The sequence below is a fragment of the Eschscholzia californica genome, unplaced genomic scaffold (assembly GCF_041429995.1).
Source record: "Eschscholzia californica isolate CP2 unplaced genomic scaffold, dmEscCali1.0.p SCAF_5, whole genome shotgun sequence".
NCBI lineage: Eukaryota > Viridiplantae > Streptophyta > Magnoliopsida > Ranunculales > Papaveraceae > Eschscholzia > Eschscholzia californica.
Window position 1 is genome coordinate 39,271,705 of NW_028238472.1, and position 61,721 is coordinate 39,333,425.

At 37.1% G+C, this 61,721-nt stretch overlaps 3 protein-coding genes, 1 long non-coding RNA gene and 1 pseudogene across 6 annotated transcripts; 2 read left to right on the top strand and 3 right to left on the bottom strand.

Moving 5' to 3' along the window:
* The first annotated feature begins 1,609 nt into the window (after positions 1–1,609).
* LOC147539111 (pentatricopeptide repeat-containing protein At2g15690, mitochondrial pseudogene) lies at positions 1,610–3,646 on the top strand (annotated as a pseudogene). Its single transcript, XR_015225821.1, has one exon. The product of XR_015225821.1 is annotated as a pentatricopeptide repeat-containing protein At2g15690, mitochondrial pseudogene (transcript).
* A 1,920-nt stretch (positions 3,647–5,566) lies between these two features.
* LOC147539112 (inorganic pyrophosphatase 2-like) lies at positions 5,567–9,229 on the bottom strand. The gene is made up of 4 exons (XM_086642498.1): positions 8,967–9,229; positions 8,749–8,870; positions 6,231–6,423; positions 5,567–6,054 (listed from the first exon to the last, which is right to left on the bottom strand). The coding sequence occupies exons 1-4, from the start codon at positions 9,102–9,104 to the stop codon at positions 5,800–5,802; spliced, it is 708 nt and encodes a 235-aa protein (XP_086498624.1). The 5' UTR covers positions 9,105–9,229; the 3' UTR covers positions 5,567–5,799.
* A 5,948-nt stretch (positions 9,230–15,177) lies between these two features.
* Positions 15,178–19,598, bottom strand: LOC147539113 (protein NDL1-like). Its single transcript, XM_086642032.1, has 11 exons — positions 19,021–19,598; positions 17,803–17,902; positions 17,508–17,605; positions 17,277–17,365; positions 16,996–17,056; positions 16,810–16,896; positions 16,638–16,715; positions 16,492–16,548; positions 16,325–16,380; positions 16,070–16,205; positions 15,178–15,745 (listed from the first exon to the last, which is right to left on the bottom strand). The coding sequence occupies exons 1-11, from the start codon at positions 19,078–19,080 to the stop codon at positions 15,524–15,526; spliced, it is 1,044 nt and encodes a 347-aa protein (XP_086498158.1). The 5' UTR covers positions 19,081–19,598; the 3' UTR covers positions 15,178–15,523.
* A 4,802-nt stretch (positions 19,599–24,400) lies between these two features.
* LOC147539114 (uncharacterized) lies at positions 24,401–25,880 on the bottom strand. Of its 2 annotated transcripts, none has more exons than XR_015226339.1 (3): positions 25,445–25,880; positions 25,029–25,317; positions 24,401–24,564 (listed from the first exon to the last, which is right to left on the bottom strand). It is a non-coding gene; the product is annotated as an uncharacterized LOC147539114 (long non-coding RNA). The 2 variants fall into 2 exon arrangements; XR_015226338.1 differs by having other exon boundaries at positions 25,017–25,317.
* Positions 25,881–48,425: 22,545 nt separating this feature from the next.
* Positions 48,426–53,887, top strand: LOC147539115 (uncharacterized). Its single transcript, XM_086644748.1, has 3 exons — positions 48,426–49,240; positions 49,316–52,769; positions 53,274–53,887. The coding sequence occupies exons 1-3, from the start codon at positions 48,467–48,469 to the stop codon at positions 53,885–53,887; spliced, it is 4,842 nt and encodes a 1,613-aa protein (XP_086500874.1). The 5' UTR covers positions 48,426–48,466.
* Positions 53,888–61,721: the final 7,834 nt, after the last annotated feature.

The window sequence follows — 61,721 nt, forward strand, 5'->3', positions numbered from 1 at the left end:
AGTCCAGACAAGAATCCAAACAATTCCTCTTAGTTCCAATCATGATCATAAAAAATGGTTACTCGCTCACTCAGGTGAATTCACAGTCTCCTCTTTATAGAAGCATCTAATATTTGAAAATGCATCACCAAATCAAACAGGAGACTGGAAACACCTTTGGAATCTTAGAGTCCATCCTAGAATTCTTCTGTTCATGGCTCATGGTATTCTGCCTCTTAAGTATCTCCTTGCTCATTATATGCCAAGTACTGATACACTCTGCCCTCTATGTAATAAAAAAGAAGAAACTCAAATTCACTTCATACAAAATTGTCCTGTCACTAAGACAATCTTGAGAAACTTCACCATCACAAACCTAGATGAACTTTCTTTCTCAACTTTTTAAGGACTGGTCGAGTTACCTTCCTGACTTGGGAACATGAATTGATCACACATGTGCTTTAAATGAATTGGAAACTTTGGCCACTGCTCTGTGGCATATATGGAAATTCAGATGTGATCTAGTGTTCAGAGGAAAGCACAACCGCTGCCCTTACTTAATCACATCTATTCACAGTTACTTACACTCACAAACAACACTTCTAAGGAGCTTCCCTCTTAGTCAGATCTCAAACCAGCAAGCATGGTGTGAAACACCTTATTTGGAAGGAGACTCTATAAATATTAACAACTCCCAAATGGACTCCAAAGCTTTACTCACTGGACAGCAAAGCATGCTTTAAGGACAATCAAGGACTTATCCTCATCTTTTGATAAAATAACCTTTTTGCACGTTTATAGAACTATAAATAGTATGGCCAATTCCTTAGCCGTTAGCTCTAGGAAACATGGAACATGTATTACTGAATGTTTTCCTACTTGCTCCCTCTCCCATCATAACATCAATGTAACTCTTCCGAATTACCAATAGATGTTATACTTTGTCTTGAAAAATAAAGCAATATTTGCTTGAATAAGTGGTACAAGGATGGTCCACTCAAGAATTTTTTTACGAAAATTATCAATATTTATAGGACACAACAATACGACAGTAGCTTAGGCAGGAACCCGCTTAAACGGATCGATCAGTACTCAGTTGGAACGTTTTCCTTGGAGGCTTATATGACTTGGAGTTGAAAGAATGTGCAAACTTTTTTAGCTATTCTAGAGGGAATAACTCTTAACGAGAATCAAGACCAGTCTAGGTGGATTATCAATATCAACCGTGCAATGTTTAATCTCTACACTCGGACTTTGAATCCAATTTTTCAAGTGCAAAAATAACATACTTACTTGAAAGTTGAAGAAGTTTTTGAATTATTTTTTCCGATCTTGTGGAGAATCACAAGAGATAATTCATCCTTTGGTTGTTGGTTCTTCACATCTTGAATGATAAGCTTAAAGTCATTTTTAGACATGGTCAGCAATTTATTTTTCTATAAAAATTGTTGAGGGAGACAGAAAACTTATGAGAAGGGTAAGGAGATGTAATGGTCATGATCGAGTGAGACCCTTACTTACTAGATTTAATTAGTACACGTGTACGGTTACAGATGGACAAACATCAAGCTTTATAATCAAATCATTGAGTAAAATTCCTCACCGTAATGACAGAAAAGACCTTATACTTACAATCATTTTACAGAAGGTAATTTCAGTGTAGATAAAGAAGAAACCCTAGCTAAACCTTCTCCTTCCATATTCAGTTTCCACTATCAAAATAACTAGGGCAAACTTCGATCCTTTCTTCATCACCCAATATGTCTTCGTTCATGGCGATTCATCGAGTAGGTAATTACATGAGTTATTCTCTCTCTAAGGTACTAATTTCACACCCATCTTACTCTATCTTCACATATAATCAAGCTCTAAAAAGTGTTTCATTTTCTGGGCGATATCTCCCATTGAAGTCCCTTACTACTTCAGCAATCCCTCAAAATTATGAAAGACCTCAACAATCTGATCCTAGGGTTTTCCAACGTGGTGGTGGTGGTGGTGGTGGGTTTTCTCAACCTGGAAACCCTAACCCTAATCAGTGGAATTCTCAAAATCAGGGTTATTCTCAGAATCAAGTTCAGAACTACCCTCAACGTGGGAATACTAATCCTAATCCTAATCAATGGAATAATCAGAATCAGGGTCAGAATGATCCTCAACGCAGTAACCCTAACCTCAATCAATGGAATAATCAGAATCAGGGTCAGAACTATCCTCAACGCAGTAACCCTAACCTGAATCAATGGAATAATCAGGGTCAGAATCAGAGGCAAATGGGGGTTAATCAAGCTCCTATTCCTCCACCACCTCCTCAAAATGTTGACCTAATGGGTTTATGTAGAGAGGGTAAGGTTAAAGAAGCTGTTGAATTTCTGAATCAAGGTGTTCCTGCTGATGCACACACATTTTATGCTTTATTGGATTCATGTGGAAATTCAAAGTTGATTGAAGAAGGAAGAAAGGTTAATAATTTTTTAGTTAGGTCTCCGTTTAGAGGTGATCTTCAATTAAACAACAAATCTATTGATATGTTCTCAAAATGCGGAAGTATGAATGATGCCCGTGGAGTGTTTGATAGAATGCCTGAAAAGAATTTTGATTCTTGGCATTTGATGATGAATGGGTTTGCAGTAAATGGACAAGGCGATGATGGATTGCAGTTATTTGAACAGATGAGGAAGTTAGGTTTACAACCTAATCAAGAGACTTTTCTTTCAGTTTTTGCTGCTTGTGCTTCTGCTGAAGCAGTCGAAGAAGCGTTTATACACTTTGAGTTGATGAAAACTGAGTTTGGAATTGCACCTGGAATAGAGCATTACTTAGGGCTCATTGATGTTCTAGGAAAATCAGGACATGTTAGTGAGGCAGAGGAATTTATCGAAAATCTACCCTTTGAACCCACAACCCAAATATGGGAAGCTTTGATGAATTTTGCTCGAATTCATGGAGATATCGATCTTGAAGATCGTGCCGAAGAATTAATGGTTCAACTTGACCCATCTAAGGCTGTCTCAAACAAACTACCCACACCACCACCAAAGAAACGGTCGTTCCCTAATAACATGCTTGAAGGAAAGAATAGAGTGGGTGAGTTTCGAAGTACTACTCCTTACAAGGGTGAAGTGAATGAGAAATTGAAGGGTCAGAGAGAAGCTGGATATGTACCTGATACAAGATATGTCCTTCATGACATTGATCAAGAAGCCAAGGAACAAGCTTTGCTTTATCATAGTGAAAGGTTGGCAATTGCTTATGGTTTGATTAGTACTCCTGCTAGGACACCTTTGAGGATCATCAAGAATCTTCGTATTTGTGGTGATTGTCATAATGCAATCAAGATCATGTCAAAGATTGTTGGAAGGCAGCTGATTGTTCGAGACAACAAAAGGTTTCATCATTTTGAAGATGGAAAGTGCTCGTGTGGAGATTACTGGTGAATGTCTCTTATCGCTTATGATAACGGGAATGAGATCAATTTTATCATCCTACGTGCTATTTATTGTATAAAGAACAATAGAAATAGTTCAGAGGGTAGGAAAAATGGTAGCTATTGACACTTGAACTTGATGAACCTTATAATGTTCAATTCACTGCTTTAGATTGTACTATGTTACTATCTGAATGTCCTGAAATTACTTTTTCTTGATGAGGAGTTAATCAACTGTTAAAATGTTTAGTGTTCTAATCGTCCTATTATTATTATTATTTTCAATCTAGACTAAATTAAGTGGTTAATATGGATTGTGGGCCGAGTTACTGTCATTATAGTTTGTAGATCGAAACATTGCTATGTATTGTCCCCACTACATTGTTCTTAGTTTTATTCGATACTCGTCCATTTTTATAGGTTTTTATTGATAAAGTATTGTCCACCACTCTAGGCTTCTCTTTCTGATCAGTCCAGGCACTGCCAACCCAAATGACTTCACCAATATGAAAGTTGCAGAAATGCCAAACTGACAAACTATCAATGGGTCTACTTATGAAGGTAAAAACTTAGAAGGTTATATACTGTGAATCGACCAAGAAATACGATAGAGCTATTAATGTTACTTAAGCTTCATAAGTTGGCTAGGGCTATTATAATTGCCTAGTTAATTTCTAACCTTCTTATTTACTTATTCATGGGATGACTGAAATATAGCTTGGATGCAAAATCAAAGCAATACATCCTACCAACAAGGGGTTGGCACATTGATCCTTGGTAGAATTATGGATGCCACACATGGGTTACTGTTAGTCTGGCAAATGAGTTTCTAAGTTCGCAAAAAAGTTATTGTAATCAAGCTCCAATCACTGTGGAACCAGTTTGATAATTTGCCACTGAAGGAGAATATTGTAATCAATCTCCAATCGTTGTGGAAACAGTTTGATGATTTGCCACTGAAGGAGAGTGAAAGTATTCAACGATTTTCACCTCGCTTCACTAAACATATCAACATATGATGATATCTGAAAAAAAGTTCTTTGAAGTCTACCAAAAAAATTTGACTATTTTTTAGCTGTAATTGAAGGATCCATGAATGTGTCTTCTTTCTCATGAAAGCACAACCAATAGACCTTACAGTATTGCAATGAAGCAAGCATTTCAGTCGAAGGTGCTGAGCTAAATTTTGGTTAGCTTTGACCAGTCAAGAAGTCAATCGGTTGATCGGAGTGGCATGTGCTGAAATCTAGAATACGCACGAGTGATACTTCGATGGAACCCCCACAGAGGGGTGAACCCGAAGGATCTGTGCCACCTGAGCCCTGTAGCGGGAAGTCGACACGAATTTCCTAGGCACCCTGAGCTCTGTGTTGACTTAATTAAAGGCTACCAAAAGGGTGAATCCGAGCGAACTCTGCATCTTGAGTCGTGGAACAAAAGGCCTGTAGAAGTAAGCTCCACACCTTGAGCTCCCCTCTGCCAAAGAGACGTGTTGGTTACGCGGAAGATCCGATGGCATGAAATATCTTTTTGCGATATTGGAAAGACGTGATAATGAGAAATATTTTATTGAAGGCCTTGCCAGTGGCCCTCATTAAAGTCGGCCACGCAAGTCTACAAAAAGAAATAGGGTTGCCTTGCAACGGAGGAAGAAAACCATCAAGTTGAAGGTACAAGAATGATTGTTCAAGGATTTCTGACATCATCACTCTGGCGTTGGAGGAAAAGACTAGGAAACAAGTTTGCCTTGAAAATGAATCTTAACTTTTACCTTTGATTTCTCATTGACCCTTAACGTGTAACACCAAGTCGAAGTGCCTTTGCAGGTACCCAGCCCTTACTTCATCATACTGTTTGATTTTATATTATGACTTAGTTAAACTGTGAAAATAAGGTTCATACAACAATATGAAAAAATAAACTGGAAACAAAGAGAAGAAGAGGGAGATGGATATATTACAGTTTCGAATTACCAATATGGCATTATCATAACAATAAAATGAAGTAATCGAACAACATACTCATCACATTTTCGAGTTACCAATATGGCATTATCAAACCAATAAAAGAAATTTTCATACATGAATTTGTGTTGCCGCCCGGTAGAAGAAAAATACTATGAAAATTGCAGTCGATGAATTTAAAACCGAAGAGACAATCATGGAAGTTTAATAATGTAAGTTACTCATAATAAGTATGAGACTTCACAAATCAATATGAAACATTGGGTGGCTGTTGCATATTACATAATTTCAGTGGAGGGGGAGGGTCAAAAGCTTGAAAAGCTCATTTTGCACGGCAGAATGGACCTTTCGCCCACAACCTGACTTCTCAACCCTAAAAAAATACGAATTGAATTTGCTCTATTCATATATGAACTTCGAGCTTGTTTTTAACTACATTGTAATGAGCTTAAGAAGTGTCTCTTCAAACTCTTCTCCGTTGCTCCATTCATGAATTTCTGCTTTAACAAGTGACGAGTTCTTGCGTATTAAATCAGAAAGAGGGTATTTTTTTCTTGGCATTATGAAATCTCCTTCTATTAGTTTCAAACTTGGACAATAATCACCTCTACCATCTCCAACATAAATGAACCGTTTCTTTACCCCATCTTTGGCAAGAGAACTCTGAATTCGTTCGACAATCTTGCCCTATAGAATAGAAGCAACTAACACTTAGTTAATAAATTGAAACGAAACATCTTCATGACTAAGAATTAAGTTATTTATGAGATAACTTAGGGATGGCAATGGTGGAGAACAAGCTAACACTAAGATACTTAATCGGGTCATACGTCAAACCTACTCATTCACAGCTACATTGTTACCTTACACATATGAGGAGGACAACAACTGCAACCATGAGGCATGGAGGCGAAAGGGAGGATTCTAAGCCTCCCTTGCTCGTCAACGAAGGTAGGGTTGGTGTTGATCTCTGAGAAATAATCTAATAAACCATTATGTTTCAAGATTGTTTCGATGAAAAATGCATTTGCATCGCTCGCAATTCTCAAATCAGACCTGAAATTTGACATTCATTATTCAACAATAATTCATTTGAAAATATAATCGAAGGAAACCATGTTTTGTGATTGGCCACCATAATTTAGTAAGGTGCAACAATAATTCATTTGTAAATATAATCAAAAGGAATTAGAAAATCACGCCTTATAGAGAGAAATTTGACCAAAACTTGAAAATATAATCGAAGGAAACCATGTTTTGTGATTAACCAAAATTTGACTACACTCCCGTTTTTTTTCGAAATTTTTGATTTACATCCCCACGTGGACGGAAAACGTTAACTTGACGAGGGAAAGGGAAAATAGGAGAGTAGATAGAGAGTTCCTTGGGATTTAAAATATTTGGGCCCCATGTGTGTTTGTGTGTGTGGGTGGGTGGGTGGGGGGTCCTGGTGTTCAATAGCAATTACAGAGACACGCTCTTATAGATTTTCATGACCATGTCATATTGTCATGTCTCATTCTGTGTGTGGGGGGTGGGGGGGTGGGGGGTGGTAGGGCTTTCCTTTATATTTAGAATATGACCATAAATCCCTTCTCCAACTAACGTTAGACTAACTCGAATAATCTTCCTCTTTCAGAAGGCATCTAACACATAGGCCCTGACTCTTACCCCAAAAGCTAATTCAAGAATTGAGATTTTTTCCTCAGACTTCTTTTCTCCGAACCAGTGTGTGTGTCTAACTCCAGAATTTGTTAGGTTACGTGGATTAATCAGGAAATTGGGCCGGAGCCCAATTTCTTGTATTTTTTTGTTAAAAAGACAAACCATCTTTTTTACTAGCTAGGCCCCAAGTAAGTTATAAAAATAGGCTTGAAGGACATTTTTAAAAGCACCAACTTTTTAAGAGTCAAAAATACCCTTCATTCAATTAGAAATACCTAGTAATAATCTAACTAAAAAATTAGGAACTTGAGTTTTTCTCATGAACGAACCAAGTTGGATTGTCGACGCCGATTAGAATTTCTGGAGTTTGAATTTATTTTAGCTATAAGATAGGTTGATGTTTTTAGGTTTTGGTGATTTAATCTATTTGCTTGTAGTTTGAAGAGGTTTTTAAGGGGTTTGATTTAGTTTTTGGTTCTAAATTCTAGAGAGAGAAAGTTTTATATACTTTCAATGGAAGGAAAATTTGATAGTGTAGGGTATAATCCAACTTCTTCATTGCTTTATTTTCATTGAGTTATGAATGATGGATGACAATTTGTTAGTTTTGATGTTTATGTTCAAACTTATTTGTTGGATTTACATGGAAGTTGTGAAAGTATAGTTGATGCATGCAATGTGTTTGATAAAATGCTTGAAAGAGATGTTGTTGCTTGGAATGCAACGTTAATTGGTTATACAAGACTTAGGTAGGTTGAAATAGCTATAAAGTTGCTAGATGAAATGCCTATGAGAAATATTTTTTCTTGGACAATCATGATTGGTATTTATGTTCAAATTGAGAATTTCATGAAAGCTTTGGAAGTTTTTCGAAGAAATGTAAAATGATGGTGCTAGAGCTTATAAAATGACTATTATGAATTTGTAGGGGTTTTAGCTAGTTTTTCGATACAACATTCTATTAGACAATATATAATAATTTGAACAAATTTCATGTTAAATCAATTCAAAAACTAATTTGCAAACCATTTGCATGGCATTGCAAGGTGTTTGCAAGGCTCTGCAAGGTGTTTGCAAGGCTCTGCAAGGTATTTGCAAAGCTTTGCAAGGCTCTGCAAGGTGTTCGCAAGGTTGTGCAAGGTAATTGCAAAAGTCATGCAAGGTGTTCGCAAGGCTCTGCAAAGTTTTTGCAAGGCTCTGCAAGGTGTTCGCAAGGCTCTGCAATTTGTTTGCAAAAACCATGCAAGGTGTTTGCAAGGCTTTGCAAGGCAGTGCAAAGTGTTTGCAAACCATGCATGGTGTTTGCAAGGCTCTGCAAGGTGTTTGCAAGGCAGTGCAAAGTGTTTGCAAGGTATTTTCTTAGACTGGGGTTAGGTTGGTCTTTTTACTGAAATTGAAATTTACATAATTGCCATCAGGGAGGTGAAGCCTAAAAAACTTTAATGAATCCTTTTTAACCAAAGTCATAATTTCTTAGGGAGTTTTGACCAAATTCCCCTTTGTTAATTTGGTGCTCCGAAAGTTTTTCACAGATTTCCTACTTCGAGAGACACCCTCAATAGTGTTAAAAGCACCTTCCTCAACGCAAGTTTGAGGGGACTTTGTAAGTGAAAGAGGGTTAACCCTTATGGGGGGCGCCTATGAAAGTTTCCATTCCCAAAGAAATATCAAGAGTCTATATATATAGAGAGAGAAAAGGAGAGACAGTTGTATTACCCGAGGGAATGAGCAGATTTAATGGCTGCCTTGATTTGAGGATGCAAAGGAACTCGTTTTAAACATTCAGCTATCTCTTCTATTGTCTTCCCCAGTAAGTGAATCTCCTCCATCATCCTATTCTGGAATTGACAAAAAAAAAACCAAACTTCAGGATCATAAAATTAAAAACATTAGAAACTAATCTTTATAGACACCACCATTATATGAATACTTACCACAACAGAATTCCAAGGCATAGTTAAACAAATCTCATCAAACAATTTGGTCGATCCAAATTGATCGACGACCCATTTATCGCTATCAGAATCGATAAGCGTTCGATCAAAATCGAAAAGTATTACAGTTCCGGCCATTTTCAGTAGGCAAATGAGAATAAAGACCAGTGCTAAAGAATGCACCTAAATGGGAAGAGAGTTTGGTATCTAACTCTGTATGTGTATATGAGGCATGACCTAGTGGCTGATCTTGATCTGAGTCCAAAAAAGAGACCTGTTATTTGCTTGGAAATTAAGCAGAATAACGCCAATTGGGTCCCAATAACTAGTATGGGTTGTTTGTCTACCGTTTCCTTGTGGTGTGGGTATCTAATGGGTTATCTCTTGTAATTTAATATATAAAACTAGTGATAACCCGTGCCTCCGGCACGATAAAAATCTCATTTAAATATAGTTTAAAGTTATTAATGAAAATAAATCGTGGTCTTCCATGTTCTCCAATGTTAAAGTGTAAAACCCATCGAAATAACAAAAAATAAAATTGTTCTTGAAAGCGCAAAGATAGCTCGTCATAGTCATCGACGTAAAGAACCTTGGATGGGATGTAGACGTTGCACCAAAATCAACTGCATCCTTCCACAATTGCGAATTTGGAGAATAAAGCTATTCAATAGCGCATCTATTTTGCAGATAGCTAGAAAATAGATAGTATGGATGAAAGGAAATTTAAAACAAACAATATATTTCCCGCCATTAGAAAAAAGTTCAAAGAAAAGAAACAATGCGTAACCACGTGATGCTGTAAAACATCAGTAAATGGCTTTAAAAAGAGATGGTGATTTTGTTGTAAGTCTCGCACACACTCTCAAACGATCTAAGAAAAATTTCCAGAAATAATGAAGCCGATGTAGTTTAAATATCAACAACAATATAAAACAACATAATTTGAAGAAATAACACAATGATTCATCTACCCTGCGATTTTACTATTCAGACGTAATTTGAGCAAAGAATATGGAAATGAGCCCACATATAAGCACATCCTTAAGATACACAAGCAACCATACCACATAACCTGTATCTCATGGGTATGGAACCAAGCCTCATGCTTATGTGTTCCAAGAAGTATGTCAGAATGAGAAGGGAGAAATACCTGTATTAAATCTTTTCTGCTCACTTTAAGCTCCATGTCATTAAAGTTAAAGATGCTGAAAATTCACTAATATTACCATCACGAAACTATGTCCCCTACTTGATCAGAAGTTGTTTTATTTCTTCATGAATCAACGTGGAATAAATAAATTAACTGTCTTGGTATCAGATTTTGTCACATCAGTACAACTAATGTGAATTTATCAAAAAAAAAGTACAACTAATGTGATCCATCAGTTCATTCATAAATTTCATTGGGTTGTGGCTGAGAATTCTGGGTTCTGTGCCAAATTTTGGTTGGGATCCCCTTGTACAATCAAACGTAAAAAGAACGTGTTTTCAAAGGAGAATAACGAATAAATTGAGAACAATGTTTTCTTCTATTGCCTCTTCAAATTTTAGTGGTCTACCAAATGTTTGACCTGATAGTCGATAGATGCAATTATTTGTAGAAGCTGAGCCATGTTGCTGGGGGAAGGCTAAAGCTAATTTTATAGGCTATAATAAACCTCAATCCTTTTTCTAATATATTAGTAATTTAGGTACAGACAAATTTAGAAACATTGTAATTCACAAAAAAAACATAATAATAGTAACAAGTTTGTAAATTGGGAATAGTGAGAGAGATTAAGGATTCGAGATTATTTTTCTTTAATTTTTTGTGCATAAAAAACATAATAATAGTAACAAGTTTGTAAATTGGGAATAGTGAGAGAGATTAAGGATTCGAAATTATTTTTCTTTACTTTTTTGTGCATAATTGAGAGTTTTTGTTTGGAAATGTATATATATATAATATATATATATATATCCTAAATCCCGACGAAATATCTCACGAATCTGACCAATCATATAAAAAAAATTAGTTTAAAGAAGGATTCCATTGTAAATTATGAAGGATTTATAGACAATATAGTCCTACATCTAGGGTATATCCCGTGTCCTAGGACACGAACACTTGTATCAACAAATATTACGAAATTTATTGTTATATTTTATTGAGAAAGAGATTTTTATTAGTTATTATTTTATTGAGAAAGAGATTTTAATTTCTTTTTTTAACCTTTAAAATTTATTTTGATTCTTTTTTTTGTAAATTAGTTATTTTATTTCTAAGAAGGAAAGGATAATTGTTTTTTAAATAGGTAACTTTATTTCTACGGAGGACTATATTTTAAATTTTGAGAAGGGCTTCTAGACAATATGCATAATTAAATAAGGATGTTTGTCCCAGTCATCGTTTTCCCTTCTGTTTTATATAATAGATGATGGTGCAAATCAATTGAGATACAATAATAAATGTTCAAATATTCAAATATCTCAACATTTATTATTGACACATCATATTGAGATTCTAATTAAATGTTGCACTGGAGAGTGTTTTTTTTGTTAAAAACTCAAATAATCCTTTGTGTCAAATTGAGTTTTTCAAGTTGAGTGTTACATTGGAGATGCTTTTATATCAGCTGACTTATTCAAGAAAAAAAAACTAGTATTTTGATGCAGGTACTCGAGTTTAATTAGAGAGTGAAAAGTGTCTTTAATATGAGTAGACCGTAAGGGTCCTAGGGTGGGAAAAAATCTCGACCACTCGAAGCCCATCACGGACACCTCAAGTCTGTTAGAGTCCGTGGATACCCGAAGCATAAAGACAGGCCCAACTTGATTGACCCAACGAAATAAATAGGCCGGTCTCGAGTTTGGAGATGCTATCATGCATCTGGCCTGAGGCCGACCATGACCCGTTATTGTTTTCTCGTCAATACCCGCTTATTAACGCCAACCTATTTACTCCAACAAAACCTTTCTACCTGGATAACCCAACTAGTAGCCTACTCGATTAGTTCACCTAATACTACCTTTCTAGAGTTAAAATTAGGGTTATTTTCCTAATGGCCCCCAACGTTGTGACCAGCTTCCCGCCTGGCCCCCTACTTTACGAGAAATACCCATATGGCCCCCTTCCGTTATAACACCGTCACTCTCTCTCCTCCATCATGTTACTCTCTCTGCCAAGTCATGCCACATCATCTGTTACGCCACCTCATCACCTTCTCCGGCGAGAGTCGCCGGCCGGCGACTTCAAACATAAAAAAAAAAAAAATTATTTTTTTTTCTCTCTTCCTCTCTCTCTCTAAAATTTTTTTTTCTTTCTTCTCTCTCTAGAACTAACAGTTCTAGAGAGAGAGAAGAAAGAAAAAAAAAAACTTTTTTTTGTTTTTTTAGAGAGAGAGAGGAAGAGAGAAATTTTTTTTTTTTTAAGGTTTGAAGTCGCCGGCCAGCGACTCTCGCCGGAGAAGGTGATGTGGCATGACTTGGCAGAGAGAGAAAACATGATGGAGGAGAGAGAGTGACGGTGTTATAACGGAAGGGGGCCATATGGGTATTTCTCGTGAAGTAGGGGGGCAGGCGGGAAGCTGGTCACAAAGTTGGGGGCCATTAGGGAAATAACCCTTAAAATTATATGATGGAATATTAGTTGAAGGGACCATAATAGAAGTTAGTCATCTTTAGAAGCCATTTTAGTGCTCTGGTCATTTTTAGGGGTCAAAATGAAATTAACCATAATTTGTTTGCCTAATGACCAATCAATTTGTGTTGAACCTAAGCTAATAGCTAACTAATTCAACAAAAACAAAGCTAATAGCTAACTAATCCTTGGTTATTCTTCAACAAAACAAAAAACTAATCCTTAGTTGTTTAGATTACACATCACCTTTTGGTCTACAGTGGCGAAGGAAGTTCTATAGGCACCCCTACTTCCACTAGCCTACTACCTCTCCATACCATTGGGGTCATGGGGTGGCTGACAGTTGATGGTGGGTTAGGAATTTGAGTTTTGTTGATTTCTAGGTTTAGTTGAATATGGATATGGGTTCAAGAAAACCAACTCTAGAAGCTCTTAAAGTGGCTGTTTTGGGCCGACTCTTTCACAAGCACCACTCTTTCCACCTACTGGGCTTCTGTTTCATGTTCTTCAACTCTTCATTATTTGCAAATACAACTTATTATTTGTTGATTATTATTTGCAAATACAATTGGTTGTTTTCTTTTAATCATTTTGTTCATGAACTTCTCAATGGTGTTTACCTAACACGATTTCATTAAGAATGCATGTAGCTTCCATTGTTATGAAAAGGTTGATTTTTGTTGTTTATGTCGATTAAGGGCAAAATAGATATAAAAAATATCATTGATATTGATATTCATACATCCATGCACTAAAAATCAAGTTAGGAATGTAAAATCAATCACATTCCTTCCTATTTCTTGTCAAAGCCAAACAAAGATAACGTGATTGCTAAAATTTACATCATGTAGTAGCATTCCGTTTTTGCGTGAGCATAATGTTATAAAATATGTTTCAATTGGATCGTGATGTAACAGAGGTTGCTAGGAGATCCGCGTCAACTGTTGGCTACAACATAAAAGAAGAAACTAAAACTACATTTCATCTTGTTCTATAATTAAATTGCCTACATCTTAAGGGCGAATTGGAGCTCGAGAGCCCGTACTAACACATTGTCTCACTTTTGGCCATTGGGGAGTGTAATATTTAAATTAGCTTAAAATATTGAAAATATACTCTTTGAATGGTTGTGGTGAATTAACCTTTAAGTTTGGAGCCCAAACTCTTAACATAGAATTGACTTAGGAATTGGTGATAATGGGATGGGAACCAATAGATCTTTCTAGGTTTTTATGAAATATACTTTTTTGCATATGCTTTTAGATGAAGTAAGAAGTGCACACACTCTGTGATATACCTGGCACACAAAACAAACATCACCAGCCAATATGGAAATTTTTCAAAGGAATAAATTAGGTCCCATATTTTGCCCTTCGGTCCACCTTACAGAGCACATAATCAGCCTGATTAGTTGGAAGAATAAAATAGTGATTGGAAAGAAATAGTGGCTTGATACAATTCACATGCTTTAATCATTCCAACAATCAAACCACCCCAAAATCAGAGAATGAGAAGATGGATAGAACAAAAAGAAAGCAACCAGTTCAACAAAAAAAAAGAAAAAGAAAGCAACCAATCATACATAAAATAGTAAAAAAGGAATTCCCCATATCAACTACACAATATAAAAAAGATATCCTATGTAACTTAGAGTGACATAAAAGTGTGAATAAAGCACCTTAAGATGTGATAAACAAAAAGTTATATTATATATGATATTATTGTGACGTCCCAAGTCCTAGCAGTAATTGATATTGTCTCCGTTTTAGATACAGATACGGGTTTTGTTCTAGAAGGCTCCACGAGCACTCCAAAAGGCATCAACACTTACCAAGTTTGAGTGTATACCTATAACTCAGACACTCTCGTGAGCGATGTGGGACTGTCACAATCACCCACCTTCAGTGAAGAATCTTTCTCGACTCTGAAACCACTTGTGACGCCTTAAACCGTAGCAGTTATCGATATTGTCCCCGCTTTAGACACCTCACACAGGTACGAAGTTTTGTTCTTGATAGCTCCACGAACTCCCTAAAAGACGTCGACACTTACCAAGCTGGAGCGTACATCTATAGTCCCACATCACTTACGAGAGTGTCCTGAGCCTTAGCTATAAGTGTACCCTCGAACTTGGTAAGCGTCGAGGTCTTTTGGGGGGCTCGTGGAGCCTTCAAGAACAAAAACCCGCACATATGTGAGGTGTCTAAAGTAAGGACAATATCGATAACTGATAGGACTAGAGGCGTCAGAACTGTGGAATAGGGTACAAGCCAAAACCTATTCCAAGCCTACACCAAATCAACAATACTTAATTTTGAAGAACTCTCTCTCGGTTGGTGGACATTTTCACCCAAGATACATAATTGATTCTTTGATGAAGATCCCATTCTTTGATGAAGATCCTATTCTGTTGTCACTTTTATTGTTTTTGTATAATGTGAAGAGAAGGTAAATGAGCCACATGGAAACTAATGAAGAACCCATCTCCATATAATTGAAGCTAATTACAAAAGGACCCACCTACCCACCACCACCTCAACAACCACCAATTAACAAAATCTTACTCTACCTTTTTCTCTCTCTCTTTAATTTGATTATTAAATTGATCATCATCATCATAAATAATTTTCAGAATTTACAGCCTAAGTATCTTTCTCTCTCCTCACTTTATCAGCCCTGTTACAAATGAATGAAATCAACTGTTCTCTTTCTTTCTCTCCCTCTCTCTATACATATAGATATAATATTTATTAGGCCCCTTTTAATATATATGAACTTCTGTTTCTCTTAATCCCTCTTTTTATCTATACACCATTACACTTCAACCAAAAAATATGCCAACCCCAAATTCCAACTTTAAGATAACGCCAGAGTAAGTAAATGACTGCACCCTGGACCTTACCCCACCACCAATGATCAAACTGTGTTTTTCTGATCAAACTTGCCGAGAGACTCGAGTTTTTATGGGCTTTAGCTTCAATCCCATGCTTTCTGGTGAGAGCAGCTCTGGGGAGATGCAAGATGGACTCAATGGGCTTCTTGGGCTTCCACTCAATTGACATGGTCTATACAACCCATATCCCATCAAGAAATACTCCATTGGTATCAACATCGCGTGTGGTTGTTCTTCTGTCACCATTGATCCACATGATTGAACCTGAATAACCAATTTTCACATTAATCTTCCGGCTAAACTTTTCTTTGGGTTGTTCTATCCTTTATAACCTAGATTTTGTCCTTGCTTATCTGGGTCCTTGAAGTTAGCATGCGGGCCAAGCAAATACTCGAACTTGGGTCTGCAATGTGTTCCTCAACCTGGCCCATTCGAAGGTATGCAGATCTCAACATATGATTAGCGAGGATCTAAACATTCCTCCACCAATCACATGGATCCCGGCTAATTATATAGTGCGCGTTTTTAGCTTTAATAGTGGATTCAATAAAACAGGGTTTTCAATATAATACAAAATTTAGAGCATACCTCAACTAAGGCACTATATCTTCTATCAAGTTTTGAGGTCATATCAATTGCTTCTGAATGAAAAGGAGAGTTTTCACCGACAAAAATGAGAGTCCGACACTGTAATTTTTTTAGTCTATCCGTGATGTCGTATCTCCTGCATTTTGACAAATCATGAATAAGATCTCAATTCAAAACTCCAAATCAACTGCCCCTCAAACTACATGTGCGCGTGCATGAGTGTTGTGTGGTAAAATTGGACAGACTTACACTTACCCACTAATCGCTTCAAGAAACCGTAATACATTCGTACTCTGCCTCTCATTTAACAACTGCAGAAACAAAACCATGACTAAATAGGCGAAGAGAGTGCTATAGAACCCATTATTCTAATACAACAATGATTTAAGAGAAAGAGGAGGCGAAGTAGATTAAGTACTCACACTTCTGCATGCTTGAACAATATCTGATTCTGGGACTTGTGAATCACCACGAACTTCCTGCAGTAGATTGAAGAAAACCAATCCATTCAGATTATTTTTAATATACACAATAAAATCACGAGATAAGAACTTATAATTTAATATACCGTGCTGAAGTAACGCTGAAGCAAAAAGTCTTTGACCAGATTACACATTCCATAGTAATAGAGTAAATTCGACATCACCTGAAGATAATTTAAATGTAATAATACTATTATGGCAAGTTCGTAATTATTGTTAAGTTCGGAGAAGGAGATCAAGCTTAATTAAAAAGCGGACCTTATTGTATAACCATTCGGTCCACGACGGTTCTCTGGATAGAGGAGAAATAAGTATCAAACCTATTACCCGCTCCCTATACTTTGTCTGAAATCATTGAGGAAATTCATATTAGTAAATTTTACAAAAAGAGAAATGATACTATTTCAAGAATCCAAGATGCACGTTAGAACAACGACTACATACAGCAAATAGGGTAAGTATGTAAGCACCAGCTGTGACCCCCATGCACATGACAGCAGCTAAGCTGAAAACAAATAGATATTCGAGCCATTAAATACAAATATCAGTATTTTGCTGATAAGTTTTTCTGTTAATTAGGGTTTAAGGTTCTTGATTTGGGGTTTTAGCTGACAACTTTCAACCTACTTACTACAGATTTACAAAGGAAGAAAATTGTCAAACAAGTAGGAATTACTTGGTTAATTAACTACCACTATGAAAAACAAAACTGCATTGATGATTACCCGAAGAAGTCAAGAACCTCGACAACCTGATCTGCTAAATCATCAACAGTGAGCACAGGATCATCGGAAGAAATTGGAGCAGCTCCTAACTGAAAGAGCTCTTGAAAGAAGGTCCAGAAAACAAATGATGTGAATAAGAGCTCTCAATAAGAGGGGCAAAAATACCTTCCTAGGCATGCCAAAAATTTTTAATAGAAAATTGCAGTTTAATCAAGTTAACCGAGAACTGACCTCGTGCCCAGGAGGACTGATGTGATAAATGCAGAAGTTATCAAGCAGTAAGGAAGCTGCTTCGGGACAAAAGAATAATCCTTGGAAACACGACATATCTGGTGAAACAGGTAAAAATGTCAGGGAAAAAAAATTAGAATTTGATAATGTAAGTTGATCAAGAGATGACCTGCTTCTCAAGAACAAGAGATGGCCGTTATAGTATGTACACTCTATATTTTGACAAAATATACTAAAAACTTACTGAAGACAAAAATCTAAGTCATAAATCTATTAATAAAAAAATTGCACTTACGATTTAGTGCTAAATCAGGGTAAGTAACGAGCGCCGGTTTGTCCTGGTCTCCAAACACAACAACAGATACAACCCCATAGCTCGTTTGTACAAGATGTTCCTGAGGATCAATAACATTAGACATTATTGCTAGTCCAAAAAGTCACAAGAACAAGCAGAAAGCAAACAACAATATTTAGGACAAGACTTAACGTAATCAACAATTTTAATCCAGGTTTTTGAGTAAAGCCTAACTGATTGACATTATAAACAGAAGTATTCTATTTCCCTTATGATGTAAATCTAGCAAGCTTTCATATTCGAAAAACAGATCTACAAATCGAAAACTTATTCGGAATCTTTGATGTTACTTCTTTCTCTTAAGATAAAAAGAATATCTCTTTTCGATTTCTTTCTTCTCTTCCTTAAGTATTAACTAATGGAATCATTCTTTCCCGAACGACAAAAAATGGAACAGGTAAAAGCAACATTCCTATATAGGGAGCCTCTTTACATTTCTCTACAAATTCAAATGAGATAAAAAATGAATAAGCAAGTATAGTAAAAGAGATCTTCAAAAGAAACAAGGGTATCCAATAAAATCATGGTAAAAGATAAAGTATATGGCTGGTTGACAACTAATTCCAAGCTTTCAATAATAATAAAAGGAGAAAAGCAAAGTGATTGCTTTTTTTTTCAAAGAACAAAAGAAATCTCTAATGAAAAGAAAGAAACAAGAAAAGAGTTCACTAATTCAAGTAACTTTCCCTAATGAAGAAACAAATCATTGGGGTGAATTATCTAATCTCCCCAAATGTGAAGAAATAAAATTAAACTTATAAAAAAACCCCAAAATGAGAAAAGAATAAAAAGCATCTAGCTAACTAACTACTATGAAAACTTCCAAGAAATTTTTTACTTTATTCACATCCAACAACAAGAAATGACGAAATTTATTGATAACCTAGAATTTGAACACATTAAATCTCTCATCCCCCCAAAATATAATCCAAAATGAAGAAAAACCCAGTATATTAGTTCAGAAACCTCAATGCTAGAGCTGGAATCATTAATCAAACAAGTGATTCAAACTATAAAAGATCCATTAATGGGGAAAAACAAAACCCATCAAAAATCCCCAAAAATTAAGCTGTAAATGACCTTAATAATGCAAAGAACATCAAATTGCAATTGTAACTCAGAAGAAAAAATGAATAGTATCTGTTTGAAAAATCAAACCTTTCCACCAAGAGAGATAGTCTCCATATCAATGGAAACGGAATCGCTTGATTCTCCCATAGCAACAACTAATCTATTGATTTTTGAAAGCCCAAGGTTTCTCTCTCTTTCTAAACCTCTTCCTTCTCTCTCTGGCTTCCAAAAATTTGTTTCTCTTTGGCTTATAAACGAAGCGATTCTCTCTCTCTCTCTCTCTCTTTCTCTCTCTAGATTTAACTGCAACTTAACCCACGGTTAACCCCCACCGACGCTTTCTTCTTTCTATAGCCAGCTTAGGTCATCCGGCTCCGACAATGATAACTGTATTTAACCTGAGTCAGTGTTTCGTTTAAACCTTAACCATGAGAGACGGACAGTCTGGTTCTTAGCTCTTCTATAGGCGCCACCACCTTCTGGCAGCGTAGGCAGCCCGGGCCAAAGCAACCAAAGCGGTTGTTTTGGAACCTAACGTAGTTAAGGGCCTCAAATTTTGTATAATGTTTTCGAAATAATAATTATAGTATATTTCGAATAGAATCAAAATCATGAGTTAACTTGTAGTTTAGCGGATAGGGGCTAAAAATGTGAAATTCTCCCATGCCATAATCATTGGTAGGGGTTCCATTATATAGTATTCAAAAGGAATATTACAAACAATATCACAAAGAATATTATAGGATTACAAAGGATATTACAAGAAATATGCCTAGGATATTCTACCGAACTAATATATTGCATAATATATTCTTTCATATACTAAAATCGAGTGGATATACTCTATCACCCTCCCTCAAGCTCAACCTTCGGATCCCGGAGGGAGAGTTTAGAACATAATACTTGATGATGAGGCTTCACTAATCCTTTCGAAAAATATCAGCTATTTGATTTCGCGTTGGAATGTATTTAACATGTAAAGCACCTCTTGTAACCCTCTCACAAACAAAATGATAATCAAGATCTATATGTTTAATTCGTGAGTGAAGAATGGGATTATGAGCCATGTAAGTTGCACTTACATTATCACAATAAAGAATAAGAGCATTGTTCATTAGCACTCCCAAAACACGAAGTAAAAAATTGAATCCAAGCAATTTCAACGGTTGTTATGGCCATGGCTCTATATTCAGCTTCTGTACTTGACCGTGACACGGTTGGTTGTTTCTTAGAAGTCCATTGAATTAAGTGAGACCCAAGAAAGATACAATTACCTGAAATAGATCGACGAGTATCAGGATCACCAGCCCAATCGGCATCAGAATATGCCACAAGTTGTGAATGAGAATTTTGAAAAATGGGAGGATTATCATTCCCGAAGAATAAACCTCGACCCAAGGTAGCTTTTAGGTAGCGGAAGATACGTTTCACCGCTATAAAGTGAACGTCCGTTGGTGAGTGTACATATTGGCAAACTTGATTGACAGAATAACTGATATCTGGACGAGTGAGCGATAAGTATTGTAAACCCCCAATCAATGAATGATATAAAGTTGCATTATCAAGGATTTTCCTTCTGTAATCGATATTTTCTAACCAATGGGACTAGGAGTGCTTACGGGCTTGGAATTAAGCAAATCAATTTTATAAAGTAGTTCAAGTGTGTATCTTGTTTGAGTTAATGTGATCCCCAAGTTAGAACGATTAATCTCCTTCCAAGGAAGTAATGAAGTTCTCCCAAGTTCTTCACAGAGAATTGGGTATGAAGACGATCAATCAAATCTGATATAACGCTTGAATTTGAACCTGTAACCAATATATCATCTACGTACAATAATAGGATTGTAATTGAAGATGATGTTTGACAAATGAATAAAGAGTAATTTGTCTTCGAGACAATGAAACCTATTTCACGAAGATATGATGTAAATCTATGGAACCAAGGCCTAGGGCTTGTTTTAACTCGTACAACGCCTTGTTTAATTTGCAAACATGATCAAGATAAATAGTATTAATAAAACCGGTTGGCTGAGTCATATACACTTCTTCATTAAGAAGACCATGCAAGAAGGCATTCTTAACATCTAATTGAGTAAGTTTCCAACCTGATGTAACTGCAATACTAATAACTAGTCGAATAGTTACTAGTTTCACCACCGGTGAAAATGTTTCATCATAATCAATACCATGTTGTTGATTAAAACCTTTGGCTACGAGTCGAGCCTTGTAACGATCTATAGTACCTTCACTTTTGGGTTTAATTCTGAAGACCCACTTGGAACCAATCAATTCATAGATGGATGTCGAGGTACTAAAGTCCAAGTCTGATTCCGAATCAATGCATTAAACTCATCGGCCATGGCCTCACACCACTTTGGGTTAGACTTGGCTTCACAATAACAGGTAGGTAATGGTGGTAAAGAAGAGACTAATGCGAAACGAACCGGATGTCTGGTTGCCATTAAAGAATCATATACTCTTAGTTTAACGATTCCATCATTCGACTGTGTTACCATGTGATGAATTGAGCGGACCGGTTGCGAGGGAATTGATGGTTCATTCGACAAAGTTGTCGGTGAGTCCATATCAATGCTCGGTTCAGTTGACTTGCTTACACGTGGAGTTGGAGATATTACATCATTGGGAACCATTTGGGAGTCAGAGTTAGCTGAAGAGGAAGATGTTAATGGCGAAGTTACTATTGGTGAAACATTGGAAGTAGGCACTAAAATTGGCAATGAAGAATGAGCTAGGGGTAATTTCAAGAAAGGTCAAAATAATATTGAAAATGGGTAGAAAAACATAAAACATTTGAAAATTATTATTCAGGTCAAAAAGTGTGCAAATACTAAAATACCCTTTTTTGTCATTTTGTGCAACTAAATTCTTTTATTTTTCTTTAAACTTTAAATCGATATAACTTTTGTTTGAGATGTCGGATTTCTATAAAAATTATAGATTTAGAAATGATTTTTCATTAGCTTTCTAACAAGATCCACTTTCAACATTCTTTTTCAAAAAAAAAACAGAAAAAAACAGTATTTTTTTCTTTTATGTTTTTTTGCAAACGTGTTTGCAACGATCTGTTATGCAAACGTGTTTGCAACAATCTGTTCTGCAAACAGTGTTTGCAAAATATAGATTGCAAACATGATTTGCAACCTTTGCACAATATAATCTTGAGTTGCATATCGTGCAAACTCGATTTGCAGGTCGAGAATATAAACTAAGAGTATGTGTCTACGAAATCTTGAGTTTGGAATTGATTTAATTATTCATCATATAAAACTTCAAATCATTGAAGTTTAATTTCATCTAATTAATTAGGCCCTTTAAAAAGAAGAAGATTCAAACCATTTAAGCACTGATATAATATATACAAATAGAGATTACAGTAGTCAAATAAATGGTATTTCTTTGATGCATTTCATCGAACAAGATATGGGTATCACTTTAGTGACTAATTTTTTCGTAGAGTACTACACATCAGAGTTGTTATGGGATAATTCTGAGTACCCAATGAGATTTCTTTATTGGTAGCTTTTTTTAACTTTTGTAATTTTTCAATTAAAATTCTCCTTCTTAGCTTGGGCATGCTAACAGGGCTACTTTGATCTACAAAATAATCAAGGTTGAACCATAAACTGATTCAAAAGCTGAACCAAATAAACCAATAACAAAGACAAGCAGTGAAACACCAAAATCAACCACCAACTTATCAATCGAAGAACCAATCGCACGAAACTAGAAGGAGAAGATAAGAGCCTTAACTAGACAAATCCTAGAAAACTAACCCATGAAGTAAAATAAGATATTAACAATAACAATGTAGGAGTAATAACACACAACCCCAACCAGATTTTATCACCAACAACAGATGAACTAGAGATTCGAGATCTGTCGCATGAAACAGGAAAAGAAAAATGAAAAATCTAAAATCGCCTAAACTAGTACTTCTCTCTCTTCTGCCAAAAACTCATAGTTCGGTGCAGTTTAAGGTTACTTTGATCCACCAAAAACAACTGATGAAGACCATCGTTTTCCATTTCATGCTCGTGATCTCGATTCATACTTGTTCGGTTGTTCCTGATCTTAATGCATACATAAATCCAGTAGAAGACTCACAAGATGAAGATATTAAATGCAGTTTAAATCAAGTGCTAGGAAATAGGATTTAGATCGAAGAAGAAGAAGAAAAATCAGGCTGAAGAAGAATGGAGAAGAAAAAAAACCTTAGTTTCTAGGTTTCTTGAGAGAGAAAGTGATTTCTTATGTCTGAGGGTATTTCGGGAACAAAAATATATAAAATGACCTGATTGCTAATTAATCATATTATTTTAGCTTTTATCTATCATTACCCGTAATATTTTGAAAAGTTTTAGTTAGTATGATGTTTGTCTTTTTGGTTATTATGAATAATATCTTGACCTAAACAACCATTTTCCCAATAAGCTACGTCAGTAGTATCATCCCTAGGAATATCTAAGTGAGAAGAAGATGGTGGTGAGGAATTTAGACCTGGATTGGTTGGAAAAAGGAAGGATGAGGGTGAATTTCCGAAATCTAAGATAAACCAATTTGGAGCTTCTTTCACCGTCACCTCATTTTCATGATTTTGAAACTCAGGTAATGCAAATGAAAAAAGTTTTTCATCAAATAAAACATCCCGAAAAATGTTAGTTCGGGAAGATTTCGGTTCAAAACACTTGTATCCCTTATGCAAGTCACTATATCTAATAAAGATGCATGGAAAACTCTTATAATTAAACTTATTTTTGCGATAAGGAGACAATAATGGATAACATTGTGACCCAAATACAAGCAGAAATTCATACCTTAATTTTCTTTGGAAATCACTTCGAAAGGTGACTTATTTTTCAGAACTGAAGTTGGCAAACGATTAATAAGATATGTTGTCGTTCCAAATGCCTCGGGCAAAAAAGTTTTTGGAAGATAACTTTGGTGCAAAAGAGAGAGTCATGTTTCAACAACATGTCTTATCTTCCTCTCAGAAACTCCATTCTGTTGAGGAGTATGAGGGCAAGATAATTGTTGTAAGATTCCATGACTTCTAAAATAATTTTTGATTTTGTTTGAAGTAAATTCACCTCCACCGTCGCTTTGAAAAATTTGTAGTTTGGCATTAAACTGATTTTGAATAATTAAATGAAAATCTTTTATGCAATTAAATGTTTGAGATTTTTCAGTGAGAAAATAAAGCCACGTGAATTTAGTAAAATCGTCGACCAAAACTAAAAAATATCTATATCCTGAATTTGAAACAATAGGTGAAGGTCCCCACAAATCAGAATGCACTTTAGAAATTGGTTGTTGAGACTGGTATATAGATGGTTTATAGGGTAGTGTATGATGTTTGGCCATAATACAACTTGAGCATAAATGATTTGAATTAGAAACATCTAATCGCTTATTTGAAATAATTTTAGAAAATACACGATAATGGGGATGTCCCAATCTCATGTGTCATACATTATTTGTCACTCTAGATCCTAAAAAATAAGAATGAAATTTCCTAAAAATTTTCTTAAAAGATCGAAGGGTTGAAGTGGAGCATTGATATAAACCACCTTTGTTATGCCTGTGAAGGACCAGATTCCCTGTTAGCCGATCCTGCACATAAAACATATTTTTATCAAACACGACGAAACAATCTAAATCTTTGGTCAATTGATAGACGGAGATCAGATTTTTGTAATAGAAGGTACATGAAAGACATTTCTCAATGTTAATGAAGATGATGGGGAATTGAGGATAACATTATCGGTATTCTTTACAGGTAAAAGTGAACTATTGCCAACAGAAACTTGGTCACTGCCATTGTAAGGATTCATATTAACCATTTTGGTGGAATCATAAGCCATATAATTGGAGGCCCCAAAGTCAGCATAATAGTAGGGATCATAAATCTCAGCATTTTGGTAGTAAGCATTCAACGATTGAGGAATATCGTTCGGTTGATAGTTTTGATCTCTTCGATGATAGCAAAAATAAGCGGTATGGCCGTGGCGTCACATATTTGACAAAAAACTTGTGGATCATAAGAAGAAGAAGGATAGGGTTACCAAGAATTGAACCTCTTTGATTCGTAAAGTGCAATTCCAGTTGCTTCTACCACGTCCTCGACCTCTATTACCAAACCTGGCACCACGACTACCTCGGCTAGAACCATAGAACCGATTTTGAGTCGAATCATGTGATGGAGTATGGCTTTTAGCCACCAATGTTGTTGACTAAAGAGGAGTATGTTGTTGTTGGATACGCATCTCATGTGTATACAACAAAGGAAGAAGTTGAGAGAATGATGGAAGATTTTCCCTTGTTTCGATTGCAGCCACAAAGACTGAATAGTCTGGGCCTAAACCTCTTAAAGTATGCAATACAAGTTCAATGTCAGGAACCAAAATATGAGAGGCGGCGATGACCTACATAGTTAGTTATAGACAAAGCATTTTTCTGCAAAGTTTGTAGTTGAAGAAGAAGTTGGGCTTACGAGCATTATTTTAAGCTGAAAATGTCGTCTCCAAATAGTTGTTGAATTCTCGAGCAGTGTTGAACTGTGGAGTTTGTGCAAAAACAGAAGGAGATATTGTTGTATTGAGCCAACTAATGATAGTTTGGTCAATTCTGGTCCATCGCATAAAAGCTGGATTAACAATATCCATGTTCAATGATTCATCAAAAATTTGATTTGGTGGAGCACCAGCTGTGATTTCGACACGGTGAAACAGATCTTGGGATTTCATGATTGGAATTATTTATTTCTTCCATGTGAGATAGTTGGTGGAATCTAGTTTGATAGAGACTAAAGGGACTAGATTAGTCAAGGTGGGAGATTGCAGGAAATGGGTGGATGAGGAAGAAGACATTGTTGAAAGGTTGGGGATGGAGAGAATTGAAAAAAAAATTGAGATTCAGAACCTTAAGCTCTGGATACCATGAAAATGTGAAATTCTCCCATGCCATAATCATTGGTAGGGGTTCCATTATATAGTATTCAAAAGGAATATTACAAAGAATATTACAAACATATCACAAAGAATATTACAAACATATCACAAAGAATATTATAGGATTACAGAGGATATTACAAGAAATATACCTAGGATATTCTACCGACCAATATATTGCATAGTATATTCTTTGATATACTAAAATCGAGTGAATATACTCTATCAGGGGCATGGGTTTCTTGTAAGATGTTAAGGGTTTGACTCCTCTTTCAAGCATTATTATGATTCTTATTTTTTTTTTTGAATATGCACTATATTAAGGCCCCAATTTTGATTTCGTTTGGTGACTCCCAAATGTTTGGGTTGACCCTGTCTGGCTAGAGCCTCCATTCTCTTTGAGGGTCCAATGCCTTTTTGAGATAAAATGAATATGGCGACTATACAAGGATCAATAGTTTCTCTGGAATTTCAGATGTAATAATCGCAACAAATGAAACAAATTGTTTCGAATAATTCTAATCGAGACACAAGACAATAACGATAAAAATATCACTTCACACTATGAGATGCTCTAGTTTATCATTTACCGAGAAAAAAGATAATGTTGTACACTCTTTATTCTTCAATAGGTTTTGAACTTGAAATCTTGATCTCGAGGTGCTGCATGGACTCAGAAAATCCGAAAACCACAAAATCAATATCTGGTGGAGACGATAATTCATCATACATTAATTATGTGTTATTAACAAGGACATAAATAAGAGTATATATGACAGTTTATCTAGAATATTTAGTAAAATTCCAATGAGTTGCAATATTTATTTTCATTTTAGTCAATATTAAATTATTTTATTAATTTATATGCCCATCTTTGTACAACTCTTTTATTGTGGCAGTTTCTCATTGAAAAAAAAAAGTAAATACCCCATTTAATAGTTTATTTTGTAAAAGTTAGTTTAATGAAATTGTCTATCTCAGCTAGTTGTCGTTGTTACTGGTGGCCAATACGTAGACAATCGTTTTTATTATATGGACAACCAAAATAATTAATTTTTTTATATGGACACCAGTTTTTAAGGGGACAACTCTATTATTTTCACTCAAGTCCTCTTAGAATTAGATGTATTATTTTAACACCTCCCTCTTTTCTCCATAAATCCTAAGTAAGTTTGGTCTTCTTTTACTACTTCATCTTCATCATCAACCCAAAATTCTAGAGAGAGAATTTTTTTGGAGAAGATTATGACATCAAACAAAGGGAAGGAAATTGTTGAAGGATATTCCTAACCAAAAAGATCAGATCTAAAAACTCTAAAACCCGTTAAACTTTAAAACCTAGAAATCAAAAATTTCAAAACCTTGGATTTTTTTTACACACAAGTGGAGATTGATGAGTTTTATCTTGTTCATTCATCTAGGGTTTGATGAAAAACAAAAAGAAGTGGTAGAAACTATAGTTTACTTTTAGTAGCAGTAAAAGAATAAGAATAAGACTAAGAAGAAGGAAGAAGGAAGAAGGAAGAAGAAGAAGAAGATGATGGAAGAGATGATGAAAAAGAAGACAACTTAGGTTTTCAATTTTGAACTATTATTTTGTTAATGGTCCACAAGTTAGTAACTGTTAGTATTTAAGACTTTATGGAGTTGTCCCCTTATTGAATCAAAGTCAACTAAGTCAAGCATAATTGACTTGCACCGGGCCTCGAAAATAGTTGTCCATATAAAAAAACCACGTATTGGCCACCTTGTTACTAGAACATGTCAATCGATTACTTGCGAGATAAGGTTGAATGTCTACTTTTATGGAGAGTATGATAAGAATCATGTTTATGAGAGGAGAATTTCTTAAAAATACTATTTGTACGTTATTTTTTAAGTAATTTTAGAGACAATCAAAGAGTGTTTAAGTTTTAAAATCATGAGAGAAAAAAGAGAAGTAATTACAAAACTATCCAGTATGAGTCTATTCTCTGATAGAAACCTCCATGGTGGATTTTGTCTTTCATCACTATGACCTTATGCTGAGATAAAACTAGACCACTTCATGATTTTTTTTTTTTTTTTTTTGATGAAGAGTAGACCACTTCATGATAAACTCATAGTTTTGTAATATAACTAAAACTAATTAAATTAGAGTCATAATTAAGTAACCCAATAAAATAATAAAAGAATGATGATTGGCTAGACAAATCTGCTGCGTAGTAAGCTTGTATATCATATTAAATTCTCATCGTTTTCTCTTCACCTAACTACACTTCGATGCTACTCAAGTGTATCTTCATCTAAACCTTCTATTCCAACCTTATTATCATGATGTAACAACCTCCACTAATAAGCAAAGCTATCCTATCCTCCTTGGGTTCCACCTCTTTTGTGGAGGCTATCCATCATATGATTGATAGTGTGACAATATGAATAAGGCAAAATGAGGAGTGAACTAAAAAATGGGGAGATTTTGACATTGACTTCTACTTTTATATCATTATTACGACTACATCCCCATTTTCTTTGAAACAGCTGATACACCCACCCCCCCCCCCCCGCCTCCCTGAACGGAAAGCGTTACGTTTCAAGTGTGCGATTCAAGATCATGTATACTCGGAACTGAACTAATAAGGAAACTAAAACATTAATTGGGTAGAAATCGTTGATGGTAAGCATGTACAAGTCATTAATGGAAACATTAAGATCACATAATTGAATTGAAGTGGATTAAGAATTTATTAGAAAATCCAGCCAACCCCATAAAAAGTTCTTGGGGAAGGAAACTCCACAGTTGAATTGAGATGTTATAAAAATCATCTACACAAGTGGATGCTTTATTACAATGATCTCGTCCACAATTTAAGCATTTGCATGTGTACTTACACTCTCCTAATTATCGTGTTGGTCATGAAGATAGAATGATAGTGGTGATGGTGGTGGTAGTCGGTGCAGATGAAAATGGTGGTGGGTGACTGGGTGGGAGGTGAATATTAAGATGATGGTGGTGGTGGAGGGATTAATGGAAAAGAAAGAAGAAGATGATATTGAGTCGGAAATTAAAATGTAAATAAGAACATTTTTAGTCCAGATTCACATGTACCATTTGCACACTGGAAACCTAAATGAGAGATAATGTTTTCCATCCAAGTAGGGGTGTATATTAGGAGTTTCAACGAAACATGGGTGTAGTCCTAAATGGATAAAAAAAAGGTGAGGGTTGATGTCAAAATCACCCAAAAAAACTACAATCCTAAATGTGAAATAAGTCAAGTAAAATATAGGAATCAGTCCCATAGAGACCAAAAAGCTTAGATGGTTCAAGTCAAGTTCCACATAAAAATGTGGAATGCGTGGGTCAAAATTAAGTTAAAATACGTCATCTCACATGATGTAGATTGTTGCGGAAGCGTAATAACATTGGAATCCATTACTAAAACTAAAGAAGAAACAAGAAATAACTAACGATAAATTAAAATAACTATAAAGAAAGAAGATGCAATCAAGGGGTTTGTTTATAATTCAATTCAATGTCTTACAAGATAAACTGGACTTCTCTTATATAGAGATTTATGCTTTCCTAATTAGACTCAAAGCGGGAAATAAGATAACTACAAATATTACTTTCCTTGATTGCTAATATTCCTAAACGTAGAAACCCTAAATAATAAATAGGAAACTTATAAGAATATAACTTCTAGGCCGTTGAGCCTATAGTCGGAATAGCCGTGAGGCCCATAGGTGGATGGCCGCCATCATACTCCCCCTCCGTGGAACAACTTGTCCCCAAGTTGGTGTCGTCATAAATTGGCTCGTCCGGAAAAAATCAATAAATATCGGAAACATTAAAAGTGTTGGAAATATTGAAATCCGAAGGAAGATCAATCACAAACGCATTATCATTGATTTTGTGAAGAATCTTGAATGGACCAAATTTCTTTTGGCCTAGCTTCTTAAAAGTACCCACGGGAGTTCGTTGATTGGAAATATAAATCATGACCAAATCGCCTTCTTTGAAATCTTTATGAACACGATGACGGTCGGCGGAAGCCTTATACGACGAATTTGCCATAAAAATATTATTACGAACCTCATCATGTAAAGAGAGGATATGAGAAGCGAAGGTGTCGGCCGTTGGGTCGAACTCGTCAATAGATGGAAGAGGGATGAGATCGACTACATGGTTCCGCCGAGATGTATACACTATCTCGAATGGCGTCTTCCTTGTAGTACGGTTAACGGTGCTATTATAAACGAACTCTGCATGAGGAATAGCAGTTTCCCAATTGACACCCCTATCTTTGATAATACAACGAAGTAAGTTACCAAGAGAACGGTTGACAACTTCCGTTTGTCCGTCACTTTGAGGGTGACATGTACTACTAAAATTAAGCTTAGTATTGAGTCTCTTCCACAAAAAGCGCCAAAAGTGGCTTTGAAACTTCACATCTCGATCAGAGACTATACTTTTAGGTAACCCATGAAGACGAACAATCTCCCAAAAGAATAAATTAGCAATATTAGAAGCATTGTCAGTTTTCTTGCATGGAATAAAGTGAGCCATCTTGCTAAAACGGTCAATGACGACCATAATCGAGTCCCGTCCTTTCTGGGAACGGGGAAGACCAAGAACAAAATCCATAGATAAATCCTCCCAAATAGTACCCGGAGTTGGTAATGGTAAGTAAAGGCCTGAATTTTGTGTTTTGCCTTTACTTGATTGACAAACATAGCAACGCTCCACAATACGGGAGACATCTCTTTTGAGTTTAGGCCAATAAAATCTTTCGGAAACTAACGTGAACGTTTTGTCACGTCCTACGTGGCCCTCGTTGTGTAATTCTCGAATAATATGTTCCCGAAGAGAGGAAATAGGAATACATAACTGATTACCACGAAATAAATAACCGGAAGAGATAAAGAACTCACCTGAAGAACGATGTTGACTGCATGAATCCCAAATTGTACCAAAATCGAGGTCATCTTTATATTGGTCGGGTAAGACCTCAAAACCCGGAACGTGAACGGTCATAGTGGTTAATAGACTAGCTCTCCGACTAATGGCGTCGGCCACGGTATTAGAAGACCCGGATTTATGCTTGATAACGAAGTTAAATCGTTGAATAAACGAAATCCATCTCATATGCATAGGGTCCGCGGTTCTTTGATCATTAAGTGTTTGTAAAGCTTTATGGTCCGTATAAAGGACAAATTCAACCCCGAGGAGAAAACGTTGCCAATGACGGAGTGCTCGATAGAGAGCATAAAATTCTGACTCATAGACCGTCCACTTACGTCTTGCGTCTCCTAGTTTTTCACTCATAAATTCAATAGGTCTTTTATGTTGAGATAGTACTGCTCCAATACCTAAGCCTGAAGCGTCACATTCCACTTCAAAAAGTTTAGAGAAATCTGGGAATGCCAATACTGGTGCTGAACATAATCGTTGTTTAATTGTAGAGAAACTATCATCTTGTTGGGGTCCCCATAAAAACTTACCCTTTTTTAAGCAATCAGTAAGTGGTGCCATAACTGTACTGAAATCCCGTATAAAACGTCTATAAAAAGAGGCCAAACCATTGAAACTACGAACTTCGGAAGGTGAGGATGGAATAGACCACTCAGAAATAGCACGGACGTTGGCGGGGTCAACTTTCATGCCGCTTTTACTGATAATGAATCCCAAAAAATATACTTCCTCCAAGAAGAAAAAACTTTTGGGAATATTCATGAATAGTGAGTTTTGTCTCATAACCTCAAAAACTGCTCGAATATGATCTAAGTGATCGTTTCTTGATTCACTAAAGATGAGGATATGATCGAAGTAAACGACTACAAACTTGTTCAAAAAAGGTTTAAGAATTTGATTCATGAAACACATAAATGTACTAGGGGCGTTAGAGAGGCCAAAAGGCATAACTAACCATTCATAAAGTCCTTCCTTTGTTTTGAATGCTGTCTTCCATTTATCTCCTTCTCGAATCCTAATTTGGTGATAACCTGCTTTTAGATCAATTTTGGAAAAAATTGTTGCCCCTGTTAGGTGATCAAGCATGTCTTCCAAACGAGGGATTGGGAACCCATACTTAATGGTAATTTTGTTGATAGCCCTACTGATGGACCTAAAGAGTTTCCTAAATAGGTCACCACCCGCAAGTATACGGGCGTCAAGTAATAGTTCCGGTAAGACCGGTTCGTTCCTCAGAGACTAGTTAAATTTATTCTAAAACTAGGAAGTAATAAGATTTTGGTTTTGGTTTTAAAATAAAATGAATAAAATATTAAAACAATTAAAAAGATAAACTCAAATGGGGATAAGTCAAATGGGAGAGAGCCTAGGGTTTCTGAATTCCACCAAATAAAATCACTTTTAGAAACAAATACTTAAAATGGTTAATTCTCTTTTTTATAACTCAGAATTTCGGATAATGAACTATCCTGATTCCGGGAGATGTTTTCGATAAAATTGGTTTTTTACTCGTAAAATTGTAATTGTGTCATTTTGAAAAATAAATCTCTAAACTACAATCTATCAATTAATAAGTATGCACCGTCAAATGATTTAACCTAAGCACGATGCATCAAATCTAAAAGCATAGACGGTGAAAAGAAAATCGATTTAACAAAAGAACTTAAATATTGAAGCACAGTCAGAGAATTAATCAATCCAAAATATGTTCTAAAAGGTCGAATATTTGGTTTCATCATCAACCCTAGATAGAGAATTAGTTAATCATAATACGATATTGAAATAGATATAAAGAATAAAAGAGAATGGAAGAAAACTAAACTTTTTCTCGCTGATTTTCCACTGGCAGCCAAACAGGGCCTTAAGGAAGTGATTTCCTTCTGTTTTTCCCAGAATTCTGCCAAACGCACCCTCAGGAAAAACGATTTTCTCGTCTTCCCGGAAATGAATTCCCTGGGGGAAAATTATTTTCCATTCAATTTTCTCATCTTCTCCAAAACTCCTCTTTCTCTTTCTACTGTTTTAATATCTCTCTATCTCTCTCTTCTTGCTCTATTTTATCTCTCTCACTAATATAATAACAGAAAGAACATGATATGAATATAAATTAATCTTGATAAAAAAAAAACAAGCAAAAATCAAATATCAATCTTTGTTCTCTGTGATCTCTCTACAAAACACTCTCTCTATGAATCTCTCTTTCTTCTCATAAAAAGAAGGATTACAAAAGAAGAAGGATTGAAATGAGAGATGATGATGATGGTATGAGTTTACTGTATTTTCTTTTCTCAGCCGAGCTCTTCTCTCTGTCTCTCTCTCTCTCTCTCTCTATCTCTGATCTGTCTATGCTAATTGAGTTCTTCTCTCTGTCTCTGTCTTTCTCTATCTCCGTTTTCCACGCTCAACTCTGTAAAAGACACTTGGACAGGAGAAACAAACAATATTTCATCAGAGTAACTGCTCGAAATGGACTAACTAGGCCGAGTTAAGAGATTCAAATGGGACATTTTAATGTCTCATCAAACTTCCCCAAACTTAGATTTTGCTAGTCCTCGAGCAAAAACAGAAAGATACTACTAAACCAATTTCACCACTTTCGTAGGGAACCACGATTGCACTTAGCACGTGCAACAAGCCGTTAAACCTCTAGGTTGCCCTAGAGGACGAGTTTTGTCTCGTAGGGTTTGCAGTGAATATACCCACAAAATTCCAAAAATCTCAAAAATGCATAAGGGTTTAAATATGATATGGACTAAAAATGTTTATCCGGTAGATTTTCGAAAGTTAATAGAAATGAAATCCAAGTCAACAAGACCATACTAAAGCTAAAAATCCCTTCACTAGTAATCTAAATCCGAAGTGCACGTGACCAGCCAATATGAATATCATTTCGGTTTAGAACAGACAAGACTTTGATTACCGTCTCGATACATTTTGCCTCGACTACTGCCTCACGGTCATACACTCAAAAATTAAAGTCACTCAGAAATGGTTCACTCAACGTGCGAGTACGAGTATGAAGGAAAACTCAACACATTACAAAAGACGGACTAAAATTTTCTTAAACGACTGATCTCATAGAAAGGAAACAACCACTAATACGGGATGGGGAAGCTAACCAACTCTTCTCACCTGATCTACTTTCTAAAATGCTTCCTAGAGGTCGATAGACTAAGGATGAACTAGAACTCCTGAGAACTTGACGTCTTCAAATCTTCAAGAACTACTTTAGGGTAAACACTTAAACACAAACAAACACTTTGTTTTTTTTTTTTTTTCTTTTTTTTTTTTTCTTTTTTTTTCAATACGCTTCTGGTAATAGAACTCAAAATACACAATACTTTCTTAAGACTTTCCTTGAGTAAAATTCCCTCCACTTTGCTTCATGCCTTATTCTCAGGGTTCTAAATAATGAGGTTCCTATCTTCCTCTAGCTGACACTGTTTTCAAGTTTCTCAGACTACAAAAGAAAGGTTTACTTCCTGATGACATCCCTAGTGGTTGTAAAATTTGAACTCAAGAGATCAAATGAGTTCTTCTTTCAATATTGCGAGGTTGAGTAGCTCTTCATTCTACTCAGAATTAGCTCAGAAGAGATCACTCAAAACAACAAGAAAGGCTCAGAATCTCACATAGGTTAAGTCTCCACTAATGATCGATTAAGTTCTCTCAGAAAAGTCAACTCTTCACCTATCTAACACTCACATGGCTAGTGCACAGACAACTTCAAGACTCGAAATTCGTGAAAAAACCTTTAGCAAAACTGTAGTCTGACCAACTAGACTCTATGACCATTAACAAACAAAAACAACTAGACTCACTTTTTCAGCCCAAAAATTAAAAATTGTGAACCCTTTTGAATTTTTGAAATAAGGACTTAGCAAAAAGTTCAATCCCCTATCCCCAAACTTAAACCGAACATTGTCCTCAATGTTTTGAAGACTATGAAAAAAAATAATAGGGTGAAGGGAAAGATATTACCTGATTCAAACGTCCTAAGCGTGGGTTGCCTCCCAGAAAGCGCTAAGTTTAACGTCTTCAGCCAGACGAAACAGATGATTCGAAAAATGGAAAAAATTATACCTACTGGATTACAGAAGTGTAACTAACTGTAAACCAATATTCGATACATCTGTGGGTCCACCCAAAACACAAAGTTTTCAGTGAACGATAGTCTCACGTTTTTGTGAATTGGTGATAGTGTAAGTGAGACTATCAAGAAAGAAGGGCAGTCCCCAAACTTAGACGACAATAAGGTCGTTAAGTTTGGCACCGCACTAGAGAGAGTACAGACCAGATAGAATGGGTCTTCATATGGATGATCGACAGAGGGAGTGAGTGCTTCAAAATCTACACATGGTTTTGAGGGACAAAATGCAAAGTAATCTAGAGGACTATCAATGACACCCGGACTTAAACTAGGGTTCTCTAAAACAGGTACTTCGGGTTCCTTCAATGGAGAACCCTACTATCAGACTCACAATCCCTAGAAGTCGAGTTAGATAGTCCTTCTATAATTTCTTTTATCATGTTATCATCGGTGTCCCTAAAGAATTCTAAATCTTCGCCTAAATCAGGCGAGTCAATCCTCTCATTTAGCAAATTGGTCAACCATGATTCATCATCCTCAGTTGAGTCAAACGACTTCAAATTATCTTCAACTCTAGTGAACTCTTCATTATGGTCTGAATGGATTTCAAGTTCGATACAATGAGAGGATATCTCAATATCGGGATCCCTCTTTTTTGAGATTTTAGTCTGATGTGACACTAAAATGTCACATTTGGAGAGCCTAACTTAGACTAATTATTCCTTTTCGAGTGTTATCAATAATATTTTATGTGTTTTTCATGTTAGGTACCTATTTTGGAGTTAGACATGAAAATCGGAATAAAGTGAGCGAATCATCACTATCATTTCATGTGCCGAAAATGAGAGAAAAAGACTTCAAGCAAATCAAATGACAAGTATAGTCAATGACGAGTCCGACGGTGAAAACGGTATTCAATTCGGAGTCCGGACGGGGAAGATGTGGAAAAATGAAGTCCGAGGGTATGTCCGTTGTAAGAATTTGAAGATGTAGAGACAAGGATGGAGGCACTCTCTTTGTTTCTAAATCAAAGCCCAAAACCAAGTCCAAGCCCAAGAAATATTAAGAGAAGAAGAATTGGGTAGAGATTTTATAGGCACCCATTTGTGGTCTAAAGACTTAGTCAAGTTTGACTAAGTCTAGGGTTTGACTCAAGTTAGAGTAAGGGGTCAAAGGCTACTATTCATCTTCTTCTTCATTCATCAACTACACAACTTGGAAGAGAGAGAGGCAAAAGGTGCTAGGGTAGTGCTTGAAGTTTTAGGGTTTCTAGAGCTTGAAGTTTGAAGAGAAAGGCAAGAGAGAAGGTGAAGGGGGACCGGCCAAGCTAGGCCGGCCAGCACTAAGGCCGGCCAAGCTAGGCCGGCCAGCACTAAGGCCGGCCAAAGCTTGGCCGGAACAGCAGCTCGGGAAAGCATGGAGCACGGGCAGCACGAGCAAGACGCGTCCTCAGCAGCAGCAGCTTCCACGGGACGCGTCTGAGCTCGGTTGTGCACATTCCAAGGCTCGGGACAGTTGCTCGTGTGGAGGGACAGCAGCTCGGGTTTCTTCATGAGCTCGGGATGAAGTGTACCAGCTCGGGACGGGCATTGGAGAGCTCGGCCGGAAGCTATCTTGCTCGGGACGAAGCTCACAAGCACGGGACGGCTGCACTCGGCTCGGAACAGTACATCTCTTGGCCGGATCTAGGGTTTTGGTCGGATTTAGTCACCTTCTTTGGCCGGAGTTTTCTAGGGTTTCCGGCCACTTTATTGGTTCGAAACCTTAGGGTTTTTGCTCCCCATCATCTTGGCTAGCTTCCCATGTAGTTTGACTTGATTTTGAGCTAGAAATTTCTAGAGAGAGAAAGCTAGGGTTAGCTTTAATGGAGGTTGTGTTCTAAATGGAGAAGATGATGGTGGTCGCTATGGGGAACCCAGAATTTGCTAAGGGGAGATCGGCTGAACCTTAAAGACACATATTTTCCGACGATCTTAGCCTCGAACCACATCGAAAAAGGGGGATTCTCTCACCATTTCCTTTCCATTTCTTATTAAATCGCCATGTTAGCTAACTTTAGTGTGTCGATGAAATGTGATGAATTCATGATTATGTTTAATATGATTTGATGTTTTGATTATGAATTGATGTTCATTTAATTCGATTATCGTTTTGATCGTATTTTCATGTGTCTTGTCAAGCATTTCGCATAGTTAATAGACGAAACGAAGTATTCGATATCGATCGTAGTCTAAGTCATATTTTCATGTGTCTTGTCATGCACTTCACATAGTTAGGCGACTAGACAACACTTTCGTTGACTCGGGATTAATCGATTATGATGTTTGTTTGACTAAGTATGATCTCCGGATATACATAGTGCTTATAGACATCACTTTAGGAGTCGAATACCGATTGTACCTCGACACATCAAATCGGACTACACATAGTCGTAGGTTTATCATTATGGATTCCCGGACTTCGACACCTCTCTCGCTTATTTGTCGCCCGAATCGAGTCTTACCGTCTCCCGACTCTTGTTCCTCCGAACTCTTCTCTCGAATCTCTCTCGCCCGTTTACATTGATTGTTTAGTTTAGTTTACTTGTTTTCTTCTTTTGTTTACTTATTCGATCAAATACCCCCATTATCTTTGTTTCTTTCCTTTTTAGTCTAAGTTAGCTTGTAATATCTAGACTGAGAGATAAGACCCTTCGATATCCAAACTACCTTCCTATCCTTGGATCGATCCCGGCTTTGCCGGATTACTACTTGATACCTCCGCTTGGGTGTGCAACCTTTTCGGGTGCATCATAGTCTCAATAACGATGTTGTCGGGAGAACTGTACTTCTCTAAAATTGTATCCTCGTCATCATAGTACACAGGACACTGTGGACCGTACTCTACATTCTCATGGTGATCTTCTTCTATAATACTGGTTGTTATTTCTTGTAGAGTTCTATAGGTATTGTCATTCTTTTCTTCTAAAGTCTGACAAAACTCGAAAGTACTCTTTTGAAGATCACTAACAGTTTGGGTCAATAAAGATGATCCTAAAGATGGAGAGTCAATAATTTCACCGTTATCCCACTGAAGTTGAGACACGTGTGGAGCAGAAGATTCTCCATTACTCCTACTTAGCATACTAATAGACTCTTCATGAATCTTCTTTAACATACTCATAGTTTCGGCCAACGAAGATGATGCTAAAGATGGAGAGTCAACCTTTTCACCGTTATCCCATTGAGGTTGAGACACGTGTGGAGCATAAGACTCTCCATTAATCCTCCTTAGCGCACTAATAGATTCGAAAGTAATCTTTTGAAGATCACTAACAACTTGGACTAACGAAGGTTATGCTAAAGATGAAGGATCAACAGTTTCACCTTTATCCCATTGAGGTTGAGATACGTGTGAAGCATAAAATTCTTCGTAATAATGCATGCAAGAGTCATTAGTTTCAATGTTTTCCCATTGAGGTTGGGACACATTTGGAGCATAAGACTCTCTACTATAATGCATGTAAGATGATCTGTCAGGATATCTATAATATGGTTCATAACCTTCTTGAGGTTGATAATAATCCCTACGACCATCATTATGCACATTATCTCTAGGATGACTACTACTATTCTGCCCATTTGCTAAATACCACCATGGTAGATTTGAAGAACTCTCGTCCCTTCTGCCATTATGTCGGGACCACGATCTATCCATTTCTCATCAAATTTTTTTTTTTTTTTAAATCGAAAACCGGGGAAGCACTACGAAGATCCTAGAAGGAAAACAACCACAATCAAGCTGACTCAGCCTAAACAAAATCTAGACGACTGACAGGTTGGTCAATTTCACTTAAAAAGTCTAGACAGCTCCTATATTGTAACAAAGCCTGGACTATAATTGTTATGAGGGTTACTCCGTCAAAGTAATACGGTCAAACAATTCTTGGAGACGACCAACGATGAACGTTGTGATAGCCGTCCAACCTTCGGTAACGTTTCCTCTTCTCGAGGTGACCTTTTAAAGAATTGAGTGACTTTTTCCTTTGAGGAATGCCCAAATAAAAATTAAGTCCTTGAATTGTTTCAAAGATCCTATGAGCTCGATACCCTAAGGCCAATGTCTACACCAAGTTTTAATTTAAGTGAGGTTTGGGATTCGCAACGTTGTTTCCTAAATAGGCAAGAGATCGGTGATGAAATCCGACTCCTATCTTGTGATGGGGTTTGTGCCCTTACTAAAGACGATTAAACTAAGCAGTTCGTCAAATCAATGAGGCACACAAAAAACATACAAGTACCCACTTACAGGGGATTCGTGGGTGGTCAGAGAAATTACCTCCCGTTCAAGACGGGCGATGACCTTTGAGGACGACCCGGGCCACTCTTCCCTTAAGTGTCCGAACCCGAGGCTTCGTTTTGGTTTTCGGTTACAATTTATAAGCCCTCTAATTTAGGGTCAAAACTTTTATCCAGAAAAATAAAATTAAGAAAGTCTAAAGTCTCTCTCTCACCAAAAATAAAATAAAAAAAAATAAAACTGTAAATTTCTTCTTTTCGACTCCTCCTTGTTGCGCCTCCTCTTTAGCTCCTTAGTGCTCTACACACCAAAAATTGGAAAAGCAAGTCAAAGTATTCAAAAAGTCAAAACTTACCAAAAATAAAAACTTTCCAAGTTTAGAAAAAATTTAAAACTAGTCCCCGGCAGCGGTGCCAAAAACTTGATGGGCCTAAAAAGTTTCCTAAATAGGTCACCACCCGCAAGTATACGGGCGTCAAGTAATAGTTCCGGTAAGACCGGTTCGTTCCTCAGAGACTAGTTAAATTTATTCTAAAACTAGGAAGTAATAAGATTTTGGTTTTGGTTTTAAAATAAAATGAATAAAATATTAAAACAATTAGAAAGATAAACTCAAATGGGGATAAGTCAAATGGGAGAAAGCCTAGGGTTTCTGAATTCCACCGAATAAAATCACTTTTAGAAACAAATACTTAAAATGGTTAATTCTCTTTTTTATAACTCAGAATTTCGGATAATGAACTATCCTGATTCCGGGAGATGTTTTCGATAAAATTGGTTTTTTACTCGTAAAATTGTAATTGTGTCATTTTGAAAAATAAATCTCTAAACTACAATCTATCAATTAATAAGTATGCACCGTCAAATGATTTTACCTAAGCACGATGCATCAAATCTAAAAGCATAGACGGTGAAAAGAAAATCGATTTAACAAAAGAACTTAAATATTGAAGCACAGTCAGAGAATTAATCAATCCAAAATATGTTCTAAAAGGTCGAATATTTGGTTTCATCATCAACCCTAGATAGAGAATTAGTTAATCATAATACGATATTGAAATAGATATAAAGAATAAAAGAGAATGGAAGAAAACTAAATTTTTTCTCGCTGATTTTCCACTGGCAGCCAAACAGGGCCTTAAGGAAGTGATTTCCTTCTGTTTTTCCCAGAATTCTGCCAAACGCACCCTCAGGAAAAACGATTTTCTCGTCTTCCCGGAAATGAATTCCCTGAGGGAAAATTATTTTCCATTCAATTTTCTCATCTTCTCCAAAACTCCTCTTTCTCTTTCTACTGTTTTAATATCTCTCTATCTCTCTCTTCTTGCTCTATTTTATCTCTCTCACTAATATAATAACAGAAAGAACATGATATGAATATAAATTAATCTTGATAAAAAAACAAGCAAAAATCAAATATCAATCTTTGTTCTCTATGATCTCTCTACAAAACACTCTCTCTCTCTCTATGAATCTCTCTTTCTTCTCATAAAAAGAAGGATTACAAAAGAAGAAGGATTGAAATGAGAGATGATGATGATGGTATGAGTTTACTGTATTTTCTTTTCTCAGTCGAGCTCTTCTCTCTGTCTCTCTGTCTCTCTCTATCTCTGATCTGTCTATGCTAATTGAGCTCAAGAGAGGATGATTTTACCCCCCAAACCGAGATGAGATCCCCCAATTATTGAAGAAGCTCTCTGATTTATACCCAATGGTCGACTCTCTCTAGATAATCTCCAGCCAATTCTTCTCTGTCTCGGTTTCTCTCTCTAAATAATCTCAACCGAAATCTCTTTGTAGATGACATTACCTTCCACAACTCATTCTCCATGATTCTGTAATCCCATTAAAAATAGAATGGAAGATCTCTGTTAATATTCGAAAACCTCAGATTCCCTGTCTCGGTTTCTATACAAGAGGAAGTAAGATAGAGAGAAGAAATCTCTTTCTCTCTCTAAATAATCTCAACCGAAGCCATGTTTCTCTCTTCTTCAAAATCTCTTACCATTTCCATAACATTATTTTCTCTCTCTACTGTATATACCTAAAGATAGAAATGAGAGAAATAGATTTTGAATGAAATAGGAGGGCAAGAATAATCACAGTGATTTTCTCTGTTTTCGGCTATTCAAAATAAAAAGAGAAAGTCCACTAATTTGGGAACACGGTTGCTGAAGGTTTAGTGATGGGCGAATGATACTGTGCACTGGGGACAATTTAAGGGACTTGCAACGCCACGTCAGATTCTCACACGTGTTCAGGAAGGATGCTGAACGTTAGATCTGTTGAGTGGCGATTTGAGCATACGTGAATACCTTCCAGCGGGTTATATAGGATCAAGCCTCCAGGAACACGCGGTTAGTGCATTGCGGCTACACGAACATGGTACTGTTCTTCTCCAAGAAAGCGCCACGTAACTATCATCTGTCTCGAGGTTATCCCACGCGGTTAGTTCATCCGGACTCTGATTCGTCTTCCGTCTTCGCCACTCGGTTCGTCTTGGACTCTACTTTCACTAGAGCACTAATGTTGACCAGAGTTACCAGAACCAACAAATGACAAAAATGCCCTCAAGTACGCCTTTCTCCCGATTTTATCCGTTTTCCACGCTCAACTCTGTAAAAGACACCTGGACAGGAGAAACGAACAATTCATCAGAGTAACTGCTCGAAATGGACTAACTAGGCCGAGTTAAGAGATTCAAATGGGACATTTTAATGTCTCATCACCTACTGTCAACACACATACGCCATGTACCGTCTTTCTTTGGAACCAAAAGTGTTGGAACTGCACATGGACTAAGGCTTTCCCGAATAAAGCCCTTAGACAATAAATCTTCCACTTGTTCCTGGAGTAACTTATGTTCCTGAGGACTCATCTTGTGATGAGGTAAATTCGGTAAATTAGCTCCCGGTATAAGATCAATTTGGTGTTGAATATCCCTTACAGGTGGAAGAGAAGGTGGGGTGATGGAGGGTATAAGATCTTGGAATTCATCAAGAAGGGGTTTAACGGATGGGTGTGGTGGTCGGTCGGTGGATGATGTGTCTTTGGTGGCTAGTAAGAAGCCGCGAAGTGGGGTTGTTGGTGGTTCGGTTTCGGTAGGGGTGGGTTTCGGTGGTTGCTGTTTTTGTTGTTGTGGTGTTACGGTGGTGGTGGGTTTCGGTTGTTGTTGTTAGTGTTGATCGGTGACGGGTGACCTGTCGGGGTGGTGGTGCTGGTTCGGGGTGGTGGTGCTGGCTCGGTGTGGTGGTGTGGATGGGTCGTCGGTAGGTTTGTTGGCCTGACGTGGTGGTTCCGTTGTGGATGTGTCGACCGAGGAGTCGGGTTTCTCCGTTAACGGTAATAGTTTAAGGGTACGGTTAGACCGAGAAAACTCGAATATGTTTGCCCGACAATGATATGTGGCGTCGACGTCAAAAATCCATGGTCTTCTGAATATAAGATGTCAATTATCCATATCGACGACGTCACAACAAATTGAATCACGATAATAAGAGCCAATGGAGAACGGGAATGTGCATTGGGTTGTTACCAATAATTCCTTTTGATTAGAAATCCAACCAACTTTGTATGGATTTAGGTGTTCAGTTGTAGGTAGTTTAAGAGCATTGACGAGTCGTTGAGAAATCATGTTCTCTTCACTACCATTATCGATGATGAAATCGCAGACTTTCTTGTTTATTGTAAGTCTTGATTTGAACACTTTATTCCTTTCCGGATGATTTGTTGGAAAAAAAATTTAGGATTTTGAAGGCTCATGATACCAGCTGATGTAGATTGTTGCGGAAGCGTAATAACATTGGAATCCATTACTAAAACTAAAGAAGAAACAAGAAATAACTAACGATAAATTAAAATAACTATAAAGAAAGAAGATGCAATCAAGGGGTTTGTTTATAATTCAATTCAATGTCTTACAAGATAAACTGGACTTCTCTTATATAGAGATTTATGCTTTCCTAATTAGACTCAAAGCGGGAAATAAGATAACTACAAATATTACTTTCCTTGATTGCTAATATTCCTAAACGTAGAAACCCTAAATAATAAATAGGAAACTTATAAGAATATAACTTCTAGGCCGTTGAGCCTATAGTCGGAATAGCCGTGAGGCCCATAGGTGGATGGCCGCCATCATCACATGCATTGGACATAATGTGGCATGAAAATTCCACATTTATATAACTTAGCTCAGAAGAGTGGGTTTGTATCGATTTTTAACAAATATTGTGTGTCATGAAGCTAAGCACAAATTTTGGAATAAAACGGAACAAAGCGTCAAATTTTTTCATCACGATTACAGAATTGGCAATAACCAGAAGTCGAAAAGATCAAGGACAAGAAAGGAACCAAATGATCGAGCAAAAGGATGGAAAATAATCCTACGGACGAAATCTGAAGAAGAAAAAATATCAACGACATTTTGTTCATTGCACCCAATAGTGTCAACTAGAGTTTAACAGGGTCAAAGGACTCCTAAGAACATTATGATCATCTTCGAAAATATTATTGCAGAAATGAGATTAAAGAAGTTAAGGAGCATTTTAGTCCTTGTGAGAAATTAGAGAATGTAGAGACAAGAGATGAAGATACCCTACAGTTTCTTACTAAGAATCTAAGCCCCCCTTTTTTTTTGTTGAACTAGAATCTAAGCCCCCTTGACAAAAAGAAAAATCTAGAACTAGAAAAAAAAAATACATATTTTAAAGGCACCCCTTTAATGAAGCCCATGCAATAATATTTTTGGGAAAGGAATGTCAGGGTAGAGAAAGAGATGGGGCGAGTGATCGATATTGACCGTAGTCTAAATCCACTTCCATGTGTCTTGTCACACATTTCGAATAGTTAGGCGACTAGGGGCCACTCTCTGTGAGTCGGCATTAACCGATTCAGACATTCATTTGACTAAGTATGATCTCCGGATTTACGTAGTGCTTAGAGAGGTCTACCTTTGGAGTCTAGCTAGACTTGATATTGATTCACTCGATCGGACCCTACGTAGTTGTACGATCGTCACTATGGATTCTTAGACCCTCCACACCCCTCTCACCTGACTCTCTCCCTCAACCATGCTCTCAACTCTCTTTTGGCCAATTCGTTTTAGTTTAGTTATTTTTCTAATTGTTTTATGTCTTTATGTATCCTCATTCAATAAAAAAATTCCCCTTTTCTAATCTCTTTAATTTGTTTAGGGCTTAGTCTAGATTTTCCTTTTAAGTAGGCTTTTGTGCAAATAAACCCATATGATATCTCAATGGATTTATTTGGCCATTTGTATATGACTTTGTGATTTTATGATTAACCTGTGTAGCAAGGCTTGGTAACTTGGAAACATAAGAATCAAGGCTTTTTAACTTCAAAACATAAATGTTTTTCTTGATGGAGCCTTGTGCCTTTTAAGACTCGATGTTTGTGGATGATGATGTCGAAAATTGGTTTTCGATTATCTCTGAGATGATAAAGGATCAACAATCAAATGATGAACTTTTCTTGTGTGATTATATGAAGCAGAGCCTGCAAAAAAGTTCATAAGCGACTCCAACGATCAAGTTAGTAGCTAGGGTGTTTTTGCAGTTAAAATAAAGGAATTAAAAATCCGAGATAGGAAATTGAACTTTCTTTCTTCCTTACGGAAACCTGATATGCTTATATATGTTTGGTTGATCGGCCATGATCATCGACTGAGATGATGTAGTGGAAAAACACCGGCTTAGATGAGAGCCACTTGTCGATGGTCGTTAGGAGGATAATATATGATGATTGCGTATCTTCTGACACTGACAGGTCTTCTGACAGTTAACGATTCATGTATAAAAAGTGGGTTTTGGCGTGCTCTGACCTTCCATGTTTGGTTTTGGCGACAGTCAATGAAGAAGAATGGTTGTCACGAAAGAAAGAAGAACAAGGTATTGAGATGTAAATAAGAGCATTTTATGTCCCGATTCACAAGTGTGATTTGCACAACTGTACTAGAAGTTAACATTTTCCATACACTTGGAGGTGTAAATCAAAAGTTAAAAAATGTAGGTGTCGTCTTAATATCGATATAAAAGTGGGGGGTCAATGTCAACATTATAAATAAGGGCATTTTTGTCTTGATTCACACGTGTGATTCATAGAGTTGACATATAACAAAAAGTTAACGTTTTCCGAAAGAATGTAAATCAAAATTTTTTTTTAAAACGAGGGTCCTAATATCTGTATGGGGTCGATGCCAAATCTCCCATTTATAAAACAATTAACTAGGTTAATGATTCACCATCTGATGAGACATAAAAATGTCCCATCTGAGTCTCTTAATTTAGACGAGTTAGTCTCTCTAGAGCAGTTACTCTCACGAATTACTCTCTTTTATGTGCAGGTACCCTTTTACAGAGTTACGCGTGCAAAACGGATAAAGTTGGAAAGAATGCAGATTAGGGGCATTTTGGTCATTTGTTAATTCTGATTTCTTGATCAAGATTAGTGTTCGGATGGAAAGTAGAGTCCAAGACGAGCCCGTAGGCGAAAACGGAAGTCAAATCGGAGTCCGGATCAATAAAATATTCAAGGTCAAAGATTGGGGTCAAAATCATTTGACCAAAACACCTAGAGCCACGTGGCGCAGATCTATCAGGAGGATATGACGCGATCTGACGGTACCAGGAGTTTGTGGTATACTGTCGGGAGGCTTGGTCGGTCTCTCGGGTATTTTCGGGATGAGTTACAGGCCGTGATTTGGTGCATTGCGATCTATTTTACTTCGGTGCTCCTGCCCACGTGATTTTTCATCCAACGGCAGATGCTTGTCAGATTTGATCTCGCGATCCGGAGGCCACTGTCGTACCTGCTTCAATAGGCTGCGTCGCACGGGATCGGAGTAACCTAACAACCATGCAAATTTGAATTGGTTCTCTCCCGGCTTCTTTAGAGATTCAAGCGTTAGATAGAGAGACCCGAGAGAGAGATAGAGCTGGAAGCCGAGATTGGAGGAAGATGCAACTGAATTGGTAGTCGGTTAGAGGAGATACTCGATTTGTCTTCAAGGCTATAAAAACAAAAGAAGAAACAGAGAGAAGGGGGCGATTATTTACAGAGAATCAACACGGTTTAGAGAAGAAAAACAGAGAAGGAGGAGTAGAGAGAGAAACTAAACCGAGAGCCAATTTGTTTTTAATTTCTTTTTTTGTTTCTTTAATTTGTAATCCTGATTTCTTAGTGAGAGAGAGAGAGAGATTACAGAGGAAGAGAGAAAGTTAGAGAGAGAGACAAAGAGATTTTGTAGAGAGAGAGAGAACCGAGAGGTTAATCAACTTAGTTTTTCTTGTTTATTTTTTATTTCTCTTTGTTATTTTCTGCTTCTTAGTGAGAGAGAGGGAGATTAAAGAGAGAGAGAGAGAGATTACAGAAAGAGTGAGAAAGAAACAGAAAGTTTAGAGAGAGAAAACAGAGTTGAAGAAGGTGAGAAAATTATTTTCCCAGAAGGAAAATATTTCCGGGAAGACGAGAAAATCGTTTTCCCAGAGGGTGCGTTTGGCAGATTCTCGGGAAAAACAGAAGGAAATCAACTCCTTAAGGGTCTGTTTGGTGGGAAAATCGCAGAAAAGTAAGTTTCTTTCATCTTTTTCTTCTATTACTTCGAATATTTATCGTTTCTAGCATGAGTAGCTAAGTCTTTTATATCTAGGGTTTAGATGAAGTTTAAATAACTATTCTAATAATAAATTTATTACAGTTTTTATTGTTTTAACGATAATATCTTCCGGGTTTTTAGACCGTTCATGGACTGAAAACCTGAGTTATATAAAGAACTATCCAATTAGACCAAAATTAATTTGTCCTTAGAATTGTTAGGAAAACGGATTCGAAAACCCTAGGTTCCCTTTTTCTGAATATCGAAATATTTATTTATTTATTTATTTTTCTTGAGTTTTATATTATAGTTCTATTTCATCACCATCAAAACCAATTTTAAATCTCAATAGTTTTAAGGTTAGAATTAGTTTAACTTAGTCTCTGAGGAACGAACCGGTCTTACCGGAACTATTACTTGACGCCCGTATACTTGCGGGTGGAGACCTTTTAGGGTAACCTTTTAGGCCCATCAAGTTTTTGGCGCCGCTGCCGGGGACTTAGTTTAAATTTAATCTAATTTTATTTCTATTTTTTGTAAGTTTATATTTTTGGACACTTTTACTTGCTTTTCCGTTTTTGGTGTAGAAAAACACTAAAGAGCAAAGGAGAAGACGCAACAAGGAGAGGAGCTCAAGAAGAAGAATTTACATTTTTTGTTATTTTTATTTTTTATTTTATTTTATTTTTTTTTGGTGAGAGAGAGACTTTTTAAACTTTCTAGTTTTATTTTTTTATTTTTTAAGTTTTGACCCTAATTTAAAGGGCTAAATTGTAACCGAAAAAAAAAAAAACCAAAAAGAAGTCTCGGAACACTCGCGGGTCATCTACAAAGGTCATCGCCCGTCTTGAACGGGAGGTAAATTTCTTGAACACCCACGAATCTCCTGTCAGTGGGTTTTTGGTGTGAATTCGTGTGCCTAATTGCTTTGATCGGACTGTTTAGTGTAATCATTCTAGTAAGGGCACTAACCCAGTTACAAGATAAGAAACGGATTTCATCACCGTTTTCTTGCCCACATAGGTAACAACATTCACGAACCCAGACCTCACTTAAAAAGCTAAAATATTATTTAGACATCAGCCCCTAAGGTATCGAGCTCATAAGACCCTTCAAAAACAACTCGAGGAATTGACTTTTATCTAGGCATTCTCAGAGGAAAGTTTGTAAACAATTCTTGTCAAAAAGGCCGCCTCGAGAAGAGGAAACGTTTGCCGAAGGAAGACGGCTATCACAACGTTCATCGTTGGTCGTCTTCCTGGAGAATTGTCTACCGACTACTCTGGTCGAGTAACCTTTATAAACAGTCAAAGTTCAAGTGTTGTGGAGAAGTAGGAGCTGTCTAGATTTGTAGGGTGAATCTGACAAACCTGTCTATTGTCTAGATTTTGTTTAGGTTGCTTGGTGGAGTCAGACTGTTTGTGTTTGCTTTCCTATAGGTTCCTCGTAGTGATTCTTTGGTTCGAATATCATTGGTCGTTGGGCTCTAGTGTATGCCCAATAGATATCGTGATAAGAGAGGTCGTTTCATCAGTAGAGAAGCACATTTAAATAATCTTTTAGCAGATCTCTCTTTGAGTGACACTATGGGTGAGAATCTAAACCAAGCCAGGGAAGGAAATCAGCCTATGACACTCAGGGATTACATGAATCCCACTAGAACGTGTCAACCGTCATGCATACAGTTACCCCAATGCACGACTCAATTCGAGTTGAAACCGAGCACTATTCAAATGCTCCCTGTTTTCCGTGGGGTTGAGAACGAGAATCCCTACTACCATGTTAGGGATTTCGAAGAAATCTGTGGGACTATGAATTTCCCCAATATGCCTGACGAAATATTGAGACTTAGGTTGTTCCCTTTCTCACTGAAGGAGAAAGCAAAATCTTGGTTGTATGCCTTACAACCCCATTCCATTACTACATGGGAAGAATTGAGCAGTGCATTCCTTCTGAAATTCTTCCCGAAACACAAAACTACCTCTTTAAGGCAAAGTCTTAACAATTTTGTGCAGCAAGAAGACGAATCTCTCTATAAATATCTTGAGAGATTTAAAGAAATCTTACTACAGTGTCCACACCATGGTTTTGAAAAAATCAGATTAGTCCAGATTCTCTATGACGGACTAAATTACCCAACTACATCCATGGTAGAATCATTCTGTGGTGGCGGTTTTACTCACAAATCCGCCGATGATTGCATGGCTTTTCTAGAAGATCTAGCTGAGAAATCCCAGCAATGGGAAACTTCTAGAGGACCTCCTACTAGGGCTAATCCTACTCCGAATAAAGCTGGCATCTATAGAGTTGATGAGTCAGATCTTAAACTCGCCGCCATGACGAGAAGGATAGAAGCCCTAGAACTTGGTCAGCCTAAAGCATTCAGGGAGGATCCCACTCAAGTCATGAGTGTTGGAAATGAATCCATCTCTTATCCGTGCTCGGTCTGTGGAGACCCATCTCATACTGGAAATAAGTGTACCTTATTTTTTGTTCCTGACGAAAAAGAGCATGCTAATGCTCTTTATCTAAACTCTAGGCAAGATAACCGTCAGAAATATGATCCTTATTCGAACACTTATAATCCGGGTTGGAGAAATCACCCCAATCTTTCTTGGTCAAAGGGTCAGGGTCAGGGCCAGATTAGTAGTTCAATGAACCCTCCTGGGTTTAATGCTCCTAGGAATCCTTATGCTCAAAACCAGGGTCAATCTAGTACCCAATATCCTTCTCAAAACAGTGAGTCTTTAGAGGAAACCATGAAGCAACTAGCTAAAACCCATAGAGAGTCTATGCAACAGACCAACCAGGCTATACAACAGACCAACCAGGCTTTACAACAGACTAACCAGACTGTACAAGAGACCAACCAAGCTGTAACTAGTTTAAGAACCGAGGTAGGTCAACTTAGAGAAGCCCTTAGACAGAGAGAACAGGGTATATTTCCTAGTCAACCAGAGCCAAACCCGAAGGGTAAAATGGACCAGGCCAATGCAATAACCACCCTTAGAAGTGGTAGGGCAATTGACAATAAGGTAGGAGTTCCCGAAGATAATGAACAAAACTCTGAACCACCAACCTTACCAACTAGTACCCCTAGTAAAGAGCCTGTGAAGGCTTCTGAGTCTGAAAACCTGCCCATTGTACCTGAGCCATATGTCCCTAGAGCCCCTTATCCTCAGCGTCTGGTAGAACCTAAGAAGAAGTCTCAGTTTGAGGAGATAATGGAAATGTTCAAACAGGTTAATATTAACATTCCATTATTAGATGCCATTAAACAGATCCCGTCTTACGCTAAATTCCTTAAAGACATATGTACTCACAAGCGTAAGATGAACGTGCATAAGAAAGTCTTCTTGACTAATCAAGTGAGTTCTATTATCCAACAAACCCTTCCATCTAAGTACAAAGACCCAGGAAGTCCTACGTTACCATGCACCATAGGAGAACATGAGATCGAACGAGCATTATTAGATCTAGGTGCTAGTGTTAACCTCCTTCCTTACTCGGTGTACTTACAGTTAGGTTTAGGAGAAATAAAACCCACTCCTGTAGTTCTCCAGTTGGCGGATCGGTCTATTAGACGACCACGTGGAATAGTGGAAGATGTTTTAATAAAGGTCGGTGAATTCATCTTTCCTGTAGATTTCATCATCTTGGATACCGACCCTGTTCGTGATACCCAGAGTCAGATTCCAGTCATTTTAGGACGACCATTCTTAGCTACATCTGATGCTGTCATATATTGTAGGAGTGGTCTCTTAAAATTATCTTTTGGAAACATGACTGTAGAGATGAACATCTATAAAGCTGGACTTTTTCCAGATGATGTTGAGGATTTTACCGAGTTGAATCTGATAGATATGTTTGTTCAGGATTCTTTACCTGAAACTTTATCTGAGGATCCCTTAGAAACACTGTTGGCTCATTTTGGCTTAGACTTTGATGAGGAGGGAAGTATCAATGAGGTAAATGCTTTGCTGGATTCTACCCCATTACTGGATACTGATAAGTGGAAAGCGAAAGTTGAACCCCTCATTTTGTCTAAGCCAATTGACTCACCAACTTTAGAGACAAATCAACTATCATCTACCAATGAGTCCTGTGGTCCATCTATCCCAGAGTTGTCTACATCCACAGACAAACCACCTTCCTTAGAATTGAAACCCTTGCCTGACAACTTAAAGTATTCGTTTCTAGGCCCATCTGAAACTCTACCTGTCATTATTGCTTCTGAGTTAGAAAAAGAACAGGAGAGTAGACTGTTAGATGTCCTTAGAAACCATAAAGAGGCCTTAGGGTGGTCAATATCAGATTTAAAGGGTATAAGTCCTTCTGTTTGCATGCACCATATCTATCTAGAGGAAGATGCTAAACCGTCTAGGGAAATGCAACGTAGACTTAACCCTCACATGAAGGAGGTAGTTAGAGCTGAAGTCCTGAAATTATTAGGTGCGGGTATCATATACCCTATTTCAGATAGTACTTGGGTCAGTCCTGTTCAAACTGTACCCAAGAAATCAGGCATTACTGTAGTCAAGAACGAAGCAAATGAGTTAATACCCACCAGGATGACCACTGGGTGGCGTGTTTGTGTTGACTACAGGAAATTGAACACGGTCACGAGGAAAGACCATTTTCCTCTTCCTTTCATTGATCAGATGTTAGAGAGACTAGCTGGGCATAGCTACTACTGTTTCTTAGATGGCTATTCTGGCTATAATCAGATTCCTATAGCCCCTGAAGATCAAGAGAAAACCACATTTACCTGTCCATTTGGAACTTATGCTTATCGTCGGATGCCTTTTGGGTTGTGTAATGCACCCGCCACTTTTCAAAGATGTATGATGAGCATATTTTCAGATATGGTAGAGAGGTTTCTCGAGGTCTTTATGGATGATTTTTCAGTCTTTGGCTCATCATTCGATCAATGTCTGCATCACCTCACACTCGTGTTGGTTCGATGCAAAGAGAAGAACTTAGTTCTCAATTGGGAGAAATGTCACTTTATGGTTCGCTCAGGAATAGTCTTAGGGCATGTCATTTCTGAAAAGGGCATTGAAGTAGATAAAGCAAAGGTTGAGTTGATAAAAAGCCTCCCAGTCCCTAAAACGGTCAAAGATATTCGATCGTTCTTAGGACATGCTGGATTTTATCGGCGGTTTATCAAAGATTTCAGCAAAATATCTAGACCTCTTTGTAATCTTTTGGCAAAAGAGAACAAATTTGTCTTTGATGGTCCTTGCTTAGAAGCCTTTGAAAAACTGAAACTTATGCTTACATCCGCCCCTATTGTTCAACCTCCCAACTGGAGTACTCCATTTGAGATCATGTGTGATGCATCTGATTATGCTATTGGAGTCGTGTTAGGTCAACGTGAGAATAAACTTCTTCACGTTATATACTATGCCAGTAAGACGTTGAATGATGCACAGCTAAACTACTCTACCACTGAAAAAGAGTTGTTAGCTGTAGTGTATGCCTTAGAGAAGTTCAGATCATATCTCGTTGGGTCTAAGGTCATTATATTCTCTGATCATGCTGCATTAAAATATCTCCTTTCTAAAAAGGATGCAAAACCTAGGCTGATTAGATGGATTCTACTGCTACAGGAATTTGACATAGAGATTCGGGACAAAAAGGGTTCCGAAAATTTAGTAGCAGACCACTTGTCTAGACTTATAGTCGAGTCTGTCAAAGACAAGTTACCCATGAGAGAGAGCTTTCCTGACGAGCAACTCTTTAGTGTCTCCCGATTACCTTGGTTTGCTGATATAGTGAACTATCTTGCTACTGGTCAAATACCCAAACACTGGACCAAGCAAGATCGTGATAAATTTTTATCTGAGGTAAGACGGTTCTTCTGGGACGACCCATACTTGTTTAAGTATTGTCCCGACCAGATCATTAGGAGATGTGTTCCTGATGAGGAACAAATGAAAATCATCTCCTTTTGTCATGATCATGCATGTGGAGGGCATTTTAGTAGTAAAAAGACGGCTGCCAAAATTCTGCAATGTGGTTTTTACTGGCCGTCTATATTTAAGGATACCCATGCATATTGTTTGGCATGTGAACGATGCCAAAAGTTGGGAAGCATTTCACGTAGGAATATGATGCCCCTTAATCCTATTTTGGTAGTTGAGGTCTTCGATGTGTGGGGCATCGATTTCATGGGTCCCTTCCCAAATTCATTTGGAAATCTGTACATCCTAGTGGCAGTTGACTATGTGTCTAAGTGGATAGAGGCGGTTGCTTGCAAAACGAGTGATCACAAAGTTGTGATCACTTTCTTGAAGGAAAACATACTTTCACGTTTTGGTACACCGCGGGCAATTATTAGTGACGGGGGCACACACTTTTGTAATAGGCAGTTTGAGCTTTTAATGAATAAATATGGTATTACCCATAAAGTGTCTACCCCATACCATCCACAGACTAGTGGTCAAGTCGAGGTGTCGAATAGGGAGATTAAACGCATTCTGGAGAAAACGGTTAACACCAATAGGAAGGATTGGTCTTTACGACTAACCGATGCACTATGGGCTTACCGTACAGCGTTTAAGACCCCTATTGGAATGTCTCCATATAGACTAGTGTATGGCAGAGCATGCCACTTACCCGTTGAGTTAGAGCATAGAGCATATTGGGCTATCAAGCAATTGAATTTTTCGCTTGACAAGGCGGGTAGAGAGAGAAAGTTGCAACTCAGTGAGTTGGAGGAGTTGAGAAATGATGCATATGAGAGTGCTAGGTTATATAAACATAAGATGAAAATGTTGCATGATAAAATTATTTTAAGAAAAACATTTTCACCGGGTCAGAAAGTTTTATTATATAACACACGTTTGCATTTATTTCCTGGTAAACTCCGTTCTAGATGGACAGGGCCTTTCACGGTCAAGTTTGTGTATCCTTATGGTGCGGTTGACATTGAAGACAAAAATGGTAGTGTGTCCAAAGTGAATGGACAACGGCTGAAACCATTTTTAGAGATGTTGACCGATACAGAGGACGTTCCTATCGAAGATCCTGTCTATCAAAACTGATCTGCTATGATCAGTTTCGTCTGGCTGAAGACGTTAAACTTAGCGCTTTCTGGGAGGCAACCCATGCATAGGACTTCTGAATCTGGTAACATCTTTCCCTAATCCTGTTATTTTGCATAGTCTTCAGAACATTGAGGACAATGTTCGGTTTAAGTTTGGGGATGGGGATTGAATTTTTAGTCCTTATTTCAAAAATTCAAAAGGGTTCAAAAATTTTTAATTTTTGGATTAGAAACGTGAGTCTAGTTGTTTTTGCTTGTTAATAGTTATAGAGTCTAGTCGGTTGTACTATGCTTTTGCTAAGGGTTTTTCCACGAATTTTGAGTCTTGAAGTTGTCTGTGCACTAGCCATGTGAGTATTAGATAGGTGAAGAGTAGACTTTTCTAAGAGAACTTAATCGATCATTAGTGGAGACTTAACCCATGTGAGATTCTGAGCCTTTCTTGTTGTTTTGAGTGATCTCTTCTGAGCTAATTCTGAGTAGAATGAAGAGCTACTCAACCTCGCAGTAGTCCTTAGAACTCAGTTGATCTCTTGAGTTCAAATTTTACAACCACTAGGGATGTCATCAGGAATGCAAACCTTCTCTTGTAGTCTGAGAAACTTGAAAACAGTGTCAACTAGAGGAAGATAGGAACGCCATCATTATTTAGAACCCTGAGAATAAGGCATGAAGCAAAGTGAATAGAATTTTACCCAAGGAAAGAATAATGTGAAGAAAGTATGTTATGTATCTTGAGTTACCTGAGTTAGTAGCAAAAAAAAAAAAAAAAAAAAAAAAAAAAAAAAAAAAAAAAAAAAAAAAAAAAGAAAAAAAAAAAAGAAAAAATGAAAATGAAAGAAAAAAAAAAAAAAAAAAAATTGAAAGAAAAAAGTGCCTGTGTAGTTTTGTTTGAGTGTTTATCCCTTGAAGTAGTTCTTGAAGATTTGAAGACGTCGAGTTCTCAGGAGTTCTAGTCAGATCCTCATTAGTGTCTATCTACCTCTAGGAAGCATTGTTAGATAGTAGATCAGGTGAGAAGAGTTGGTTAGCTTCCCCATCCTGTATTAGTGGTTGTTTCCTTCTTTGAGATCAGTCGTCCACAGAATTTTAGTCCGTCTTTTTCATGTGTTGAGTTTTCCTTCATATTCATACCAACACATAGAGTGAACCATTCTTGAGTGACTTTGATTTTTGAGTGTATGACCGTGAGGCAGTAGTCGAGGCGAAATGTATCGAGACGGTAATCGAGGTCTGGTCTTTTCATAACCGAAATAATACTCATATTGGCTGGTCACGTGCACTTCGAGTCTTGATTACTAGTGAAGGGATTTTTAGCATTTGTATGGTTTGGTCGACTTAGATTTCATGTCTATTAACTTTTGAAAATCTACCGGATGAACATTTTTTAGTCCATATCATATTTAGACCCTTTTGCATTTTTGATTCTTGAATTTTGTGGGTATATTCACTGCAAACCCTCACGAGACAAAACTCGTCCTCTTGGGTACCCTAGAGGTTTAACGGCTTGTTGCACGGGCTAAGTGCAATCGTGGGTCCCTACGAAAGTGGTGAAATGGGTTTAGTTCTATTTTTCTGTTTTGCTCGAGGACTAGCAAAATCTAAGTTTGGGGATGTTTGATGAGACATAAAAATGTCCCATCTGAGTCTCTTAATTTAGACGAGTTAGTCTCTCTAGAGCAGTTACTCTCACGAATTACTCTCTTTTATGTGCAGGTACCCTTTTACAGAGTTACGCGTGCAAAACGGATAAAGTTGGAAAGGATGCAGATTAGGGGCATTTTGGTCATTTGTTAATTCTGATTTCTTGATCAAGATTAGTGTTCGGATGGAAAGTAGAGTCCAAGACGAGCCCGTAGGCGAAAACGGAAGTCAAATCGGAGTCCGGATCAATAAAATATTCAAGGTCAAAGATTGGGGTCAAAATCATTTGACCAAAACACCTAGAGCCACGTGGCGCAGATCTATCAGGAGGATATGACGCGATCTGACGGTACCAGGAGTTTGTGGTATACTGTCGGGAGGCTTGGTCGGTCTCTCGGGTATTTTCGGGATGAGTTACAGGCCGTGATTTGGTGCATTGCGATCTATTTTACTTCGGTGCTCCTGCCCACGTGATTTTTCATCCAACGGCAGATGCTTGTCAGATTTGATCTCGCGATCCGGAGGCCACTGTCGTACCTGCTTCAATAGGCTGCGTCGCACGGGATCGGAGTAACCTAACAACCATGCAAATTTGAATTGGTTCTCTCCCGGCTTCTTTAGAGATTCAAGCGTTAGATAGAGAGACCCGAGAGAGAGATAGAGCTGGAAGCCGAGATTGGAGGAAGATGCAACTGAATTGGTAGTCGGTTAGAGGAGATACTCGATTTGTCTTCAAGGCTATAAAAACAAAAGAAGAAACAGAGAGAAGGGGGCGATTATTTACAGAGAATCAACACGGTTTAGAGAAGAAAAACAGAGAAGGAGGAGTAGAGAGAGAAACTAAACCGAGAGCCAATTTGTTTTTAATTTCTTTTTTTGTTTCTTTAATTTGTAATCCTGATTTCTTAGTGAGAGAGAGAGAGAGATTACAGAGGAAGAGAGAAAGTTAGAGAGAGAGACAAAGAGATTTTGTAGAGAGAGAGAGAACCGAGAGGTTAATCAACTTAGTTTTTCTTGTTTATTTTTTATTTCTCTTTGTTATTTTCTGCTTCTTAGTGAGAGAGAGGGAGATTAAAGAGAGAGAGAGAGAGATTACAGAAAGAGTGAGAAAGAAACAGAAAGTTTAGAGAGAGAAAACAGAGTTGAAGAAGGTGAGAAAATTATTTTCCCAGAAGGAAAATATTTCCGGGAAGACGAGAAAATCGTTTTCCCAGAGGGTGCGTTTGGCAGATTCTCGGGAAAAACAGAAGGAAATCAACTCCTTAAGGGTCTGTTTGGTGGGAAAATCGCAGAAAAGTAAGTTTCTTTCATCTTTTTCTTCTATTACTTCGAATATTTATCGTTTCTAGCATGAGTAGCTAAGTCTTTTATATCTAGGGTTTAGATGAAGTTTAAATAACTATTCTAATAATAAATTTATTACAGTTTTTATTGTTTTAACGATAATATCTTCCGGGTTTTTAGACCGTTCATGGACTGAAAACCTGAGTTATATAAAGAACTATCCAATTAGACCAAAATTAATTTGTCCTTAGAATTGTTAGGAAAACGGATTCGAAAACCCTAGGTTCCCTTTTTCTGAATATCGAAATATTTATTTATTTATTTATTTTTCTTGAGTTTTATATTATAGTTCTATTTCATCACCATCAAAACCAATTTTAAATCTCAATAGTTTTAAGGTTAGAATTAGTTTAACTTAGTCTCTGAGGAACGAACCGGTCTTACCGGAACTATTACTTGACGCCCGTATACTTGCGGGTGGAGACCTTTTAGGGTAACCTTTTAGGCCCATCACCATCCATTACATCAAACAGTAGTGAGCCTGCAATATAAATTATAATGGTGATGGGTGTAGTCAGACTCCGATTCTTCGCCAATTTCGTGACATCCCAGCTTGGCTACCAGAAAAGCAACTAAAACTTGAGCCCATATGGGCACTCCTTACTTCCTTAGCTCCTTAACTTGGGCCCATATAGGCACCCACGTGAGACGATGATCACTTCACTAGGGTGCCTATAGACAACCACTCACTCTGGTCATTCGAGTCTTCCCATCTCTCAAAGAAACTCCCATTACACATCTTTGTTCTAGCGTTATCTTCGTTTGCAAACTCTCTCCAGGTATTAAGCGTTGGCACAAGCATTTAGGAGGCTCCAAACGGAGTTAAAATTGCAACCTTATATAATGCGTGTTAGAAAAACTAAATAGAAAATCTAAAACAAAAGACGCTTGACTGTTTTGGGCCCAGACCACCACATATACGCATTCTCATATCGATGGTACTTATCAATTTCAAGTTGCCAAGTGGCACAAACAAAAAAGAATTAGATGAAATATCAAGAGAGAAGATTTATCTTTTTGGACTTGTCTGTTTCTTGCCTTATTTAGGGAAGTATTTGTTTGGAACTAGTCAATTTGAAATGAAGGCTTTAATGGTGGAGGGGTCAGATACAGAAGTGAAATTTACTGAAATTAAGATGCCACTTCTCTTCCTGCCTTGCCAATACTACAATTATGAGTGTACTCTAGGAGCCCCATTGTCTTAAAACTTTGCCAAAAATGAAGAAAATATATGATGAGGTGTCTCTCCAAAATATTATTTTGATCTCATCTTTCTCTACTCATATAGAAATTTATGAAGGAACTTCTAGAGTCTCAGTGGGAGTAATGTGATAGTACTGTCTGATATGTGAAAGTATATCTGAGTTGAATAGGCCACTGACTTGATATAATACTGTCGGTATGTGAAAGTATATCGGAGTTGAATAGGGACCGTCTTGATAACGTGGAAATATAGACCATGGTAGAACATGCACCTCCAGTAGGGAGTAAGTTATAGTGAAAGATCTTGTAGTAAAAAAAAAAAAAGTTATAGTGAAAGATTATCCTAAATTCCACCTCTAGTAAATATCGAACTTTAGACCTCCAGGGAATTAGATTTTTATGTCAGCATCATCAACCACTTGATCAACCAGGTGTTTGACAACGGCTACACCTCATACTCACTTATAGAATTACACCTCCTTCATCACTCTGAACTAGAAAGTCTGAGCTGGTATGATAACATCTCGTATGTATGAGGCATCTAGGGTTGTAACTATAAGTATAAATCTCACATGTAAAATCTTATTATCTCCTAGAGTTATCTTTGAGGTTCAAATGTGCACTTGGAAATATTTGTACTTTTTCTTCACAAGATGGGTAATGATCAGGGTAGAACGACATAAGGTACAACAACGCCTGTGATCTTCAAACAACCGACTAAATTGACTAGAACGAAATCACTAATGTGGGACTATCTCATTACACTCCTCACATATCCACAAGTCCACTCAAAAGGAATTTGAATTAATTATAGTTGAGCTTGTCTCTATAGTTAAGCAGTAAGAGGGCAAGCAAACGAGTGCTTATCAATTGGTTGTACATCTACTTCGAGAGTTGTCAAGTCACAAGTTTTGATTCATGGTACATGTGAATGTTGCGGCTAAAAACACCCGACCAAACTGCTATAGGCCCCCAGGCAAAGCACAAATTGTGAGATGTCCCATGTGCGATCCGGGCGCCTACAGCCTCTCGAGCGCGGGCCTTTAGCCCCTCCCAAAGTGAAAGTACATCATTTATTGACTTGTATTATAAACGGACATTAACAAAATTAGAAGTACGAATAAATGAGTTTTAGGCCCCATAGAATGGTCTTAGAGGTCTTTATGTGACTTGTCTCTAGAGAACTTTGTAATATTTTGAGGGAAGTACTCAACCGAAATGTGTTATTGGCACATCTTTTACTCACGATCTTTCTCCAAATTTACTTTGAGGGAGGCGCCAACACTTAGAGAGGGCCACCTTTAAGATTACCCCTATTATTGTACAATGTTGTATTAGTACAAACCATTTTTTTTTATTTACATGAGAATTTTGTATTAATAGATGAGCTACTAACGGCTTGTGCCTGAGAATAGTCCCATGTGGGAGAAGGACGATCCATTAATTAAATATAATGTTCAAGTCTTTTTCACTCATTGTCAATTGATTTTAAGTTGAATACAACAAACTTAACATAGTATCAGAGCTAGACGTACAAGTAATAGGTTTAAAAGTCACATATCAACCAATAGGAAGGGGCCTTTCAACAAAAAAAAAACAATAAGAAGGGGAAAAACTTGTCAGGCCTAAAGAACGTCATAAGTGAGGGGACGTATTAGAATAGTCTAACATGAGAAAAGAACGATACAACAACAAAAAATACAATGTCTAGGTCTTCTTTACTCATTGTCAATTAATTTTGAATTGGATGTCCACAAACTTAACATTGTGAAGTCGTAAGAAGAGAATTCACTGCCAAAAGAGAAAAGAAAGCAAAATAAATGAGTAGTACGAATAATAAAAACGGATAAACTAATACGATAGTCCATATCATCCATCTTTATGCAAGAGTAGTTTTTCCTCCTCTTGGGAAGTTACTCTCTTTTCATGACTACTCCTTATATATTCCCCGTGATTGTTATAGTAGTCTTCACAAAACCATGTCTAAGAAATGTGACCTCTTGTTTACTACGAAAAAGCTAATCGTGGCGTGGAAATAAAGTTGAAATTTACTACGGAGTTGTACTTTAAAGTGTCTACCTTTATTCAATATAGTTTTTGCTTTTCATGTTGTTTCTCGGAAGAGGAAAAAATATATTGTCAATAATCACCGCATATTTATTTTCTTACTTCGATGGGGTAAACTTTAAAATATATTATAAAAAATATTGAGCCCCATTTTGTTGACTTTGCTTCTTATTTTCGATCTTCACAAGAAGTATAACATTCTGTCAAATTCATTGAAAAAACAAGGCTACCCAAGTACTATACTGACACTTCTAGTATCAGACTTATCAGTTGGTAAGTGTTTGGGCTCAAAAGAGGAAAATGTTGATAATTAAATTTTTGTACATAGAATAAAGCTAGAGAGGCAAAGGATTGGGGCCATTGTCTCATTAGGTGCATCTTTGTAAATACACTATACCCCCAATAAAAACCAACCACGTCATATTGGGATAAAAATGTGTACTGCTAGGGGCTGGGAATGCCTGCCTATATCTAAAACATAGGTGTTGAATTTAAGTTGTTTATGAGTGATCATTCAGAGGCGTTTGTACTTCACACACAAATTTGCTAGCCAAAAGTAATTGAATTACACAAATTTGTACCTTCTTTTTTGTTTCTCCTTTTATTTTTCTCACCCATCTCGGGCTCATTTTTTCAAAAAATAAATAAAAGAAAATGTCAAATATTAAGCCGTGTATCCAACAAATAAGATCGGAACTAAAAATAATGTCGTCATTTCTACACAGTTCCATGCACGGAGGTGACATCAAGACTAAAGAATTGTAGTATGTGGACATGCTTTGAGACCACAGTCTTGAGAGGCGGGATAAAGGCGCCTATCATAGTTACTGTCGGCGCCCAGATTACATACAATAATCTTAGGGTTGTACTCGAGTCGAGCCAACCGAGTAGTAAGATGTTCAAGCTCGGTTCGTGTATTTGACTGTTTGCTCGAGCTCGAGCTCGTTCGAGTAATTGTCCACTTGTTCAAGCTCGACTTGTATAAGTTTGAAAGAGCCCGAACTCTCATTGTTTTAAGCTCGTTTATCAAAATACTTCAAATTAAAACAACTTCCTAAATTATCAAAATACTTTAATGATCATTTGTCACATACAATAATTATGATTAATGATTCGTATTCTAATAATCTTTTAATGGTTGATATTTCATGTACAAGTTTCAAAACTAATACGTAATTATGTACTACACTATCATAATAGTATGTTAAACGAGTTGTTCACCATACACTAAAGAATGATTAAGCTGGGCCCGTTTATATAACCGAGTATGATTTTGGGTTCGTGTTAAGCTCGTACTCGTTAATCTCCGAGTCGAGCACGAGCAATAGTCGCGTCAAGCTCGAACAACTCGTTAAAAGCCTGGTTCGTGTTCACCCCTAAATATCTCACAATTTTTGTGTAGTTTGGGGGCTTACAACAATTATGATGGGTGCCTTTAGCCCTTCCGGTCTTGAGACCTCGTGTCAGATGATTTAGGAGGGTGCTCATAATCCATAATCAATCTCTTGTATCATGATAATGTAGAGAAATAACAATAATATGTTTAGTTCCAACTAAAAATTGATTCAATTGAA

Bases quoted from the DNA above. Each gene is read 5' to 3' on its own strand.
- LOC147539112 (XM_086642498.1), bottom strand. From the start codon at position 9,104: ATGGCCGGAACTGTAATACTTTTCGATTTTGATCGAACGCTTATCGAT. The intron at 8,871-8,966 runs GTAAGTATTCAT...TGTCAATTCCAG, and splicing joins TGCCTTGGAATTCTGTTGTG to AATAGGATGATGGAGGAGAT. The intron at 6,424-8,748 runs GTAATACAACTG...GTCAAATTTCAG, and splicing joins AAATCTGCTCATTCCCTCGG to GTCTGATTTGAGAATTGCGA.
- LOC147539115 (XM_086644748.1), top strand. From the start codon at position 48,467: ATGACACTCAGGGATTACATGAATCCCACTAGAACGTGTCAACCGTCA. The intron at 49,241-49,315 runs GTCATGAGTGTT...ACTGGAAATAAG, and splicing joins TCAGGGAGGATCCCACTCAA to TGTACCTTATTTTTTGTTCC. The intron at 52,770-53,273 runs AACAAATGAAAA...CATACCATCCAC, and splicing joins GAGATGTGTTCCTGATGAGG to AGACTAGTGGTCAAGTCGAG.
- LOC147539113 (XM_086642032.1), bottom strand. From the start codon at position 19,080: ATGGGAGAATCAAGCGATTCCGTTTCCATTGATATGGAGACTATCTCT. The intron at 16,716-16,809 runs GTCCGCTTTTTA...AATTATCTTCAG, and splicing joins CCGAATGGTTATACAATAAG to GTGATGTCGAATTTACTCTA. The intron at 16,549-16,637 runs GTATATTAAATT...AATCTACTGCAG, and splicing joins TTCAGCGTTACTTCAGCACG to GAAGTTCGTGGTGATTCACA.